This window comes from Enoplosus armatus, chromosome 3 (genome assembly GCF_043641665.1).
Source record: "Enoplosus armatus isolate fEnoArm2 chromosome 3, fEnoArm2.hap1, whole genome shotgun sequence".
NCBI classification, from domain to species: domain Eukaryota; kingdom Metazoa; phylum Chordata; class Actinopteri; order Centrarchiformes; family Enoplosidae; genus Enoplosus; species Enoplosus armatus.
The window spans coordinates 9,693,450-9,747,075 of NC_092182.1; the positions used below are offsets into that span (position 1 = coordinate 9,693,450).

Here is a 53,626-nt window from a genome sequence, read left to right on the forward strand (position 1 = left end):
GACTGCAGGTTTATATCCAGCTACAACATGTTGAAGATGGCTTATAATGGGGCAAGCATCAAATGTGTATTTAGACACTTGACTGTCTGTCTTTCTTGTGTGTTTTTGTTTGAGAAGAATCTTAATATTCTTGATCATCAGGAAGCCACTGAAGACGGAACAGAATTATCCAGTTTATTAATTTGTATGACTATTCAAACTTAAACTGCACGTCCTACTGTATGTGTTAATACTCCCCTGTAGAGCTGTTATTCTGTTCTAAGGGAGCACATTACCTGTTCTCTGAGATATATTGTCTGGTGCTGCTGACACAGAGAAATGGTTACACATAGAACAATAAGCCCAGTGATCCTCTTCAAGGACAAACTGCCTATAGACCACATTATCAGCTTCTCTGTGGTATGTAATGGCCACTGCCTTTCCATTCTTCTGCTCCCCTCTTTCTGCTATCAAGCACAATGTTACAGATGCAACTGCCCAATTACAGATACATGTTACTTACTGCCTCTTATTCTGTCTCAGGGGCGTCTTAATTGTCCAGATTGTCACAAGCATCAACAGTTACTGAGTTATATACTGGTGCACAGAAGTGAACAACAACAGGCCCACATGCCTTGTACAAGTGATGATAGATTTGAAACAACTGGTTTGTCAGAAAGGATTAATGGAGGATTTGTAACAGCAGGAAGAGTAATTTCCTTGAGTCTTTCCTGTAATTGTTTTAATAGTGATGTAACTGGTTTTGTAGGATCATGAATGGTTACAACTTCAGGGACTAAATCCAACAATTAAATAATAATAAATGCATGATCACTGCCAGCACTCTCGCCCTGAGGTGAAGATGAAGAAAGGATTTTTCTTGTTAACCTGCCAATACGGCGCATGAGACGCATTTAGAAATACACCATTGTGTGTGCACAAAAAATGCACATACACTTAGCTTGGCACTGGGTGTGAAGCAGGTAGACCTATGAATTCGGACCTGTGATTCATTCCACCTCACTGTGGGGACTCTTTTATTTGTTTGTTTTTTAAGTTCCGGATTTATGATCTTTGACATCTTTGTCAAAGATCCTGTGCCTTTATCCAATGTCATTTTTTTCAATTCAAAAGGCTTTATTGGCATGAAAGTTTCAGAAACAATGTTGCCAAAGCCTCACCTCTAACCATGTCTTTTTCATTTTCATTCAGAATGTGAAACTATTTAATATTTAGTCAAAAAACCTTCCTAGTCATTCTTTGTATGTGCCATGTGATTACAGATCCTGTATTGGGTTGTATTTTTGAACAGAGAATCCTTCATACAGGCAGATCCAGAACCTTTTCAGATTTACAATAATGTACTATGAACATAAACTTTACCCTCTTCACAGGTCAGAGCATTTGCATTGTTTGGAACACAACAACCATGAGATCCAGCAAAAGTGTCTCCACGGCAGCTAATGTTTGAATTGCAAAAGCTATTGTTTATGGGATGAGTGGTAACATAATGAGGCTTTGTGGATTTAAAACCTTTATGAATCATGATTTTGACATGTACTAGAAATGACAATTTAGAGTTGACATACTGTAGATGCATATCTGGCAGACTGCAAAACTCGGCAGGAAGTGAGTAGCGTAAAAGTGGCACAGCACTGCCCCCAAGTGACATCTCAGTGTGAAAATGTCATCTTGCTGTTAAAGTAAAACCTTCCTAAAATTGAGGTAGACAGGCTGTGTTCTCCCTTTTTTCATTCATCACAACAATAACCGAGAGTGAGAGGCAATCATTTTCTTTCTCAGATTTATTTTATTGAGATTTATTTGATGTAATTTGCTGCAACATCCATTAGTCATATTGCTAAGAAGGATTTTACAAAATAAATCTGGTTTCAATATAGTTTTATCTTGAAGGCGAGGAAGGCAAAACTAAGCACAGAAACATTTGACAGAGCAGTAAAAAGAGCAAGCCAGTAGCCAATAAATTCAAAGTTAAACTGTAAACATGTAAATTCAATTATTTTTTCTCCAGCGATCAGATTCGGTCAGTGACTTGCTCCCCTTACTAATATCAGCACTCAAATGTAAGAATGAAGACATCAACTGAAAACATACTACCCATGTCAGCTACAATACAAAAAGTATCTAAGTTGACAAGATAGAGTACTCATTTTCAAATACTTTACATGCTTAGTTTTAACACTCCATTAAAACCTTTGTTTCTTTTTTTCCATTTTTTTAATTTCTTGGACGTCAGTGCAGAAAGAAAACATGTCGCCTTTCTCACTGACCTGGCCCTTGTGTGTTTAAGGATGTTTTTACCTTCAGAAACTCTCAGATTTTAGGAATCTGTTTTTTTGGGATAACTCTTGTTGAACATGCTTAACAGTATTGCATAGCACCATGAAAGGGTACAGATTTAGATCAAATTCAAGAGTTTCTGAAGGGAAAGAGGGACGGCTCTCCTTTTTAAATGATTCTTCTGGAACTGGTTGTTGAGACTGTGGACTTGGTGACAGTACCACCATAACCACCACCATAACCACCACCGTAGCTGCCGCTGCTGCCGCCACCGTAGCCGAATCCACCGCTGGAGCTGGAGCTGGAGAATCCTGGAGCAGAAGAAAAACAGATAAGTGTTATATTTTATCCATCCATCTGTCAGTGTGTTCTGTTGTTTCAGGTATCACTTATGATGATGTATAAAATTTGAAACTTACCACCTCCTCCAGAGCTCTGCTGCACATGGATGGTTGCGGTGGAGCCTCCGCTGGCCAGTCTAATGGGGGAAAAATGAAGAGTTAGTGCTTAAATCAGTGTTGATGCTGCAGCCATGAAACTACATTAAATATTCAAGTTTATCCCACCTGGTCTCCTCTCCTTCCAGCAGTTTCCTGTAGGTGGCGATTTCGATGTCCAGGGCCAGCTTGACGTTCATCAGCTCCTGGTATTCGCGCACCTGGCGGGCCATGTCCTGCTTGGCTCTCTGCAGAGCATCCTCCAGGTCTCTGATGCGGAGCTTGGCATCCTTCACTGCCAGCTCACCACGCTCCTCTGCCTCTGCGATCTGAGCCTCAAGGTTGGCCCTCTGTGGAAAATGATGTCACACATGATTTAATAACTGCAGATCCTCTTATATAATTAAGTGTGTTAATAATAAGGCATCATCCATGAGAAGTTCTTGAAACATACCTGTCCCTTGACAGACTCAATCTCATTCTGAAGACGGGCGATCATGCGGTTCAGCTCAGCAATCTCAGTCTTGGTTGTGCGCAGGTCATCACCATACTGTCCAGCAGAGCTCTGCATCTCCTCGTACTATTATGAAAAATACAGCAAGATGTATCAACAACATGATCCAGAGGGTTTGGAGAGGTGTTGGAGTGTGTATAAAAGACACAAGGGATTAACCTCGGCTTCCACTCACCTTCTGTTTGTACCAGGTCTCTGCTTCAGCCTTGCTGCGGTTGGCAATATCCTCATACTGAGCACGCACTTCAGCCACAATAGAATCCATGTCCAAGTTACGGCTGTTGTCCATCTCCACGATGACGGAGGTGTCCTTGATCTGGCCCTGCAGCTCACGAAGCTCCTACACAACCAATGGTTGTTGCACAACAGTTAACTCTTGATGATCATCACCTTTAACTCAAATGGTTATAATAGTATTGTAAAGTAGGTTGAATTAGACATTATAGATACATACAGCCTCATAGACGGCCCTGAGGAAGTTGATCTCATCCTGAAGAGCATCAGCCCTGGCTTCCAGTTCCACCTTGTTCATGTAAGCAGCATCAACGTCCTGGAAAGAAAATTATATACAAACAGGAAGTGTTATAACCGGCCACTTTGTATTAAAGCCTAGGATAAAAAAATTGGAGGAGCCATCTTGATGTATTCACACCTTCTTCAAGAGCACAAACTCGTTCTCTGCAGCTGCACGTTTGTTGATTTCATCTTCATATCTGTTGGAACACAAGGCAACGCTTTAGTACATCTGCTCCATTTTGAACATCTGCTCATTATGTCAGGTTTATGTTATAACTAGTGACCATGTCATGCAAACACTCACTTCCTCTTGAAGTCCTCAACCAGGCCCTGCATGTTCCTCAGCTCTCCCTCCAGTTTGCCCTTCTCATTGCCCAGCCCGTCCAGCTGTCTGCGCAGGTTGGCAATGTAGGCCTCGAACATGCCCTCGATGTTTGAGCGGGTGGTGGTCTGGTCCTGCAGGAGGCTCCATTTGGTCTCCAGCATCTTGTTCTGCTGCTCCAGGAAACGGACCTGTAGAGACACAAAATCAGGGAAGATTGTCAGGTTTTGTTTTAAAAAGCACTTTCTATATATGATAGTATATGTCAATGTTGTTTTGCCAGTGCTTTAATTGTCATTGACTCTTTGATGCCTGAATTGTTTTTGGGCTCGATGGGGATTTTAAGAATTGTTCTTTAAAGGGAAGAATAAGTTCAAAAAGGATTTGAAGGGTGTGTCTTCATTGTATCAGGTTTTAGATAGTTACACATCTGAATTGCCACACCCCAGTAACAGCAATTGTAACTCATGATGGCATACTTTTGCATGCTTGTTTTTCAAGCAATTTTAATACTAAAAAATTTAAAAGGGAACTTTTGGGCCTTTTAATAGTCATAGAATACATCTTCAATTCTTCCTTCTTAAAACAAATAATACAGTATGTTCTATTCAGATGTTTCACCAACATGTGTATGTGGCTTTAAATGTTTCACAGAGTGTATCTCTACTTTGGCTATGACTCATCCTGCATGCTCTGTTCAGCTATAAAGGCCACACAGTCAGTCCAGCCATAAAAAAACTAGGTGTGGCAGATAAACCGCAGAAGACAAAGCAAAACAGTAACATGGGATGAGAGCTTTGTTTTGTGAGTTTTTGTCCGGGTGCCAACTTCTAGAGTTCAGGGAGTCTTACTCTACATAAAGGAAATCACCATATAGCTTGCTTGCCATTATCAACACAGGTGTGTGATGGTAGCATAAAAAACAAGTGACAGATTAGTTATTGCTCTGTACTTAGCATTCTTGTTGCCCATAACAACCAGGTGATAGGTGCAATGTGCAAATAACAGACTTTGGACTGTGGACATAGCGCAGATAGATCGCTACTTTCTCTGCCAGTCTCCCATGTAAGGGACAGGCGAGTCACTGCAATGTAATCCCCACCCATGTTTAGATAAAGGGCAGAGAGGCCGCCACAAGATCAGAGAGGGCTACATGCCAACTGTTACCTTGTGTAGATTTTGGTTGGAGTTGCCAGTGTAAAATGGGGTTACGTTCAGAGACAGATTTTGAGATACTTATAAAATTTTCTAATCCCATAGGCTGTAACTCATTGATGGATACAACATCACAGAGATAAAATTCACAGCTCTCTTGCTTTGTCAGCTGTCAGTTTTTACTTTCTAGTCATTTCTTTTCAATTACAGGTTGAAGGAGAAAAATAAGACTATTCACTTTTGACAGCTGCTACAAGTAAATGTAGCCCAGGGAGGCTGCACACTGTCAGTGCTAATGAGGCCTACAGTAAATTGTACATAAGAAAGCCATACAGAGCTCACAGGAACCCACCTTGTCGATGAAGGAAGCAAAGCGGTTGTTCAGGGATTTGATCTGCTCCTTCTCCTGGGTGCGGACAGCCTGGATGGTGGGGTCAATCTCCAGGTTCAGAGGGGCTAGCAGGCTCTGGTTGACTTGGACAGCTGTGATCGGTGGAGGGATGTAACCGCCTGCTGTTTGGCTAGAGGAAAAGCCATAACCAGAGCCACCACCACCCATTGAAGACATACTAAAACCAAAACCAGAACCAGCACCAGCACCAGCACCAGCTCCAGAGCTAAGACCACCATAACTGGTTCTTTTTACAGAGTAGCTGCTTCCTGGTCCTACAAAGGACCTCCTGGTGCTGCCGCCAGATCCTGAGATTGAAAATGCCTTCTTCATCATGTTTGCAGTGGTAAAGGTTATCAACTGTGACCAGAGGAGAACTGAAGATGAGCAGGATTCAAAAGGAGAGCCAAGTCCCTCTGAGTGTCTGACTGCAGACTCTGGCTGCTTTTATGGCTGTGCTAGGTGAGGGGGAGGATCCTCCCCAGCCAATTCAACTTGTACTCTCTCTTTTGCTGTCCAGCCTCCCCTCCACCTCAGCCCACACGCCTCTGGCTCTGAATGGCAGGAGTGGCCAATCCTGTAAAACAGGTAGGGAGGGTTTGTCAGAAGATAAGCCGTGACACACCCTGCAGCAGGACAGGCCGAAGGGGAAGAAAGCGAGAGGCAAAGAAGTGGAGTGAAATTGTGATTATGTGAGGAAAACAGCCTCTTTGAGTGTCTAACCCCTGATGTCTGCTTAGTGGTCAGGGGCGGGTTGTGGATGAGTAAAGGACAAAAATCAGTAGCTGGAGCCAGAGGGTAGTGAACCATGTTCATACACAATATTTCAGTATTTAGTGTTTGTATTTAAGTGTGACAAAGTTCAGTTCTCCTTTAGTATGCTTCCTCAGTTGTTAGTGTAAGTCAGTAAGTTTCAGGTTTGAGTCAATTCAGACCCGTTCATAGTTCTGAGATCAGCACTCGATAATTAGCCTGGACCAGACGAATCTGCGAGCTCATGGTTACTTTGCTCTGGCAGATACGTCTGGCCCCCCTCCCGCTCAGACAGATTTCCAGCCGACCTTGCCTGTGCCGGGCCAATCACAAGCGTTTGTCTAATATGAGGCAGGTTTGATATGATGACTGACAGAGGAGTGCTGTTGAGGCATTTTAAACAACCAAGATGGCTGCCGCTGATGTGGAACGTTCTGTTGAATCCGCTTTTAACAATAATAATAATCATGACAATACACAAGAATCCTGAGATCCTGAGTAGATATTTAGGTACTCCTGCTTGCTTTCAGCCAAACTGTTATTTGTGAAGATGATAAAGTCTAACCAGAATTCTCTCAGTCATCCTTGAAGATATGCTTGCAGGGCTATCGGTGGTCATTAATCAGTAATATTAATTCAACATGTTTTATCTTTTTTTTTTAACCAAAACTAACATTGAGATGAAACATTAAGGTAGGAAATTAATTCAAAATGTAATAATGATTTGAATTGATGATCATTAAAATGTGATGTGATTGATGCCCTATTGTCCTGTAGTGATAGGATGTAACAATCCTCCAAAACACTCACCATCTTAGCATTAACCCTTTGTATGCTGCCCACTACTTGCATTATGACTTGACAGACTGACACATGCCAGCTGTGTCTGTTTTCAATACGCACCTGTCAATACTCAGCATTTACCCCTCATCAAGTTTAGGCAAGTAAAACAACTTCAGAGAAAGATTGTTTTCATGGTTCTGAGAAACCCACATTGACTGACAGGAGACAGGAGGACACTTTGTTAGGCCATTTTTCCACCATGAGCCCCCTCCCCCCATGACTTTTCCTGCATTGGAAGGATATGACACTACTTACTACTTGGGCACTGAATGTAAACGTGTCATTTTAAAGGGAATTCTTCCTCTTAAATATGTAAAGTTCAGTTCATAAGCAGCAAAACGTACTGGTGCTCAGTCCAGTACATTACACACTAAATATTGCAGTGACTAACACTGATTTAGTAAAAACAAAAAACAAAATAAAACAAAGGGCTAAAGTACAAGCATACAGTTTTATTAAAGATTATTCAACTAAATGCCTTAGGCAGGGTTATGTCTCATTATAGACTTGTTGAAACAGAGAGGAAAAGTCTTTAAGGTTGCCAGAAAGTTGCCTCACAATATGACATGCTTCAGGCTCACAGTATAATATGTTTTGTTTTGTTTTGTTGGAGCGTCCTTGTTCTTGGGAAAACAATGTTGCACATGAATCAGTGGTCAGTGCATTTAGTGGTTCTCATTTGATACATTTCACCACACCCAGTTGTTTCATACTCAAACTCCACCACACTTGTTTCTTCTCTCTGCACCTTTGGTGTAGGTGAGGCCTGCATTCTTTTTCATTCTTCAACAACTTTTCACATGCACTTGTCTTTAATTTCTACCATGGTGTGGAACTTTACTCTAAAGCTCAAATTTCTGCTGCAACAGCTATTTGGGGAAAATGTATGTGCTAGATTTGCTTCTTACTAACTAACTTTGAACTTCTAACAGATGCACAGGACTCTATGAGAGAGTGAGAAGTGTGTGACCTTTTACTTATCACCAAAGTACACAATCCTTTGTCATACTGTGCCAGGTTCTAACACCAATACTCCATGTACATATTTGAGTGCCACATGATACCAATAAATCACAACAATAGCGATGGCAAAGCAGGGTGAGGCCCCATCAGCCGGCCTGAGCGGTCTGATTATTGAGAAGTTTGATAAACATGGATTAAGAGTGATGAGGTTTCACTGGAGTGGAAAAGATGGAAATCCAGAGAGAATCTTCTTGCTGATGTAGCCTGAAAAAATAGTCTACACAAGATCACAATCGCTATGAGCTGTGTCTGTGCGTCTGAAATGCCATCGGTCATGGCTATCATAAATCAAGAACTCAAGCCTGGTCAAGTCTGGATTATCTGAAGCAACTCAACATGCAGAACCTTGTTCACCGAGTTCATGTTACCAGATGTGTGAGATGATGGGGTGCATAGGTTTGTGAATCTTGAGTAATACATTTAAAATGTGACTATATGTGTCAGTAGGTGGGGCAGAGTGAGAGTTATTAGTTCATGCGGTGTAACAATGCTGCGTCCATCTGTTAATGTGTTTCTATTATTTCTAATGGGAATGTGAATTGTCTTAAAGCAGTTGTCTAACATGTAAAAATACTCTGAGAGTAATTGCCCTCATCATGATTTTATTTGTTGTAACACATATGTGCACAAATACAAATGGGCATACACATATGCAAAAACACACAGGTCTGTGTAGGTGGCTCACACGCGCACACACCAAAAGATCAAATTAAAAAATGTCAGTAACTTGAAAATCTTTTTTTAAAGTGAAGAAAAGATGCAGATCAAAATGTAACTTTTACTTATGGTACGATGAAAAAGTGGTACAGCATATTACAACGGTGTGTTATTCTCAGAATATTACCCCACTCCCCCAGCTCCATATATATTTATTTTTTTTACCATGTCCTTCTCTTTCTTTTTCTATCTCCTTTTTAATTTAAATCTACATTTGCTTGGCAGATAAATTCTATTGACCTTTTCAGTTGGTTCTTCTTGTTAATTCATTGATACTAGTAAATACAAGTAGATACAAGTAAAGTAATTGCACTATAATAGTCTTCAAGCCCTTAAGGAAGGCTTTCCTCAAGAGGACCAACTCCAAGAATTTCTTTAAAAGTAAAGTCTATGAAAGTATTACCACCTCTGCCCTTCTTTGCTCTCACACTGCTCCTACAGCCACTCTGATAGGCTTTGGCTTCCCTCATACCTGATTTGCATACTTTGTGAAGAAAATCCTATCAGAACATAGTTTCAGTAATATTTTTTTTACTAAGAATTCATTAATGAATTACAGCTGGAAACCTAACAGTTTGACTTGAAACTTTGCACAAAATGCATCAAAGAATTGGTAGTTTGTTTAATTAAAATGCTTCACTGGAATGGACAAACCTTCATACTTAATAGAAAATGCCATCCTGTGAAGTGTTTTCATTTCTTATCTCAGTTTAACAAATAAAACAAAGTCACTTTGTGTAACCTACTCAGTAGACTTTCCTTTTGTACCTCTGCAGTATATGTAAACTGGGTGTGGGCACGTCTCAATGTCTGAGGTGTACTTTGGCAGGCATTGCTTCTTTTTACTAAATATATGAATGAGCAGCCATGCAGAAAACTGAAATGATACAGATTCATTCAGCGATGCAGCAAGGCAAAGTTTGTAGTATGAAAACTTTATCTTCCTCTTAGTGTTTCAGTACACTAACAAATTGCAGGTCAGAGGAGTGTAGGCAGCACCTCCATGTCATACTCATGTGACATAAACTGACTAAAATGTACATTTGTGTTGCAGCATTCTAGTACAATACTGTTCACATCAAAATTCATTTTTATGAGGGTTTTGTAATCCGTGCAACACCTGAATATTTCTATGTATGTACAATACGTGGAGACATTAACAAACACACACACACACACACAAAAAAAATCTTTCACCATCTAGCCCTGGGCATCCTTCCACACCTGCTCATAGTACACACTGTAACTGCTGTCATCCACTTCTGCTGACTGCACATCATGCACATCACTAGAAATCCAGTTCATTACAGGATGTTGGAAATACAGTCAGTTTCAAGATAACATTAAGCAGCGTGTGCTGCAAAATATGGCGCTAAACATACTGGCTAGGTTTTAGGAGTGCAGAACACTTGATGGATTTTGTGTCAGCACTAAAATAATCCACACAAACAGTTGGATTTAGCTGCATGCCCTCATATGCTCCTTGTAATTCTTAGCATTTCCTTGAAAAAACTAAAAGTGGAGAATGAAGAAAATGAAGGTGTTGTTTTATGGCTGTCAGTTTCTTCACACCCAAAGGCCACAGATGGATAGTTCACTTACAAAACAGAAAATTCCACTTGTCAAGTGTTAAAGGGCTTCCTGTCTCTGGCTTTAGGCGCTGTGATCTTAAGTTTTCTTTGCTGTTTTAACAGCTTTGCCTCTGGATGCTGAAACCTGTTGAACAGCTCCACCATTCCATGGCTCGGGGTAATTTACTTTTGTTTCTTGTTTGTTTAAAATTGTTTACATACTTAACATACAACATCCTCTTTGGTTGTTAATGCTGCAGTTTGGTAGCACAGGAGTGGCCAGTGATCATTCTCCACAGCTATTTCCATTGCCAATTAAAACAATAGCTCTACTACTACTATTATTTCTAGTGCTACATGTTTCTAACCACAGGTACGGTACCACATATCTTCATTTGAACTTTCCTGAGAACAGCCTCTGCAAATCCTCTCAGATTGTTGATCTAGTCACCTTCATATGTGCGTCGTCTTTGGGCGGAGCACATTCTTGTCAAAATAAGCCACAGGTTGTGAAAGTCTGAAAGTCGTCAATCTTTGCAAACACCATGAGACAGTGACTCTCACTGAGAGAAACACTTGAAACCTGTAAAAGATTTGACTGATCATAGTGTAGCTTGTGATGCTTGGACAAAGGTCTCACCAGATTCTTTCACATAATGTTGATTGACAACAAAACCACGGCCTTCACCAACAAATCACATTTTAATTGTAATTGTCTTTTGCCAAACTGCCTTCACTTTTTCATAACTATTGAGCTTTACAGCAACATATTTTACAGTTAGGCATGTAGCTCTTCTCCTTTCAAAAATACACATGGAGGAACATTATCTTCAAATTATTTGACCTATATTTAGACAGGTAATCTCATTGAGGTCTCATTCTCAAGAGAGACCTGGTCAAGACAACAGCAGCAATACAACACAACGTTACAGACAGACAGGACATTCAATATAAATACAATAAATAGAACACAAATCGTAAAAGTACCTCTATTACCATTACTTCTGCTTTTAGTACAGCTAGCGTACAAGTATGCAGATGCATTCCATAGTTATGAATAATCAGCTAATAGCTGGTCTAATAAATTTGTTAAGCACTGTATATATATATTTATATATATGTACTATATTATCTGTTCTAGTGACAGTGTTATTTGAGGCTGGGAGGCATCATTTCTCTTTGTCACTCAAACGCACACACTTGCACGGACACTTAAACTCAGCGGTGACAGGGGCAGGGTCAGATCTGAAGGAGGATCGAGTTTCTTCATGTCTTGCATGGTGCTAAATCACAAGAACACTGTTTTTCTGTACAATGGTATTTATGTTTATTCTATCTATCTATCTATTCCTGTGTTTTGATCTTGTGTATGTTAAGCATACCTTTTTTCCATGGCACATTATAGCACACTTCATCCATGGTGTGCAGTATTTTCACTGTAACGTTGCAGACGGGGGTCAGGCTACAGTACTGTGTGTGTGTGCTCAAGCTACAGTAAATTTCAGGAAATTCAGAAGGCCTGTCAGATCTGAATGAGTATAATCAAACTATTCATTGACCATATGAAGAATAATAAACAAACACAAAGGAGAAAATCTGAAGCCTTTGGACACACAAACACACCCCTCCGTGCTTGTTTTGGCGTCCTCGTAAAGTTGTGGGTGTGTTCATCATGAGGGAGTGCTGTTGGATTGGATTTTAATCTGGCCCTCACAGTCTCGCCACCTGCAACAAGGTACACACCCTTACAACACAGCGGCCACAAGTCATGCATGGAAATATCTCGTGGAGAGAATGTGGTTAACCTGCAATAAAAGCATAGATGGAAACTCTCCCGGAGAATGTCTCACTAACAAGCTCAGCTGCATTGCAGAGTAGCCAGTATTTACTGATTTTACACAGAGCTGCAAAGTCAACAGCTTGTTGGCATGCTAACACATTTCTAAACACATCCACACTGTTTGCTTAAAAAGTCACCATGAGATATTACTTTACAATTCTGGACTTGTAACACCTTGCTTATAGCCCGCACACACTCACACCGCCTCACTATGATTGTGGGAAGAAGTCAGGCATGGGAACTCTGTGGCACAAACTGCGATCTGACTGGATGACTCACTCTCCGTCAGACGAGGAAGATCATGTGTCTAGCCAAATAAAAACCTAGCAACAGAATCAAACGTTGGCTGGGAAGCTGACAACACCTGCTTTCTGCATTAAGTCACACACAGTATCTGTCATTGTACAGTTTTTTTCTGGCTTTGTGTTCTTTTGTTTAAACAGTTGCTGCATTGATCATGATTATGTCATCATCATTTTGTCTATGCTGTTGAAGGATTAAAAATGAATCACAGTCAGTTTCAGAGATTAGCTAAATAATGCTAGGAAACAGCTTTCTTTGCATTGATAAAACCAACAGATTTACTTGTTTGCTTTACATTCTGATCCCCTGATTACTCATCTAGCACAATCAATCATTTTGGTTTATGAACCAAATACCTGCAAAATGAATGACATTCCCGCCAGCCTCAGCTGTGCTTTACTGCTAATTAGCAAACATTAGCATGCTAACAGGCTAAACTAAGATGGTGAACTTGCTACATAGTACCTGCTAAACATCAGCATGTTTGCATTGTCACTTGTATCAACTTCTCACATTGGAGGACACATTGGACATGAGCTGTAGGGCTGGATACTCACGACAACACACAGACAACTTGTCTGAGCAAGTTTGTTCTGCCTGTGGTGAACGCATTCCTGGGACGCCACCCACCCAATCAGTCAGAGGCTCTGCACTATCACCGGCCTCGCAGTAACTCAACACAGCAAGCTGTAGAGGTCATGCACTTGCATCAGCCTACACATCTATCACTGATTTCATCGGATATTACTGTAGTAGAATTTACTGCTATGTGCTCTTTACATACGCTGAAACCTTTAGAATCTGTCTACAAATCGAGGCATAGAGGGTGTGGCCGCTCAGTAGCGGCTCAGTCAACACAGTCATGGGTTAAGGCCCCTACATGGTGTGAAACCTGTTTGGTGTTGCAACTGGACCTCCCATAGAGAGTTATAGACATGACAAGATGATTTCATGGATTTCACAATGAATCACAATGACATGTAGGATTGAGGGATTTTATTTTACTACACTTATTATTATTATTATTTGATGCATTCAAGCAGGCATTTTTGGGGTAAAGCAGATCAATCATCGGAATATCGGTGGAGCTCAATGGAGTTTATATAGAAAATAACTTCTTATCTGTTTCCTGTTATCAGACAGCATTCTCACAGATGTGTAGCCACCTCCTGTTATTGTTGCTGCAGTGCTTAGCAACCACTGTCTTGTCATTACATACCTTTATAAGTCCCCTATTTTGTGGTGGTGTGTGTGTGCTTGTGCTGTGTGTACTTGTACAACTCTCTTTGTCAGAACCAATTTGAGTTTTAGACCTTGGGAGTGAGACATTTTTGTGTGTGCGTGTGTGTGTGTGTGTGTGTGTGTGTGTGTGTGTGTGTGTTGTGTGTGACAACATGGTTTGTATCCTCAGATATAATTGCCACTCAAAGTCATTCATGTGAGAATCTGTGAGAAGTTGTATAATAAAGATGTAGTTTGCTTATGTAAATATGTGTAAATGTTAGATAATAATAATGAAAAGGGAAAATACTATAGTCAGCCTCTAACAGTAGACTACTTGACACATACTTGCATACTTGCATGTTTGAACTGGTGAAAGGAAAGTGAGAACGTGTCATCAAAGCACCCCACCCTTTTAGCCTTACACCTTCAGAATGGCACTTTTGATAGTAGGAAATGATTAACTTGTGCTCATAAAACACGCTTGGCAGCCAGAGCTCTGCTGCTGGCAAACTTCAGCACTCAAGTCGCCATACTGTATTCACACAATGTTAAGAGAGTCAAAGACAGTATGATGGAAGTAAGTATAAAAACCTTTCAAACTGAAACAAATAAAACAGTTTTTTGAGGTTGGAGTGAAGAAATAACAGTATACAAGGGGTAGAAGAGACATATTTACACTCTTTTTAAAAAGAGTATATTATAATATGGGTGAACTCAAAATTTGTTAAACGTCTGCTAATAACCCATTGAAACCTGCCCGAAAGTTTCTTCCCAAATAAAGGATTAACTCTAATGATGTCTGACAGAAACACTTCCTATATTGTTTAAGATCTTGAACAATGATTTCTTAAGGTAGGCGTGGACTGGGTTTAAGCCACAATGAAAAAATGTAAAACAAAACTAAAGTCCTGCAAGCTTCCCCACAGAGGGTATTGGTCTTAGATGTATAAATGTAGACTATAATGTAATGTAAATGTGGCACCAGATGAAAGATAGTGGGGTCACTAAATTAATATTATAAATGACAACATCCTCACCCACCGTAACATGATTTTAGGGAGCTGCCATCAACATGCACCTCCAACAGGTATTTTGTGCTTGGTGGTGGGAAAGTTACTCACCTGCAAAAAATATTTCTCTGTACATTTTTAAACTGCCAACTCAAGTGTTTGGCGTTTCAAAAGTTTATGCGGAGAATTTATTTTGACACACCCGTGCATTCTTTAGAGTGAAAGTTATGTGCGAGAGACGCAGATAAACAGAGAGAGTGATTGTGCACACCCACAAGCCTTCCTATCAGAGTTGGACATCAGTGATTAAGTTTGCAGGACAGTCCCACACCTCAAGTATCTCACTAGTGGGTGTCCTGCAGACACATCACAAAATGAAACAAACCCTGCAGTAGTTCTGCACACACCTTTTATGACATGTTCAGCCTACAACACTCAGTGACCGCGAGTTACCCAGTGATGATGCCTAAGCTGCGTGTCAAAGTGACACTGTATCTTATCAACTCACTTTTTGTCATTTTAACTTTTGTTGAGAGAAGAGTGTTATCTGTTATCAAATTGAACAGAAAAATCTCAGAAACATATTTGACATTGCAAACTATAGACACACATCCTGTTACACACAGAAATTCTTGAAAACCAAGTAACCAGTATAACCAAGAGGAAGGCATTTGGAAGGAAATGTTCTTTTGTAGTGAACAAAAGCCGTTCCTTTATAATTAATTATTAGTGCAGAACAAACAGGGTTATGCAAATTTGCCACTGTGCTGTGATCACACATGTGGAGTAAAATGACTGTTGATCTTACCCTTTGTGATTGGCATGCCATTGCGTTGTAATTCTAAGTAACTCTGGAACCATCTCCTGAGGTTAAATGCCATCTACCATCTAGAGCCACACACCCAGACACCACCCTCGAGGCAGGGCAGCTTAGTTATGTCAGATCATAGCTTAGATAGTTGATAGTTAAAACCAAACAGGTCCAGGTGACAGGTTGGTCCAGCTGTCAGGGTCCCCACAGCTATGCAGTAATTCTCTTTTCTTTTGTTGTGCTTTTACAGGTACCTTCACTGTCCAACAGCGACAGCTGCGGAGAGAGACAGGAAAGGTGAGAAAGAGAGAGAGGGGGGTGACATGCCGCCGTGCAGGGACTGAACGACAGTTCAATCAGTTTCAGTGGAAAATGACAGGTGATAGTATCCTTAAGCATCCATTAAGTGAAGTGCACACGGCAGACAGCACACAACAGGTGCTGCTATGATGGAATACATGGCCCCAGGTTTTCTGTTTGTTTGTCAATTAGTTTGGGGTAATTTGATTGTACACAAATTATGTGTAGCTTGCAGACAGACGTGGCATGCTCTCATCCAATGCACCTTTGCAACGTGGCAGTCTGTTCAAGCTTTTAAAAATGCCCAGCTGTCCCTCTGCCAGTGCTGCTGCTGCTTCATTGTTCCGCAGGTGTCTCCACAACTGTCATCTCAGCTTTAATCAGCTCCACCGTCATCCCTGCATCCACCTGTATGCTCTGACACTAGTCTTTAGAGAAAGACTCCTTTTTCACATGTTAGTATACTTTCCAACGTGAGCTGACTGACTGAACTTAATCTAAGAAATGAGCACCACAAATAGACAGTGTTGGACTAAAATAATTAAGGTTTTTCAACCTAAATTTGACACAGAGCCCCTCAGGGACACAGGTAACAATGCAGGACCTGCCTTACTTGATATGGTACTTCAGCAAATACTTGAACACATTGCAGTTCACCACATTGCTGATATTTGTTTTCTGTGATGTTGGATGTGCTATTTTGTTTTGTTTTGACAGTTTTTTTCATGTATTTCCTGTTTTATGGGTCTTGTTATTAGGTGCATCTCTTGTGACTGATCTTTTAGTAGCTGGTTGGTTGTTTTCGTTGTTTCACTTTGTAATTTACGGGCTAGGCGGGCTCCGAAGCCACACTAAAGTCCTTTTGAAATATGTGTCAGCGGTTGGGGTAGCAGAAGCCTGGTACCTGTTTTGGACAATACAATCTTGCACAGAAAATTAGAGAGAAGAAAAGCTGAAAATAATATGAGATGCAGTACATATTTCACATCATGCTGATGAGAATGACATTACAGGCACTTTATCATGACAGAGGGTTTTTTGTGAGCAATGTAACAAAAAAGCCAGACACAAAGTTATGAGTCTAGAATTGAAGAGTGAAGAAGTTCCTGAAAACAGCTTTTAAGAACTGATCTTTAGAGAAATCATATTTTGCAAATAGCCTTTTGAAGAAAATGATTGTAATACTTTGTATATATGGTATATTTGGAATTTATTGGTCACATGACAAAAAGTCATTTCTAATTTTTTTCATCCCTCATGTATGTAATGGCGACAAATTTGTACATTTGTATGACATAAAGTAAATAAATTACATCAATGTATGCTTCTGTACTTTTGTCTTTCTTTCTTGTTTTTTCTTTTAGAAGTTGTACAACATTTTTATGTTAGTTTAGATTAGGTTTAACTCTTAAATGCTAGTATGTTGTCAATCTGATTTGATCTAATCAATGCTATATGCAACTGCGGCCTAAATTGAAATGTCTGATTTCTTCAGAAAGCAATCGCTGCTGCTGTTGTTGTTGTTGTTGTTGCATGCTTTGGTTTTATTGCAAGAAAAAGTGGCACGCCTCAACCAGGCATCCAGAAAGTTAAATACTCTTCCTTTCAACAGATCTTGATCCTCCATCTGTCAGTAGTCTCTGCACCAAGCCTGCGGAGGAATTCAGACCTGTTACTCAAGCTGAAACATCTTTCTTTTTTTCCCTTTTTTTCATGGTTTAAAAGCACTTGTCAGTCTTGCACTTTTTATATCCAGTCCTGTATAGACAAATCCTGGATCAGGTGAATTGACACAGTGGTATTGCCGCTGGTGTAGATTTTGTGTTCTGAGACTATTAAATCTGACAGTTTACACGACTAAATCATGAAACCCTGGAGAGACATCAAACACTAATCGTTTGTTAACCAGTAAGTCATCATGCTTTTTTTTTATTGGCATTTAGTATAAGTGACTCAATCCCTGCTTGAGAAGATTTGTTACACCGCCATGTAGCCAAAGTTTGTGTCTGTCTTTGATGAGCTCATGGACTGAGTCATTGCCGACTCAGGTGCCCAGTAATCACCTGTTTGGTCTTTCTGTAATCAGACACTGTATCTTTGTGTGTTGTTGGCTGGCTCCTGTATTACAGATGTAACACGAGCTGCCGTGCCAGCCTGCACTTACATGTTGCATGAAAAATCGAAAGCACTGTCAAACAAATGTTCCCAAAAGTACTATATGAAACAAATATTCTGTTTAAAGACCTCTATTGGGATTACTATACAGGTTGAATGATAAAGATAGCCTGTATAAGGGACAAAGGACTACATAAGCATTTCTTCTTTGAGTGCAATGTTACAACATTTGCTTGAAGGCAGTTGGACGGAGCGGAAAGAAAGGCATTCGCTTGATTTTCTTTTCTCATTGAGGTGCGAATGTATTTACTCTGGAAACAGCCATGGGGAATTCTAACATACTGTAGTAGACAGAGACATATTGTGTAGATTACATAACTTAAAGGTAAAACTGGTACATGTGACTACACGCCATGCTGTTAACCCCAGGTTAGGCTGAGGAATGGGGCGGGGGGTGTGGGCTGCACATCAATCAGTCAGCGATGCAGCCAAGTTTCTCTCAATTTTCTCATTTCCCTCTTGTTACTGCGGCCTCACCCCATACCTCGCACTTACATATCTGGAAAATCTATTGTATTTTGTTTCGCTGTTTATTTGTTTTGACTTATTTTCCATTCTGTACTTTTGCCACTCTGACAAAGGCTTTATACAACACGGCCGGTGCACGTTAGCTCAGCAGGACTGCAGAGAGGAGGAGCCTGCATGATCCCGGTTCAGTGTGTCATCTGGAGAGTAGTAGTAGAGTACTACCTGTGTCTCCTAGGGGCAGACTGGACAACTGTTCGTGATTGAATAAATGATGCAATGTTTTCAATGAATGAATGCAGGAATTACTGTTAATCGATGACATGAGATTTTGGATCCAGTAAGTGGTTTGCGTCTATTGTAGCCAGTGGGACCTCCAGCAGCTGCAGCAGAACAGATATCCCTGTGTTGCATCACAGCTTGTCTCTGCAGCAGGAGCTGTCAGAGCAGATTCCTCTGCAGGGCAAACAATCAGATCGGCTCCCTAACGACACTCGAGGGTTCAAGCCTCAGTCTCTACAGTAAAGTGGTTTGACAAAGACAAAGAAAAAGTGGTGCATGATTAAATGAGTTATATTTCAACAGGAGAGGGTTCGTTTTACTGCAGAGGATACACGTCGTCCCAAACAACGCATTTTCAAACTCAGAGCTGCATGAAAAATACAAGTTTTTATTTGCACTGAACATCATCATTATCATCATATGATTAAAATAAAAGTATCTCCACTGTTCATCAGCTGACCGTGTGGAGTAGCTCACAATTTGAATGGGATTATGCTGTTTTCAACAATTGTACTGAATTTTAAGGTATTATACTTTCTATTATATTTAGAATATTTCAGGTTTGTACTTGTATTTTTGCTGCACTACATTTATCTGATAGCTGTAGTCACTACACAGTTACGATGTTCACACACAGAAAGCATGATAAGCTAATAAAATGTGATGCACTGTAAATCTACTGGTAAATGTATGCTGTCCATGACAGGGCTTAGATGCATTAAAATACTGCTGACACATACAGTAGCACCGTTTTTCAGACTCATTATTTTTGCTTTTGATATGTTTGCTAGCATTACTGCTTGAAAGCAAAAGTTGGTACATTTTGGTACAAACAAGCTTATTCGTCTAATTCCCCCAGTTAGATGAGGAGATTGACACCACTCTGAAAACAGGTGGAAACAGTTAGTCTGGCTCTGTCCAAAGGTAACAAAATCCATCCACCAGCACCTCTAAAGCTCACTAATTAACATGTCATGTCTTTTTTGTTTTATCCATTTGAAAACCATGTAAAAAAAAAAGTGTGTAAAAACATCAATTTGCCATTTTATGTAATGTTGACTGGCCTGAAGTCTCCGCTGGCTGCTCAGAGAGCTAAGTTAAGCTAGCTAACCTTATATTTAACAGAAAACTTCAAGAATCTTTATTTGTAACAGTACAGTGGCCCTGAAAGCTCAACGCCCTGAAACTTCAGAAAACAAATACAAATAGAAAAACAGGAGCAAATGAAGAAAACATCTTCACAAATTCAACAAGACATGCGCAGCATTTAGAAAAAAAGCATTGTACAATAAGAAAACACAACCAAATACAGAAACCGGGACACAAGGGAGAATAACAGATGTCTTCTGAGGACACTAAACCACTCTGTATGTGGTTGTGTTTTCTTACTACAGTACTACTAAATGCTGCACATGTGTTGTAACATTGATAAAGATGCTTTCTTCATTTGCTTGTGTTTTGTCTGTTTTCATGTGTTTTCTTAAATTGCAGTGCATTGAGCTCTCAGGGCCACCGTATAACAGACAGATATGTCAGGTCAGCTGTTACAACTATCGTTGTGAACATATTTGTGGGTACAGCCTGTATGTGCTCTCTGTGATATAATTTTTCATGCAGTTAATTGAAAATGCTCCAGTCTGCCCCAGACTACCAGCAGTGTCAGCAGTCAGCGTTCTGTTAAGCCCGATGAACGGTGGGTGGGATTGTGGGATTTGTGCAGTTTTTTGTCCTTACCTTCATGAGAGGTTGTATAGCCTTGGGTGCGGCACCACAACCCATAATTCATGTTCAAACCTGTTCGTCTAGGGCTGAAAAGGCCTCTTAAGTAATCATTTACTAAGAGAAAAATAATCTATTCCTCAGATATTCCACATACAGTTTGTCACTTCAGTACACTCACAGACTCTCACACATATTAGCTTTTGCACAAGTTGCTATGTCGTATTGTATATGGTGTATTTGAATTAGACTGTGTGTTGGATTTGTTTGTTTTGTACAGCGGTGGAGGAAGTACTCAGATCTGTTACTTAAAGGTATATATGTTAATATGTAACATTTCCGCATAATAACAACTAGACTTAAGTTGTATTTTTTGTTGAGTTATGTAGTTACATTATCCAAAATGTTTCCAACAATGTTCAAACCCAGAGAAGTCCATCATTTCATTTAAGATAATGGTGATTATCATATCCTCTTTAAACCCTGTAGGTGTCATAACTTCCTAGGAAACACAGTTAACACCAGATGATATATCAGAGACTGAGGAAGGAAGGAATACAATGTCACATAACTATTCTCAGTAACAGTAATACAGCATTTATTCTGCCATACAGCATCATTATTTCATTGGTTGTATGCCATTTTGCAACACATTAATCTTCAATGTTGATCTAGCTTACTACGATGAAGTACTACAACTACTATGACCACCAAGCTAATGCGCACGGTAACGTTATAACATTACAACAACGTCCGACACATTCATAAAGTTATCTTTATGATTGGTTCGACCACGAATAACAGCACTGGGCTTCACCACGTTTGAATTCATCACATAACGTTAGCTACAGTAGCTGTATGGCTAGTCGACTCATATAATGTAAGTTAGCAAGTTAACGTTACGTTAGTTAACATTATCATTAGAATGAAATGACATAACGTAAATAAATGTGGCTAAAAGTAACGTGAATAAAACTTTAAACCTTTCCTCGTCTGTCTGACAAGTCACGTCAGATGGATTTTCATCGGCAGTGGTGGTGAAGACAACAACTCCCATGATCCCTCATTACTTTACGACGTCATCAAACCACATCTTTCGTTATTGTTTTGATGGAGAGACCCCATAGCGGCAGAAATTATATACTGTGTATTTAAGTAAAAGTTTCAATATCACAATGTAGTATATCACAAGGAGAAAAGTACAGAAGTATTATAATCAATATGTACTAAGTATCAAAAGTAAAGGTTCTTGTTCTTTGATTTATATATTATTGTTGTCAGTTTCCCTGTGCTCTTTGTCCCTTTTCCTCCTCTGTTCTCTCTAGCTCTGCCCAGGTGTGCTACAGCTGACCTCTTCAATGAGGTGCACCTGGCCTAGGAATGAAGTGCTGAAAGGTGCTGTGTCAGCATCAGAGGAGAGAGGCTTCAGGCGTGGGGGCTGCTGTTCTTGCTGCCTCTCAGCCTGGGATTTTGTGTCGCTGTTTTAAGTTTTTGCTTTTTGGTAACCTTTATTTTGGTAACCATGGCTTTGGTTGTTTTAAGGGTGTTTCTCTGTGGTGGAGCGTTTCTTCACACCATAGGGGTGATGAATCAATGCACAAGTGGTGGTCAGTGGAGCTGGTTTTAACTAGCTTAAACAGTGAAGTTTAATAGTTTAGTCCAGTGGTTCTCAACGTAGGGGTCAAGTCCCTCCAAGGGGCCACAAGATAAATCTAAGGGGTCATTAATGGGAGAAGAAAGAAGAAAAAAGTTTTCTCTACAAATTTCTATTCATTTTTGTAAAATATTAGATTAGATTTTTATAATTCAAACATTCAAATGAAACCATCCAAAAGGTTTATAACAACTTGTTGATGGGTGATGATGAATGTTTCCCTCTGAACTGTGGTGGAAATACTCAAGTAAAGTAGATGTGCCTCAAAATTGTGTTGTGAGTAAAAGTATTGTTTTGTGTGAACTTTAAATGCATACTTTTTGTGATTAGAAATGATTAAAGGGGTTGGATACATGACATTTGCAGACATTTTGTAGGAATGCATGACCTTCAGTTCATTTGGTTAAAGAGAAACTCCTGAATTAGTGTGTACCCGGATCGAGGCAGGCTGGGACGTGTCAGGTGTTTCAGGGAAATGTCAACATATATATATATATCTGTCACGTAAGTTTTCCTTGTTAAAAGTACAACTTGTTCGTGTATGTGTGTGTGTGTTTGTTTGTTTATTTACATCCCCTTCAGCTTTAACGATACAAGTTGCTACTCTTCCAGCGGTTCACATCATGTATTTACAATACTTCAGTGAAAAAAACAAAGAACACACAACACATAACATCTGACATCCACACAGGACTCAACAATACTCACCAAGACAAAACAACACAACCATTCAAACCGTCTAGTACAATAGATAGCTCTACATCCAAATGTTCTTTGATTGTGTCCTTAAATGTTCCTTTTTAATATTTTTCTTCCAAAGGCAAGGCATTCATTTTCTTTTATAATGTTAAAATAAATAATTGAAAGATTAGTGCAATTAGATAAAACTTATAAGGAGCTGTACAATCCAACAAAACACAACTGAACACCATGTAAAACACTGTCTGAAGAAGATTTATTGTTGCGCAAACATGACTCCAGGTGTTGTCAACAGTCGCACACCAAAACATTTCTTTCTAAGTAGAAGTCATGAAGACTTTCTTGGCTTATTTTCATCTTACTTTACCGTTTAGGTACAGCAGGTTTAGCATAAGGAGTTCAGCATGGCGATGTTTACGTCCCCCAAATTACTTTTATCAGCAGTGTTCTTTTACACTGTGAATTACAGCTTGACGTGACAGCAGAGCTTTGAGTTGGTCAAACAAGACGCTGCAGCAAACAGAGGAAAACAAATACAACAGTGCCACCTACTGGCTAAACAAGTGTGGTGCAGTGATGACTGAAATATGGGCAGTGACTCAAACTACAGTTGACAGTAAAGACCTAATTAACCCACAAGAGTTTTCAGAATCCTGAACAAAGACCTGTCCATTAGCACCTCTTTGTTAAGGATATCTGAAGGAATCCTCTTACTCTCTAAGCCTCTTATGGTAGAAACACAACCATTGTTTGGTGAAGGCATCTTGATGAATGAATCATTAAAGAACTGGATACTAAAGCAAATGAGAAGGTGTGCTTTTTCTTAACCTCCAAGATCAAAATCATAAATCTGACAAAATATCACTCCTCAGCCACAGCTTCAGCCTCCACCTGCTCCTGCGCCTTCGTCTCTGCAGCAGCTTGCTCTTCGGTTGCTACCTGCTGCTGCTGCTCCTCCTCCTTCGCCTCCTCCTTCTTCTCCTCAGTTTTGATCACCACAGTTTCTGTCTTGGTGACCGTGGTGCTCTTCACCGCTGTTCCCTCGAGGGCAGCGGCAGAACCACTGCTAGCCTTGACTCCACCAAAGGACGTGTAGGACGGGGTTCGGGAGCTCTCCAGGCCGTAGGCATTGTAGTTCATGGCTGCAGGTTCAGAAGTAAAAGGCAATCATTAACACGGACATACAGTAGTGGGTAAGAGGGCGGTAAAAGAGTTGACATTTGTTGACAATGTTTTTATAATGATCTGAATCTCTTTTTGTATCTGTAAAGGCTTCAGGGGTCTTCTGCCTTCTTAGAGATCACGTCGGAAACAGGAGCTGATGTGGGCCTGAAAATGATGTCTCCCCCCCTCCATCCCCTCCCTTCTTCTTGCCTCTCTCATTATATAATCCCCAGTTGGCTAAAAATACAACTGGCTCCAGCTCCATCGCTCCAGTTGTCCAACTTTGGTACAGTATTTTAGACCATGTGAGATTTCATGCAGCAGTTCAGGGCAGCTCCCAAGACCATCCGACAATACCAGCTGTCCTTCCGTCTCAATGAAAGTGATTTTTTTTTTTTCAGCGTGGCAATTGGAAGTTTACAAACACAAAAGTCTTGTCCAGGTAATACTCACTGAGATGATGTGACTGCGGTCATGCCAAGGTTTGGTTTGTCACACAAACAATTTCATCGAAAGTCTTTTACAGTAGGTGTGATGAGGATGACCTGATGTGAATGAAAGCCAGCTTCCTTTTACATCTTTTTTTCCATTTAGACACCAGTATGAAACTTTGACTGATACTGATGATTGTATGAAAACTTTTGGGATCACAACACCATTAGGAGCATGCATTGTTTTGGGTTTGTTTTGGGGTTTTTTGCAAAATGGAAATACAGTTTTGGTATTTGTGTCACCTATTCGCAAAACCAGGCTTTTGTTTCTTAAAATGCATCAAAAATGACATTTCTTATTTTGTTGCCATGAGACTCTGAACATGAATTACCCTGTTAGATTTACTGTATGTAAAATATGTGATAATTTTTTGCTTGTGGGTTTCTATACGGTTTTTCATGGGTTCATAACTGTAATATTGCAAAAATCAACGGTGAAAGACATGAAATGTTTGCACCAAGGTAGAACATGAACTTACAAGTCTGCTTGGATACAGTGGTCTTGATTCCAGTTGCTAACCTGTAAAGAAAAATACCGTGAGATGTATGTAATAATCCTGCAAAGAAGACTTCTCTCATCACATCCACAGGTTGGTACACGAGTGTGCTCACAGTGACATCTTACCTGTCCTCCTCTCCTTCCAGCAGTTTCCTGTAGGTGGCGATCTCAATATCCAGAGCCAGCTTCACGTTCATCAGTTCCTGGTACTGGCGGACTTGCAGGGCCATGTCCTGCTTGGCTCTCTGGAGAGCTTCCTCCAGGTCTCTGACGCGGAGTTTAGCATCCTTCACTGCCAGCTCACCACGCTCCTCAGCCTCTGTTATTTGAGCTTCCAAACTGTTTCGCTTAGAGGCAAGGAGGAAAAGCAGCATGAAGTTTGGTACAAAAATTCTATAGTCTTTATAAGGCCAGGAGCTACTAACACAGTTTCCTGAATTACTGCTGGATATAAATCTGTAATCCTCACCTGTGATTTAACCATGTCAATTTCAGACTGGAGCCTCATTATCCTGCGGTTCATGTCAGCGATCTCAGCCTTGGTTGACTTCAGGTCGTCACCATATTTACCTGCTGACTGCTGCATCTCTGCATACTGGTACAGACAGGGACAAGTCAAAATGCAACATAATAATCCAGGTATGTTTTTGTCGTCAATATCTGGTGTCATACCAGGTATTTTTTGACACGTTTTAATTTGACATGAATATCACAGAGTTATTCCGATTGCAACATACAGTGATGTGCAATCCCCAGATGCAATGTTTTTAGTGTCTGGGGCAACATCTGTGCACATGATAAGGTAAGCTGAGTTGAGTTGTGACAAGAGGGCAAGATAAGACAAGAGAGGTTAAGAGTATACATCCTTCACCCTTTGCCACATTCACCTCCAAGTGAACTTGTTCATATTTTCAGTTTTAAATGTACAATAACAGGAAGTGAGCTGGAGAGACTGCCCTCACAGACGATAGAGTGCTGGTTGAAGGCTTCAATTTCAAATAACACCTTACCTTAGACTGGTACCATGACTCAGCCTCGGCTCTGCTGCGGTTGGCGATGTCTTCATACTGGGCACGCACTTCAGCAACGATGGCGTCCATGTCAAGGTTACGGCTGTTGTCCATTTCCACCACAACGGATGTGTCCTTGATCTGGCCATGCAGCTCATTGAGTTCCTACACAGGATTATACATGAACATAAGCAGAGACGAAATGGAAAAATGTAATTTTGTAGATGCCCTTTGTTTTAAGATAACATATAGCTAACTCATTTATTCTTTTGTGTGCCACTGAAAAGTAAAATAAGGTTATTACAGCATCATAGATCTGCCTCAGGAACTCAATCTCATCGGAGAGCCCATCCACTTTGGCTTCCAGCTCCACTTTGGTCATGTAGGCTGCATCAGTGTCCTGCACAGAAAAAGACAACATTGAGAATATTCATTGTTGCATGGAGCCCCGGCCCTGAGATACAAACAACCATCGTGTGGGCTCGTTCTGCTGGAAGGCCAATTATAGTTTCAAGATCAAGAATATGTTAGAAAACCTAAACAGACCTTTTTTGTGAGGACAAAGTTGTTCTCACACTCATTGCGCTTGTTGATCTCATCCTCATACCTGGAAAATAAGATAACTGTAAGTTGTATATATGCCCTTTAAACCAGAATTAATTACAATTCTTTATAAAATTCCTTTCAATTTCATCTTGTCCACAAGCAGGACATATATATTCACACAATGAAAATAAAAGTTTAATCAAAATGTATATCTGCTAAAACCTGCAATAACATTTTTTATCACTTGGGGGCAGCAGAAACAAGCTGTACACACACTGACATATATCACCTTCTATGTTGATTTGCTGAATTTAACAGATTAATGTCAGTGGGAAAAAACGACTGAAAACCATGCTGATGAGAGCAGTGAGAGTGAACCGAAAGCTGAAAGACACCAAAATGGTCTGTAGAGCTGAGGGGAACTGCAGAGTCTGAGGATATTTCTCTGTAGGTTTGTCACTAAGCACAACTCCTTTAATGTAACACTGAAGGTTGAAATCCTCCACTCACTTGCTTTTGAAGTCCTCAACCAGGCCCGTCATGTGATACAGGTCGGACTCTAGTTTGACTTTTTCATGACCCAAGTTGTCCAGCTGCTTGCGCAGGTTGGCAATGTAGGCTTCGAACATGGCATCAACGTTAGAGCGAGAGGTGGTCTGTTCCTGAAGAAGTTTCCACTTGGTCTCAAGCATTTTGTTCTGCTGTTCCAGGAAGCGTACCTGCACACAGAAAAGTAAAAGAACGATCAATCAAAAACAGAGGCAAATAAACAGTTCGGCACCTGTGGATCATACAGAAATGGCTGTGAGTGGAGTGATAGTGATGGTTTCAGACTTGATGTATGAATGTATCGATGGAGATCACAAAGCTGATGAATACAAGAATGGGAAGCTGATACTGCACAAATATCCTACTCCTTATTATAGTGCATAACTACATAATGTATGGAGAGGGTGGTCAGTGAGGAAGAATGCATGTAAAGAGAAGGTGGGAGTGACTGGATGTATGGATCCACTTTGTTTGCAGAAGGACAAAGAACCGCATGAAGATCGACTGAAAGAAAAATGACTAATTGAACTTTTCCCACCTCCAACGCACCCTAAATGTCACATCAATTACTCCTCTCACAATTCTAACCCATAGCATGTTTCAACACAGAGAGGCACTGTTTCCCAATTGTGACACACTTTGCTCCTTCACAACTTTTCTATTCAGCATCCTGACCCTGGGAGGGGTCCTGCTACCACTCAGCAAACATAATGGAGCGCCATTTCACGATGGTATGTAGAAGAAGGGGGAGAGAGCTTTGTTTTACGATCTAGTCTCAGCGTGATTGATTTACAGTTTAACTTCTATCCTACATTGCCATTACCGATGTGTCTCCTTAAACAAGAAAGTGCGATAACTAAAGAATCTGATCAATCTCAGAGTCCTGTCTGAGAAGATAGCTGTTAATTAGTGGGTGCACAACAATGATTCATGCTACTGTCAAGAAAATGGCTTTCTTGATTATTATACAGCCTCATAAAGTGGGCATTGTTCTTTTTTTACTTTAGTGATCTGCTCCACTCATGCAAACCTTTCCCTGACCACTCCCACTCTTTTTTCCTCTTTTGGTGTTTGTACAGGCTGTGAATATTCAGGAAATGAAATTAGAAAAATAACATAACAAGATTTTGCAAAACAAGAAAACAATAATGCACCTGGTATTTTGTCTACTTTCATAACCGCTAAATCTCTTTTTGCAGGATATTGCTCACATTGGCACACAAGCGACATTGTTCTGCTCTTCATCCCAGCCCTGCATGTGCTCCTGCATCCAGGTTGATCCTCATATATGGGCTCTGTGATCTCACCTGAGAGTGAAAACATGTGTGGAAGCTAAGCCATTACTCCAAACAGCCTGTATCCTCCACAGAATCACTGTGCTTGGCTTTTAGCAGACTGCATATTGTTATATACACAGTTTTTACAGGGATTGTCTCAAGGATGAGCTCCATTGTGAAATTGGACCTCTTTCACCTTGAGCTATTTTGGCTTGCAATACACTCATTTCCTGAGTTATTTCTCTAGTTATTGTGGAATTTAATAGCTTTATCCCAACAGTCATAATAACCAACAGTACACAGGAAACAAAAACCTATAAAGCAACATACTGTATGTGCTAGTGTTGCAATTTTTCCATTTAGTTTTTATGTCATAAAAGACTAAATGTCCTGCTTGGACAGTGGTGTTTATCTTTAATATCTCATCTCATCTTAAGTTGACTGACCTTGTCAATGAAGGAAGCAAAGCGGTTGTTCAGGGTCTTGATCTGCTCCTTCTCCTGGGTGCGGATCACCTGGATGGTGGGGTCAATCTCCAGGTTCAGGGGGGCCAGCAGGCTCTTGTTCACAGTCACCGCTGTGATAGGGGCCACCACTTCATTGGCCATGCCACCTCCCACACCTCCACCGAAGCCCATATACCCAAACTCCACTCCACCTCCTCTTTGACCAGACCCCCCAGCAACATACCCACCGACAACTTTAAACCCCCCAGCGCCCACGGCAGCACCACTGCTGCCCACTCCTCCATAGGAGCTGCGGACAGCATAGCTCTGCCTGCCACCACCCACACCACGACCACCGTAGCCGGAGAAGGAGCGGCTGCTGAAGCCCTGGGATGGGCCCCTGGAGGATGCCACAGTGGAGAAGGTGGTGGTCTTTACGGCTCTGACAGACATGTTCACAGAGGGAGTCTGTAGCACTGAGGTGGTGTGAGAGGAAAGACTCTGCAGACGGAAGGAGAGTCAGGCAGATAGACCCTCCCTGGTCCCCAGTGCTATTTATCAGAGCAGGGGAGGGACCCTGCTGAGGTGCGATTGGCTGGTGTCCTCAGCAGGGGAGTGAAGGATGGGGGGGGGTGTCAGGGAAGAAAATCGCATCATGTTACACATTTACAGCACACAAAGTGTGTTGGAGAGAGCACAAGAATTACATAATAGTCAGTGTGCCAGTTTCTATAAAACTACTTCTGAAACACTGGAGGACTCTTTTAGACGTTTATGAAATGGCAGTTTCCATACCTGAAACATTACTTTATCACAGTGACAAACAATTCCCCGCTTATTTAGCATCCACAGAAAGATACTGTACTAAGCAGAGTCGACATCTTTGTTGTATCCTGTGTACACACACACACACACACACGCAACACCAGAATATGAAGTCAAACCTTGGGTATAATGAACAGGCACACAATTTTATGACCTCCTCTTCTACTTTACAACAGTTCTCATAGACGTGATATATTGCAAAGTAAATTGTGGTTGCCCAGTGTGATGTGCTTTATGTGTTTGTGGGCAGTGACTCTATGCCTCATAATTGTGGGAGAATCAGATTTACCCACTGACTATTTTCCACTGTCTATATGACTTACAGTGTTTTTAGCAGGTATGTTGTAACAAATCCTTGCATGAAACACACACATGAAAAAAAAGGCAAGTAAATCTCATCTAAAACTTAAAAGTAAAAGCCTGTGTTGTTTAAAGTCTGCACATTGCATAATTATAAGGTGCAGTATGCCGGATGTTTCCTTTATCAGCTATGATCAATGGACCAAACCAGCAATGCGCACACACACACACACACACTCTGTGACAAGGACTATTGATGAACATTCCTTCTATATCAGCCAGGTGAGGAGCAAACAGAGTGTGTCTTTTTATTTTACTCTGAACCCCACCTTAGTCTTAAATAGCTTTAACCACCCATAAAAATACTGAGACAGCACATCACAGACAGACAGACAGACAGATAGACAGATAGATAGATAGATAGATAGATAGATAGATAGATAGATAGATAGATAGATAGATAGATAGATAGATAGATAGATAGATGACTGTTGCCCATTTTGTACCAGAATAAACCCCTTGCTCCCTCACCACACCCTAGTTCTTTTGTTTTCAAGGTTTTATTTGCTTATGAAAAAAAAAAACTATTCGCCAGCTAATGAAAACAGCCGAATCCCAAGGTACCGTGCTGTGTGGAAACTAAAGGGGGCACATGTTGTGGAAAGTACATCTTAACAACCTGAAAGGGACTTCCAGGCTTTGGACCAATCAAAAAATGCATGTTCTGCTTGGCTCGTCTCAAACAGTGACGTGACTCTTCACAATGGGTCCGCTGTGCTAAACTTGGAGGCAACCATATATGTGCAAGTCAACCAGTTTTTGTTGCTTAAGTCGGCCTCTCTGAACAAATACACCAACCGCTGAACAGAGCTGTATTTATTTCATGTTTGATGACTTAAACATCCAGATAAGATAATCCCTCATTCTTTCTGCGTGAGGAAAGTAAGACGCTGATTTAAGACGCTAACCCTCCGACCTTAAGTCTCTTAAGAGGCCAGTGATGTTTTGGTTTGTATGAAGCTGCTATATGACACATCAAGTCAGGAATGTGCTGAGGGAGACACGTACATGCTACAAGACAAGAGGAGGGGTGGGGAGAAGATGAGCAAGTGGAGGGATATGAGAAGACAATTAGCAAAGATAAGAAACAAACCTATTTCACAACGACTGACAGATTGACTTAGACGTTCAGTAAGAATGGGGTGGGATCCATGATGGTCTACAGTAATCTCAAGCAGGCTGAAGGCTACAGCAAAAGTGATGACTTCACACCTGCATCTCTACATTATCATATGGTTATGATGAACATGATGCATGCAGAGCTTTATGAATAATATACAAAAGGCTAAAATTAAGGGAAAACTAGTAAACAATAGAACAGGGAAATGCAGAAGAAATGCCATAAAAGCCTTTCTGTAAGAATGTATTTTAAGAAGTGATGCCATTGGTTTCAGCTTTGGACTTTGTAGTGTTCAGGAAGACCCTGCCAAGCCCTCAAAAGTATCAGCAAAATCAGTTATAAAACGGACTTCCTGCTTCGCCATGTGATGCCTGTTCAAACAGAGATCCTCCCACACAGACATTAAGGAAACACAGAGGTATGGTGCATGAAGTTAAACAATGGTAATACACATGTAAACATTGTAACAAGTCTGGGAGGAAGGTACAAAACATGCAATTACGTGTGGACAGACTCTTCTCTTCACGTTTGTTTGCTTTGAGACTCATGCCCCCTAGTGACTGACAGATGGAAGTGTATGTTTTCAGCCCAGGAAATTCCACAGGAGTGGCATGATCTGGTCATCACTATTTCTCATTGATCATGTGCTAATCTACTTCATGAAACACGATCCATACTAGAGGATGATGCTGAAGTTTTAGCTCTGGCTCTGGAGATGGCAGTATTAGTCTGTCCATTCACCACTTTAGTCCAGACGGAAATATCTCAGCAACTATTGTATGGATTGCCAGGATATTTGCTACAGACATTCATAGTCCCCATGGATGACTTTGGTGATCACCTGATGTTTCCTTTACTGCCACCATGAGGTTGACTTCCAATTCTGAGTGAAAAATCTTGTCAGCTATTGGATGTATTGCCATTAAATTTGCAACAGCTATCCGAGGTCCCTAGAGAATAAATTCAAATGAAAATGTCAGTTTTGCCAAAATGACCAAATACCTTTTTTATGTAACAAAGATGTCAGAAGATACTGTATGAAAGTTGTTTAGCTTTTCCTCACACATATATTTGTGTAACTTTATTATTCTAAAAAGATAAACCTGACATTTACTTCATACAGACAGTCTATGGTGTGGTGTAAGTTACTCTTTTAAGATACAGTTTTACTTCCTTAAATGAAACTAATCATTTGTGTCCACATGATGAAATGGGAGTATAGGTGACTCTCCACCAGCAGCTCTATCTCATTTTTATGTCTTCCTGTGAAATGTTTTTGCGCTAGAAATGGACATGACATCTCACGGAGAAAATGTCTCTTAGTCGACACATTTCTCTAACCTCTGATGTGTGACCCTTACGCTTTGCCGACGGTCCCGGCAATAAAACTGGAATACAGATATGTATTAAAAAGATAAACAAATTGCCTCTATTGGTTCCATTTTGAGCATCGTGGGTGAGTCAGTGAGGGAGTGATCAAGAGAGGAAGGGAGGATGTAAGGAAGCGAGCGTGTAAGAGTGCATCACACTCACATGCGTTTCCACATTCCTTCTTGCATCTGTTACACACTGCTCACAATCAAATGCTAAACATGCATATGCATCTATGCAAATACACATTTTAGACTTTGTATATAAGCCTGTGAGAGCACTCATTCTGCACTGTAGCTGAGTGAAAGGAAACAAGAAAGAGGGAGGGAAGTGAAGTTCATTCAAGGCCACGCTAGGCTGAACGCAGTAATAATCTGACAGTTGTCCAAGATTTGTGAAGCACATAAACTCTTGTGGTAGTTTCCAGATTCCTGCTGTGTGTTACTATGACTCACAGACTCCAGCTTCTCCTCTTTTCGTCATCTTTTTTACTGTCTTATCTGTGGAAGAGGAGTGCAGTTCAGATTCAGATTATTGCATGTGGGGAGATAAAATCTGGAGAGTTATCATTCAAAAAAAAAACCTATTGGTCAAGGTACTTCCCTGTTTCTATGTGTTTGTTTCTGGTTTGCTTTTGGGCCCTGGCGGGCGAGGCAAAATGTTGCCAACACACATTCAAACAAATAAGACAGCGTGAGTCATGCTGATTTAATTTATTGTTCCTCTTTCTATCTGCCAGTCCTCGCCACATCATCAGTGGGGGGGGGGTTTCTCTTTTTCTTTGCTTTTTGCTACTCTATGCTATTCTGTTTTTTTGTCCTCCTTATTGAGTATTATCAAAAGAGATTAAGGGCTGGTATGAAGTGTGAGAAACACTGAAACTCGATCAACCATGAAGGTGAGGTAAGACCAGGAAAGAAAAGAACTAGGTTGTATGAAGCTCAGGAGGGTGTTAGAGCCTTTGCCAGCTTCCCTGGGGGTGGTTCACTTGGTTTTGTTATCCAGTTCTTTGTGAAAATCCTCTTGGACCACAATTTTAGCCTCAGTTAAACCTATATGAACCTTTCCAAAGCCATGCTAGAACACTGCGTATTGCAGCTTGGTTTTTGGGAAAATTATGCAGTTTCTTTCCTGTTTTTTGTGTTTTTATAGTTTCCTGCCAACTGTGTCCTAGTTCCTACAGGAGCAGTAAGCACGATGTCATTTAGATACAAAAAAAACACATCACACTTCCTTAAAATAACATTAATCTTGATTATATGTTGACCACTGTTTTGTAATTCTGTGTGTTTTTTTCCCTGTGGTTCACAAAGGATGAAAAGGAAAAAAGAGCAATCAAAGGCAGCTCTCATGACAGGGACCACAGATAAGGTTTCAAAGATAATTGTTCAAAATGCTCAACAGAACTGATTTGTGCAGATAATCGCCTGTGGTATGATTGGTGAATGAGGGCAGCTTTTCTTTCCCTTTGAATGTATTCTGAACAATGTGCTATTGGCTTACTTTCGTTCTTTATGCATCTCGTCTCTTCTCGGGTCTTCTGGTTATATTTTAAGCTCGAGTGTCCCTTTACATTATGGCAGGATTTAATACTGTTCACCCTATTATCTGTGTTGAAATGTGATTGTGATTGCAACTGTGTTTATCAGTAAATCAGTTCAGTTTTCTCTCGTGATATAGCTGTCTGGTTGTGGCTACTCTGATAAACAATTCAATGTCATGCTTAAGATATTTTCTCGTAATTAATTTAGCACTTTAAGAGTGTAAACCAGGAAACAAGTTGAAGCTATTTTAGCTACAACTAAAAGTATCAGTGCTGCAGCTTCTTTATCTCACTTTCAGTTCAGTCTAGATGGGAAAGTAGGCAGACATCAGTTTATTTTGGGGACTAACTGACCACAGACTTAGAAACTATGGTAAATGGTAGACATTATGCCTTTTATGGGCAAACCAAAGGAATTTGGTTGCATGCTTACAAAGTAAAGCTCATTCTGAAAAGAATATTCTACCCTTTAACTTTTTGTTTTAATTCTAATCCAGTTTTTTCATTTGAAGCGTGTACTTTACCCTGGACAACATGTTCATTACTGCTTTCTTTCCTTTGTTATGAACTGTGGTTTATGTGATCTCTGTAGTTCAGTCAAATAAACTGGCAAATAAATTGGCTCTGGATGATCAAATGTGAATGTTTGCAGAAAAAATGCCTCACGCATTTCCTTGGAGACAGAAAAAACATTGTCGGTTGAAAAAAGGGAACATGTGGGTGAATGAGAACATGAGAGAGCAGGGAGGGGGAGCAGGAAAGGAAGACTAGGGCGATGTTAAAGTGGGCAGGGTCTGAGAGACCAGCTGTGATTGAGGGAGAGAAGTAGGAGTATAAGTTCCCCGCTTCCAGCTGCCAGCGTCACTTTCTAAGCCGGCCAGCAGCGAACCTCCACATCTCATTTTTCACTTCATTCTCCTCCGTGCCTAAACTTCTCCAAAATGAGCTTCAGACAATCAATGCAGCAGATGCCTTCTTCCCACATCTCCATGACCCGCTCCACACCCCAGTACCGTTCTGCCAGTATTTATGGTGGTGCTGGTGGAAGGGGCAGCCGCATTTCCTCTGTCTCCACGTCTGCCCTGCGGTCTGGTGCCCCAATCACCTCTTCTTCCTCTGCCTTCAAGCTGAGCAGTGGAATGGGAGGTGGTATGGGCTCAGGTTTTGGTGGTGCCGGTGCATCTATGGCGGCTGGTGGTGGTGCCGGTGCTGGGATCATGGGCAATGAGAGGGGAGCCATGCAGAACCTGAATGACCGCCTGGCCAACTACCTGGAGACAGTGAGGAACCTGGAACAGGCCAACAAGGAGCTGGAGATGAAGATCATGGAGGCTCTGGAGAAGGGGGGGCCCGACATGAGAGACTACAGCAAGTATGAACCCATCATAGAAGACCTACGCAAACAGGTAAGCCTGACAAACGATAATGATCATTCAAATAAATGAAATGTTGTCTTAAACTGGGATGCTGTGGTTGTTGGTTGATGTCTTGATACAGCTAGGCGAGACAGACAGTGAGAAATGTGTGGGATATAAGTGTTTAAATGCTTTAGAAATCCATGACGGGGCCTCTAGCATGAGAATCAATGAGTACCATCACATGCACTCATTGTGTTTCAGATGTTACTGAACTTGCAGCAGTAAGTTTTATCAGCGTATTTATTCATCAAAAGCCTGATGATAAGAAGTCCAAAAAAGATTTATGCTGAGTCGGGCAGCGTATCCTTTGTAGGTTATCCAATTTCTTTCAGGAGAATGAAGGGTGTGGTTGCTAAGCTCCAACCCTCCCCCATAAAACCCGTTCATGCCACAAACTGGCCCAAACTTCCTGTGATGAATCACCAACACGCGGGTATCATCATGAGAGACAGACTGAGTAAGGCTCTCAAACATCCCTCACCAGACAAAAGCATTTCCAAATGGGTCCTGCTTGTAAATGGTGATTCTACGAGTATTCTCCAGCGTAGGAGGGCCTCAATGTGAAACAGATGTGTGGTAATGACACACACACAAAGGATCTCGGACTGCCAGCGTGAGTGCATGTGTGTGTGCGCACATAGCTGCGTGTGAGTGCACTGGTTGTATAACAATCAGCTCCAGTCAGCAGAGTCAAATGTCACATTCTTCTACAGACTCCAGATCTTCAATGTCACTGATGGATGGTGGCACTGTGTTTTTTTCCCCCAACACATAAAGGGACAAGTATTTCCTCTGAGACACATAAGAAACTCACAAACACACTCACACACAAAGGAATTTACAATCTCTGCACACATAAACACATACAGTGATATATACAAAGAAAATGACACAGACAGTGCAGCTGGGCGAAAATTGGAGAGAAGAAAAATCTCTCTTCAGACAGGAAACCCATTTTTTCCAACAATGCTAAAACAAACCAGATTCTGTTTTGGCACAGGAACATTCCCTCTTCCTGTTCTTCAGTTTGTGGTTCCTCTTTTCGCTGAATGTTACTATGGATTCAACCATGTTGTGGCTCTAGCGTGTAATCTGACTCTGGGGCTTATTGTTACATAACGGGAAATAGTGATTCAAATCATATGTTTGATTCTGCAGCTGTGTGAAACATTGCTCCCTCATAGCACACAATGATTGGAGCAGACCACCAAGTTCTGCATTGAATAAAGAGGCTTCTGTGTCTAACCAGCAAAACTAGGAAAACAATTAAACAAACTAACATTTTTTTACACCCACGGGTCCAAAAATCTCAGCTGATAAAAGTCACTATGTCATAAATTCTTTCTTCTGTCCAGATCTTCGATAAGGTTGCGGAGAACGCCCGTTTTGTGCTCCAGATCGACAATGCCCGTCTTGCTGCTGACGACTTCAAAGTAAAGTATGTTGTTTTAGATTTCACCTCAGAGTTATTTATGTTGTTTTATATATTAAGCTTATTTGAAAGAGGCACATCTACGCTTACACATCCTGTTCAAAGGCAGAGACAAAAGTTATAGACTTTGCAAATGGAAGTCCGTGCAGAGTTTGTTTGCATGTGGTCTAATATCTTGAATAAAACTTTATACTGTACAGCACAGTGTAAATAGGAGCTGTTTGTGTCCGTGCACTCCTACAGGTTCGACAATGAGATGGCAATCCGCCAGTCTGTGGAGGCTGACATTGCCGGGCTGAAGAGAGTCATAGATGACACCAACATGACCAGGATGAACATCGAGAGTGAGATTGAAGCCGTGAGGGAGGAGCTCATCTTCCTAAAGAAGAACCATGAGAATGTGAGTTAATCGTCGCACTTCACTATCTTGGAGCAGTGGCTCACAAGTTATAGGGCTTGAATGTTTTTGTTAATTTCTCTCTTTTGTGTCCTATAGGAGGTGATGGAGCTGAGGAATCAGATCTCCCAGTCGGGCGTGCAAGTGGACGTCGACGCTCCCAAAGGTCACGACCTGGCCCAGATCATGGAGGACATGAGGGGAAATTATGAGAAGATTGCCGTGAAGAATGCAGAGGACCTCAAACGATGGCATGAAAATCAGGTGATGCAGTGTAAACAAGGGTTATCATTTATAAATACACTTACAGCAACTATCCTGTTTGTTGGCTAACACCCTTTCCCCTGTCTCCTTGGCAGATTGTGGATGTGCAGGCACAGGTTTCACAGAACACAGAAGCTCTCCAGGGAGCCCACATCGAGAAGAGTGACTTATCCAGACAGATCCAGACCCTGGAAATTGAACTTGCATCCCAACAGAGCTTAGTAAGCATGCATTTTATAGCCATATTTCCCAAATAATCTTTTCTACAAAGACTGTAACTTTCCCATGTTCTCCCAAATTAGACTTGCTTCCCTAAAATATCCTCAGCATGCTTTTGATTCCGCCTTTTCAATCCTTTATCAGAAAGCCTCCTTGGAGGACACATTACACAACACAGAGCTACGAAACAACATGGAAATGGAGAAGTACAACACCCTTATTATGCGTCTGGAGGAGGAGCTGACCAACTTGCGTGCAAACATCCAGCATCAGACCCAAGAGTATGAGACGCTGCTCAACATGAAGATGAAACTGGAGGCCGAGATTGCCACTTACAAGAGTCTGCTGGATGGTGGAGACTTCAAGTAAGAAAAAACAGATCGAGGCAAGGTGGTGGTGGTGGTGGAGGTGAATACTAAAATCCCTTGTTATCATGATTTGCATGGTCAAGTATAACTACACGGTGAAATGAGGCAGTAGTTCCAGTCAGCTCACATGACCCGTTCAACGTGAATGTTTTGAAAGTCAAATTGTTTCATTTGTGTTTTGTACAGGCTCCAGGACGCACTGGATGAGCTGGCGGCATCAAGCTAATTTGGAACAAAGAATCTGGGACCGTCCCAACAATGAAAGCAGAACAACCCACAACTATCCATTATGGGAAAAAAATTCCATGCTGGCTCCGTCAACTAAAGCCAATTTTGAACCAAGACCACATAGACCATAAAGGATTTAAGCAATTCTGAATAAAGGCATTCGATCAAACCACAGTGAAACAGACTATTTCCAAAGCAACCATTGTCTGAATAAAATGAATAAAACCATTTGTCACGGCTCTTGTGCATTTGTTATTGTTACATAATGTAAGAATGTGTTATGTTATGTTTTGTGATATGTTGTTGTCATATCAATTGCACTATCATAGCCCTCGCTCATTAACAAACATAGTTTAAAGGAATTACATGATTTTGATAGATAGATGATTGGATCATTTCTGTAGACAAAAGAAAGAAAGCTGCCTTGATTGAGGTTTGGCCACTAGGGGGCAGAAGAACTTCAAAATAAGCCAGTGGACACGCGGCCCTGAAATACTTAAACCTTTTACATCTGTTGTGGTGGTAACGTGCAAGCAAACAGGGCAATATTATTCTTCCATTAGTCATGTTTCTGGTCGAATGACAAATGTACAATATCAACTGGCCTTTTAGCTCTGGTTTGGTCTCAATCAGCTCCTCTTGTTTGTAGCTTTAAAACACTGGTTTATGATATGAAGAATGTAATTTTGTAATTTGAAATACAGAACAAATATTATATAACAAATAATATATCTTTGTCAGCTCCCCTTTAATACTCTCCTAAACTCAACACAATAATAATTGATTCCTTTTTATGTTGTTCTCATCCAGTTATTTAAAAAAGCATTCAGCACATAAACACAAATACTCGTCAGTGGAGGAAAGTAACTAAATACTCAAGTACTACTACAGTTTTCAGTATTTCCAAGTAATGCTACTTTATATTTACATTTCAGAGGAAAGTTTTATCTTTTTACTCTCACTGCATTCATTTGACAGCTGTAGTTACTAGTTTCCCAATAAAGATTTTACATAAAAACATATTAACTTATGAAATATGATGCATTGTCATAGATAAACTATGCAAGAGTACATACAGTCGTAGAATTAGCGTCACCTTTAGCAGCCACAACACTAAAATGCTGCTCACACGTTAACGCATTAGTCCAATAATATAATATATGGCGATATAACAGTGTGAAAGGGTGTCTTTAAAATAATTCATGTGCAAATATGCCTCAATACACACACACACCAAGGTCTGGGCTTGGCCTCGGAGGAATTTAAATCCTAAAATCAACAAAATACTTATTTGGCAACTGAGAGCTCTCAGTTGTTCAAGCAGTTCCCTAGTCTGACTCACCAGATGTGGGCTGTTAGGATAAGTTTGCCATTGGGCGACTATTTCAGTCGGCATTCTCCTCTCCTCCTGTTATATGAGTGTTACCATTTTGCAAGGGCACCGTCACGGCAAGGCGATTGTGATTGGTTTAAAAAAAGAGTGTTTTTTCTCCTATCCCAGATTGGTAATGGGTGGAGCCAGACCTTTCTCCAAGGCCTGGAGATCTGACTGGAGAGGTCTGGCTATGCATGACGAGCAGTTCCCCTAAGTTCGCGTTAATACATAAGATACTTCTGAACATGATAAAATTACATTTGAAAGTTTAGATTTTAGAAAATGTTGCCATAAACTCCTAAAGTTCTCAGAAAAAGATATATTTTCAAGCCGTGACAGCGTGGCTGATTTTCACCTCGTAAGTCTGTGTGTGGTGTTTATAGAGTCACAACCATGCAAGATGCAGTCACGAACCTTTACAGGTTTGTAGCTGAGATCAAAATGAAGGCAGAGTTCAAAGACGGGTGTAGTCCAAGCAAGGGCGCCTGAAGTAGGGGGGTAGGAAGTAAGGAAGGGCCCTGCCACTTTACACCCCTAGTCCACATTCATTTTTAGTCGCGGATCACTGTATCCCAGTATGTTAGTATGTGGGTGTGGTCCAACCCATGAGTAATGAGTAGACTACTCATGTAATAATGTAGTAATGACTACTGAGTAGGCCTACACATGAGTCTGTATGTCAACATGTTGATGGGCGTCACGGCTGGTGTGATCCCATTGCAAGATGGTCTCTAGTTGTATCTCCTTACAGTTTTGCTGTCAAACACCAAATAATATAACACTGGGACTTAAGTCTTGGGACTTACTTTAATCATTAATAATTCAATCGTTGACAATTTCACCACTCACTTTTAAAGCTGCATAGAGGTTTTTGGAAAAGTCCAAGGATTTGGAGACTGCTACAACAGAGAAACACATGAACCGTGAGAGTCACAGCTAACGCTAGTTCAGTGACAGATATGATAAAAAAAACTTAGTGAAAAGGAAATGTCAGCCACTGCAGCTGAGCAGATGTGGGAGAGCTAACAAGGGAGGAGACGGCCTCGTGAACGGCGATGCGCGCTCCCGATAATAAACCTCTGACGCCTTCATCCGGGAACTACTACGAACTCGCTCTCCAACATGGCGGCGTCAGGTGAGGTTTATGAGGGTGAACGATCTGGGTCGGTTGGGGGGATTTTCAGCGGGTTATACTTCGATTCAATCAAACAAATTAAGTTTAGGGATTGTCAATGCCTCGTGTTATTGATTCGCGTCGTTGTCCCGCGTGTATAAATAGGTTTGTCGGTTGTTTTGGCCCGGTAAAGAGGAAGGCGAATGAACGAAGCAACGACTTGCACAACCTGATTTTTTTAACCTACAGATTACATGCGGTATTTTCCTATAAAAATTGTTATTGCGATGTTTGGGTTGCCCGCGGTTGAGTACACACGGTATAACATGTACTGGACATTGTGTAACATGCAATGAAATGTTGCTAACTGCGTGCAGAGCTGGCACATTGTATGCTCGTAGCGGAGCTCGCCGTGGCGCTCAGAGCTGATAAGCATCGGGCGCAAGCGCGTTTCGTGGAGGAGGGGTTGGGCCGAGAAGTCCGGGCAGCCCGAGGAGTCTCCCCACGTGTGAAGCCTAGCTCCCTAGTATCGGTGTTTGATAAAACCGGACAGCTGGGCCGGTTGGGTCGCATCCTAAACACTTCCCTGGCAGCTTCACAACTTTGAGCCGTCCCATCCGGCCAGCCAAGTCTTGCTCCGATGATGGCGCACTTGGATCCTGGCGCTGCGACGTGCACTAGGCCCTAAAATCTAGCCTGCTAAGCAGGGATACTTCCACCATCAGCAGTCCTTTGCTGACTAAGCCGGCATAGGCATAAAGACAAAATCGACCTACGTAGATGGCAAGCAAACAACGTGCTTGTTTCGCTCAATAGTTAACTGTCGGCTGTTAATATGGTAGCCTGAGCAGATCTCAGCAACGTTACTGCCAAAAGTTAACGTTACGCAGCTCCTAGCTGGCTAATGCCACATTTCGTGCGGGGCGCTAGAAAGCTGCTAGACAGTCAGTATCGTATTTTGTGGTTTTAGAGGATATAAGCAGTCAAGGCCAGTTAGTTAGGCCTGTTAATTGTAAACAATGACTTGGCCTTATGTACTGGGAAAGAGTTGTAAACAGTCTGTTTCCCTCTGTATGTGTGTAGGTTTTGTAATGTGTGTAAAGAATGTCCTGACAGCTGGGATTTTCACAATAAAGCTCACAGCCTGCTTTGTCGCTGCCCTTTTTCTGCCTCAGACCAAAACAAACTAGACCTGCTCTATGAGATGAGCCATGTGAAGCAACTGGCTACTGTTTGCCGTTCAAACAGACATTAAGAGGAATGTTCTGCAATGGATACATGACACGCTGGTTCAGACTCCAGAAGATACATTCCTCGTAAATGCAGCAAACATGCAGCCCAGTGGTTTGAACATGTAACAATTATTGCACCTGTGTCTTGGTACTGGGCAAATGGTAGAGGCGAGCCTTTTCTGGCTTGCTGCACAGTGACAGTTGGACAAGCAGACCACTCCCTGTGTGTCTGTATTCCAATAGGAAAATAAGTCAATGTTTTTGTTATCACTCTCGCATTGCAGTCCCCTTATCTAGCTTGGCTGGACAACACAGTGTTTGTCTATGCAGAGATGCAGCTGTCCACATGAGGGGAGACACACACACACACAAGTCTTTTGAAAACCCAGATCGTTGTTGTGTTGGTGCTTTAAAGAATTAATCTTTCAGTGCTGAAACATTTCACTGCTTTAATGAATATATTTTGTAATACTTCAGTGAGTTGTTTGAAATAATAGCTGAAATCTAATATAACCTAGTGAAACCATACTGACATCACTGTTTTGACACTGTAGCCATATGTAGTTTTCCAAAGAAATGGGTTAATACATCAAATGAAGGTAAATTTGACCTTTTTATTTCTTTTTTGTAGATGTAAATCCTGTTTTTTTTTAATAAACCAAAGCATGGGTGTGGATAAAGACTTGATTGATGGACATCCACATGGGAAACGAACCCATGGCCTAGCATGTTTCTTCCATGGCTGACTATGTACTCCCTCCGTGTACTCTGCGTTCATCTCCCCTTTAGCTAAGAAGAAGAATAAGAAGGGGAAGACCCTCACTCTGACCGACTTCCTGGCAGAGGACAGTGGAGGCAGCAACGCAGCCCCCAGCTACCCGCCCAAAACCACTAGCTGGGCCGATGAGACTGACGACCTGGAGGGAGATGGTGAGCACACACTGAAATGCACACAGTCTTTATCTTGCATGTCTTGCATCTGTCTCACATTTTCCATCTTACATTAGTAAAATCAACATCATCTCTCTATTGCTCAGGTTGTCTCTTAGTTGAGAAATGAAAATGCGTTGAAGAATGCAGTCAAACTGGTATTGCCATCAACATTCACACCGGTGACAAATTAAAGGAAAAACCTTAATAGATGAGTGGAGAAACAACAAATGCAGATGCTTCCACACAGGTACACTGCATGGTGCAATTAACATCCAATTACGCTCTGTGGCATGTATAAAAATGCTGAGCAGGCCCAGTTGATTCTGATTTTGCATCAAGAGGAAAAGATCTAAGTGACTTTGAAAGAGAGTTCATTGGATGGCAGGAGCTTCAGTGACTAAAGTGACATCTGCATTTAGATCTATGGGAAAGACACAAGTAAATAGGATACCACATTGTGGTCGACGGCGTACAGTGATGCTTGTGCATTAGTATGATATGTAAGGAAAAAGAGAAGAGCAACTCTACCTCAGGTGACTGAGAATGTCAATGCAGGATGTGATCAGCAATAACAGTCCGTGTACAGTCACATAAAGAGGGATATAGTAGGGCTGCAGTGCATAAACACCTGGTCTACAGAGATAAAAAAAAAGTGGTATGAGTCATCCTTCACCATATTCTCGACAAGTGGGCAAGTGCATGTGTGGCGTACACCAAAAGAACGGTACAGGCCTGAATGCTTGACCCCTACAGTGCTGTGGGGGGAATTTTGATGGCATGGTTTGGGTCCATTTGTCCCCTTTAGAGGGAAGGATCACTGCAAATCAATACAAAGTTGTTCTGAGTGATCACCCTTATCCAGTGATGAAACATTTCGACTGATGGGAGTGGTCTCTTCCAAGATGACATCCATCTCCTACATCTATAGGGGGTCACTGAATGATTTGACAAGTATGAAAATGATGTGAATCACATGCTATGGCCCTCGCAGTCACCAGATTTCAACCTAATTGAACACCAATATGAGATTTTGGACCGATGTGCTAGACCGTGCTCTCTACCACCATCGTGAAAACACCAAATGAGGGAATATCTTTGGAAGAATGATGTTGATCCCTCCAGTAGAGTTCAGAGACAATGCCAAGGTGCATTGAAGCACTTCTGGCGGCATGTGGTGGCCCGACACCTTACTAAGACACAATGTTTGTTTTTCCTTTTGATTTGTCACCTGTCTGTCTGTGGTCTGACACTTGACAGAATGTAAAATGAGCAACTGCGTTTTTGTTTTACATGTAAATGTGTTGTGGCAAAGCAGCATTGGTCTTTTTTCAGATCTTATTAAGTTATACAGCAGTAAGAAAAGGTCAGGATTAGTTAACCATGTAGAGACGGCTTTACACCAGTTTTCCAGTGTGAATATCACAACACTGTCTGGGTTATACTTATATTTTCTTAGTGTCCACTATGCCCTTTTTAAATGCATGTTGCCTGAGATGGCCACCTTCAACCATGACACATAAGTTGTTCAATTAATAAAGTAATGAAATACTTCAAAATGACAACAAAACTGCTGCAGCTTACCATTAAACTGTTCCGCCTGCCTCGTTACAGTTTTCTTTCAGATGGTGTAATGCCATTGGACACGTTTGACCATAGAGGTTAAATGAATCCTCAAAACGCACACATTATCAACCACACAGGTTGATCTTGTTGGTCAAATACATTCAATGATTTTTCTATTATCAGCTATGAAGTATTGCTCTCTGGACAGAGTTTCTCATGCGCCCTGCCCGTTTTTCTTTGTGGCTTGTACAACTTCGTCATATCCCATAGCATGATGCCTCTACATGTGTTTTTGTCGACCTGAATCTCACAATCCTGATTCATGCTCTTATTGCACATTTCGTATTCTGCTGTTTCCTCTTTGCTAGAGCAATAGATCAAGTCACACATCACATGGTCACATGTAGTTGTCACATGAAGTGTAGCTACTTGCTTTACAGAAAGTCTTACAAAATGGTGCCATACAAGTGCTTACATCACATTTCTGGGTAGTTTCACTTAATATCTATATATATTTTATTCCTCTATCTGATGCAGGGTTTTTGGCCAGTATCAGACCTAATACTGATTATTGGCTTGTCAATATCTACCTCGCATAACAATAACACAATACGCATCCTAATAAATACACTTGTCTCAGAAAACTTAAATGTCTGCTGAACTAAAAGGGATTTTCAGTCAGCTGTAACTATTTGTCACACTGAGTCATTTTTGAATGGGAGTTTGGCATTTACTGTAGTGCCTCTTGTGTGTATTTGGATCGTGATATGTGTACTAATCCATATGTTTCCCCTAAGATTCATTGTTGTGAGTTTTTTTTTTTTTGCAATTTGCTTTTTTGCATGTGTCAGAATAGAAGAACTCCAGGATTTGAAGCATTCAGTATCAAAGAGAAAGTAATCGGGTTGTTGTCCAGTAACTGAAGGTTAGCTTTTGTTTGAAATTTTCCCTCTTCTCATCTCTCCAGTCTCGACTTCGTGGCACACGGAGGAGGATACATACCGGGCACCACCCATTGACCGCTCCATCCTGCCCACAGCGCCTCGCTCAGCTCGTGAACCCAATATTGACCGGTCCCGGCTGCCCCGCAGCCCACCTTACACGGCCTTCCTGGGCAACCTGCCCTATGATGTCACTGAGGACTCGATCAAAGACTTCTTCCGTGGCTTGGCAGTAGGTGTAGCCGGCAAACACGCATGCAGTGTGGGGCGTATAGCACATAGCACATGGTGGTTACAGCCACTGCAACTCTTTTTTTTGCAAGGCAACACAAACAGTGAAACTCAAGTGACAGTTTCAGTTGCAGTCTTTATCTGAAAATCTGGTCAAGCTAGTCAGTCTCGTCAATATTCAATTACATCTGTAATTGAAATCTTTATTTCTGAAGTATTTTGGTCCTCATTGACACACTGCCCTTTGGACGTCTGTAGTTTACATGCCGAAGGATGTGTATTTGTTTAGTAATAAAGAAGAGGACCCACAGGTCAACCTTGCTTCTTTGTTTTCCCTTTGTATCTATAGACAGACGTTTAAGAGGGTTCTAATGTTGCTCAACTGGTTTGTTCAATTTATAGTTTTTATGACAGTTTCCTGCAGCCAGGAAGAACAAGTTTTTACAGATAAGACCTTCCAAAAGCCAATCTGGTGAGAGTCCTGTTTCACTAACAGCAAAACAGAGTCATAAAACTCTTTCAAACAATTTAAATGTCTCATTCAGCACCATACCTTTAGGTAGACCTTGCAAGTCAACTAATATTAGCTTGGCTGATTTGTCAAAAAGTTAAACAGTGCAGGTAACTTTAGTGCAGTCCTGACCTGGGCATTTTTTATTTCAGGTTTGGGCAGAAATTGACATTCTCATCTGGCATTTCCTCCATCCCAAAGTCAACCCATTACTTCCATGTATTTTATTTGCATACTACTGTGTTTCTCCTGATCTTGTTTGGGTGAACTGTACACCCAGTTGCTGAGCCCAGATCCGTGCATTTTCTTGTTTCATATGTTACTCTGTCACTATCTTCGTTTCCAGATCAGTGCAGTGCGTCTGCCACGAGAGCCCAGTAACCCAGAGAGGCTGAAGGGCTTTGGTTATGCTGAATTTGATGATGTGGATTCCCTCCTGAGGGCCCTTAGTCTCAATGAAGAGGTGAGAGGATGCAACAGGAACTTTAACACCTGGAACTAAACTATCATATATGAGAATATGACTTTCCCCGTAGTTGTATTGCACAATACAATCTTGGGTTAGGATTTATTTGCACTGTATAAAATGACAAAGATCTATAGTTGTGCTAGAAATGACATGGTTTCTTTCTCTCATAAAAATGTATACGGGAAAATCACTAACTATTTGCCAACTGTTTGTTCATGCCAACAGAACCTGGGAAACCGAAGGATCCGTGTGGATATTGCAGACCAGTCTAATGATAAAGGTACGTGGCTAACTTTTTTTTTGATGTGACTTCTGGCCACTAGCATGCCATTGCTAGGCTCCTCTCTGCATTCATAGTCATTTAGCAGATGGGAGTATGTCCCTCAACCTTCATATTCTATAATTAAACTTAATATCTCCTCTTCTTTTTCGTCACACCTCAGAGAGAGACAGTGGACTTATGGGAGGCCGAGACAGGGGAAGGATGTCAGACATGGGTCCTGACAAGACAGACACTGACTGGAGGGCTCGGCCCAGTGCAGATGCCGACGATGGACCTCCTAGGAGAGATGATGCCTTTGGAGAGAGTGAGTCAGAATTGGCTTTGTTTGTGCTTCAATGTTCATACATTTCACACTTGATCCCAGGATAATTCTGTAATCAGTTTTTGAAAGAAGGGATCTATTTCTTAGATTGGGAATGACACCAGTGATACAAACTAGGATGAAACTGATACCACTTTCACGTCCTAGGAGAACAGTAGTTGGACCAATTTGGACCAAAACTAGCTATTCAAAAGTGTCCAAACTCAACGCCCATCTTTTCATTTGTAAAACAAGCTAAAGTGCTATTTATGTATTTTCTTTATTGAAAATGTTGACTAAAGATTACTGAATGTCTTCCATCCAAGATCTATTTGAGTCCGTCAGAACAACAGTTCATATGTGAATCATGCATCATTATTCTATTACAATTCTTGCAGGATCACGGGACCGCTATGAGTCGGATCGTTACAGAGATGGGCCACGGCGGGACAATGACCGCTATGACGGAGGAAGAGACCGCTACCGGGATCGGTATGACGACAGGGACCGCAGAGACTTCGATAGAGGAGGTTTGTCGTTGTGCTTGTGTGGACCTTGCTTTCCCATCCATGTGGCTGTATCTGCAGTTATTTGGCTTCCTGATCATAAAATATTCTTCAACATGGCCATCCTAATCAAATCATTGGCTTACATGACTCCTTACTTGCCCTGCTGGAACCTTGATTGGGCTTGAATATGCTTATCATACACGTGTATGCATTACTATACACACCTTTTACCAGTTTTCTCTCCTGCTATCCTTCTAGGTTTTGACTCTCGTGGTGGTGGTGGAGGAGGTCGTCGTGCCTTTGGCAGTGGCTTCCGCCGTGATTATGATGACAGTCGGGGTAGCAGTGATCGTTATGGAGACCGTGATCGTTATGGAGACCGGGATCGTTACGGAGACCGTGACGAGAGACGGGATGAGAGGCGTGAGGAGAGAGGTGAGTGTTCAATACATAAATACTACATTTGGTCAGCATTACGCAAATTGCAAATTATGTTGACACCTTTTTAATTAAGCTTGTTTGTTTTTTGTCAAAATATAGTGGAAGTTGACTGTGCTGACACCGTCTTAAGCCACACCACTCCATATTAATATTATCCTTTCCTGTTCTCACAGCAGCTCCTCAACAGAGACCCAAGTTAAACCTTAAGCCCCGTAGTGTACCCAAGGAGGAGGAGGCTAGCAGTGGCGGCGGCGGTGGCGGTAGTAGTGGTGGTGGTACTTCCCCAGCTGCGGCTCCCACCTCTGGCAGCAGGGCCTCATCCATCTTTGGCGCGGCCAAGCCAGTTGATACAGCAGCGAAGGAGAGGGAGGTGGAGGAGAGGCTGAAGAAGGAGGAAGAGCGCCTGCAGAGGCAACTGGAAGAGGACAAAGGCCGGGGACCTGAGAGAAAAATGCGAGACAGGTCAGGGGTTGACATGGATGGTTGTCACATAATTTTGATGAGTTGGTGGCAAGTCAATTTGTTATTTATTAGGCCCACTGTTTTAAAACATTATTATAAATAATATTATCCTGTTTTGGGAGGAGTTCATGTTATTTATGCTTGGAATTTTTTTGTAACTGTATATAGCTGCAGTAGTTCCTCATTATCTGCTTTAGCTTTGTTTGGCACACAGCAGTGTGTATCGCAAAAGCAAAGTTCGGCCCTATTCTCTGAACTGTCACTTTTTTCATCCCACTGGAATTTTCAAGCATGCGTAAGCTTTTTCTATTGTTTTCAGGGACCCAAGCTGGCGCACTGAGGAATCTCATACTGAGCGATCTCGCACAGGAAGTGAGTCTTCACAGCAAGGAAGCACTTCTGGAAGAGGTGAGATACCTCTTCAGTTCATTCGCGCTTCTGGGTGACCATATCTAATGTATCCAATTTTTTTGTCTCTTTTCTACATTACGCTTTCAATCAATACACCATTTTCATTGTAGGATCTTTTCTATCAGTCACATCGCAGTCATGCAACCCTGTAAACCATTAAAACTTCAGTCTGTAGTCTGTGAGATCAAACAGAAATCAAAGTTTTGATTTTTAGTACATTTTTATAGACCTTTTTATTGTCTCTCAAAAAGTACACCTTCTTAGTTTATAGTGTTAGAAAAATATACTTTAAACAAAAATGGCGAATATCTCAAGTGGTAAAAGCATTATAAATAATCCACAGTGATGTAAAGCAGTAAGAAACAACATGCTCCTCTTTTCATCTACCAGGGTCCCGGTGTCGAGATAGCGAGCGCTCTGGGGACAATGAGGTTTTCAGTGGGAGAGAAGGTGAGCCCACCTCCCCTGGGTCCTCCCCGCTGCCCCCCTCTACCGGCTCCTCCAAGGAGCCGCTGAAGGTGATGCCTGCACCTCCTCCCAAGGAGAACGTCTGGGCCAAGAGAAGTGCAGCCAGCACAGGCTCTAGCGATGGTGATGGACGACAGCCAGTCTCTCCTGTCTCCCCAAGTGGTTCAGCTCCTCCCAAGCTCAGGTGAGAACACAAGTGAGACTGTACGCTAGGGAGCCTTTCAGGAACATACTGTTCTGAAACAGCCATTTCAAAACAAGGGCTTTTCGAGCACAAATGATTGATCAAGTCATCTTTTCCCTGACTGTTCTTTCTTTCTCTTCAGCTCCCCAGGTTCTGCAGATGAAATGGGATCTGGAAAAGGTAAGGCTTACTGATGAGACCAAACTCAGTGTAGACTATGAATACAATTGAACAAACAAGTGAAGTGTGGCTCTCGCACACAACTTTAACAGGACAGGAGAAAATTGAAGAAGGAAGACATTCATGTAAACGACAAACATTTGCATACATCTGCAAAAGTGTGTGATAATGGAGACTTTGAATTTGAACTACACTCAAAGTCGACAGCCTGTGAGACTGAAGGGTATTACACACAAAACAGAAATGGTGGATGGATTAAAATGGGACAACTTTGCTGTTTTGCTGCTGAAATGTTGATATGGAAGTGGTTTCAAACTCTTGTGTGGTCCAGAAAAGGCTACTGAGGTTTGCATGAGACCAGGGATCTGGGGTTTTCAATTCATTTAGGCCATAAAAGGTAAAACAGAAAGTTAATTCCTTATGGTACATATGCAGTGTTATCACATGAGTTATCTTAGACAATCCCAGTGTTTTTTATCAAGGCTAGCTCACTTACATGAGGTGTAAGAGCTGCTGTTATCCTTACTTTTCACTTCGTAACTATCATAATGAACATATTTGGCAAAGCGAGAACGTGTCTGAGAGGAGCAGGTCATGAGCTCATCTTCCAGCTGAGAGTGTATTCATTGCAAAGGGAGCACAAAAATATGTCTTGCATTATTAGTCTGCGTTGTTCTACAAATAATTAAAGTGACGTACATGGTGCAGAATAATGTGCTAATGCGCCACAAAAAAAAAGAGAAATCTCAGGTTCAGACCCGTGCAATCAGGACAAATGTGATGACGTTGAATACCTACATTATCTGCAGTGCTGTATCAGAATAGGGCTTTTAACAATAGTCTTGTAAACCTTTGGCACAGTTTTCAAGCAAATATCAAATTTATAGCTAAGCTTGCATTGAAGCAGTTGTGCACCTCTCATTTGGCCCTACATCAGTGACTAACACTTCTTGAATCCAACCCAGTGGCTTTTAATGCTGCAGTGTGTTGTGAGTGTAGTCAACTGTACAGAGTCCACCAACCTCCCTTCACTCAACTGTCTGGCTTCTCCTTTAAGATGAGAACAAGGCTGAAGGTGTGCGTCGGGACCGGGGGCCCCCACGGGCAAGAGGGGGGCCTGCAGGGCCTGGAGCTGGGCGGGGCCGAGGAGAGGGGCCCAACAGAGACCGAAGAAAGGAGGCAGACAGGTCAGCCATCCAAAGCTAGCAACTCCAAAGTTCTTAATGAGAGAGGGAGGACATTTTCTGGGCATCTGTAAAGAGTGGCCTATGCTCAGTTACACAACTGATGACGCATTCATTGTTCCTAGTGTTGTGGACACCAGGAACACAAGGACACCAGGATTTCCGGTGTGCACATTTGATGCGTTACCTTTTCTACACCAAATGGTTCCAATCCCCTAAATGCAGCGCAGGACATAATCAATTTCAGCGCTAAAACATCAACAGTACAACTGAAATTTGGGACATTGCTGAATTTTATCTGATGTTTTTCTGAAAATGAGGACTGAGCACGGTGTGAACTAGGTGCCAGGCAGCTTGTAGATGCTAATTTTCAGATGGAAATTTAATGAAAATGAACATAATTTGTGCTCCTTTTTAGCTTTGTGTTAAACTGTGTGTTTGAGGATTCACAGCAAAGGGTCAACTTTCCAGCACTGAGCTCTGCTGATAAAATTTAAAACCTCAGTGTTCATTCTGATTGTAGAAAGGATAACAGAAGAGACCGAGACTCCAGACCACCCCCAGAGCCAAAGAAATTTGAAGAAACCCCAACCCCCGTAAGTCCTTCACTGCCAAGGTTTAGCCAGACTTTGTCACCCAAATTATTCTTTAAAGGGTTTCCCTAAAGCCTCCACCATACATTAGCTTTTAAAAGTGGATTTACAGTGGATAAATAGCCCATCATCAGTCATAAAATAGTTGTCCCTAATGTTTCATGCTCCTTGAGAAAGTTGACATCTTTTCTCTTGTATACGCTACATTCGTTTAGCATCCAAAGCTTCCTGTACTGATCCAGGTTCTGTTTTTTTGTTTTGCCTTTTTTCAGAAGTTCAGCTCAGCCAGTAAGTACGCCGCTTTGCTAATGGACGGAGACCAAGGAGACGACGCAGAGGACGTAGAATAGAGAGAGAATAACAAGACGAGGCCTGAAAGCGCAAGAAGAGGAGAAAACGCCGAATGCAGAAAAAAAATAATCTCACATATCTTACGAAAAAAAAACTCCTCACATGGAAGAGGCTCCTGGGAGGACATTACTCCCTCCCTTATTTCCTCCTACAAACCTGTCCTTTACTTTCAAATACACCCACCCACCCACCCACCCATCCTCCCTCCCCTGACCCACCTTCAGGACTATTCAGCTTCTAAAGAATAGTCACATACTGGACTTGTTTTAAATGGAAAAAAGGAGTAGCTGACACATGGAAAAGTGATGGATAACATTGAATTAATTGTAATAAATAAATGGAAAAAGTGGGGAAAAAAATGAATTTGTACATTTGTGGATCACAGGTTTGGTGAGGTTGGATTATATGACTGAAGATGTTGTTTAATGCAACCTTTTTTCTTTTCAACTTTTGACTCATTGACTTGTTTAATTGCTAAATCAAATGTATAACTATTCATGAGAAGCCCTTTTTATTCATTAGAAAATCATTTGATATAGAATTATTTTAAACTAATCTCTTGAATCAAATTTTATTTATGAAAATTAGTCAAGAAAATCCTGTCTTCCAACACTTAACAGTCACAAATGTTGACCGGTTACTAATTTCAGAAATGTTTTTCAATCATGTGTGCAGCGTTCAACAAATCATCGATTGAATTGGTTCTCAGCTGATTCCCCCCAGTATTAGAGAAGACTGCGTAGTACGTAGACTACAGTGCTGCAGGAGCGACCTTATAAGTGCCATTACTATCAACCCCAATCCTTGTACAGATGTCTCTCTCTTTCTATACCTTCTGATGAAATAATCAAATCAATTAAAGGCTCATGGTGGTCGTTTCCAGCCATCTTAAAGATTCTCTGCAGCTGTCTAAATCATTCACTCTTCCTGAAGTGAGGAATACAAATATTTGGGGAAAGTCTGGAGTTGCCTCTGGTAGGGTGTGAGCATTTGCATGAGATTACATGATGCTGTCTTCCAATTTGCAATAAATTGGAGTCATTATGTACATTCAAATAGTATGTGGTCATTGTATATGTATGCATGACTGGAGAGATTCAGACCAAGGGTTAAAAAATTCCTTGTTGAAGTGTGTAAACTACACGTTAAAAGCTGAGTGTGTGCTTGTCTCTAATAGTTAAAAGTTTAGACAAGCCAAATTGTCGAGCAGCTCCTCTTTGTTGCCTCTATTAACCTGACTAGGCCCTACACACTTGTGACAGCATGGCATTTTAAATTAACCATGAAACCAGTGTCTGTTGCGGGATGACGAGTTGCATCATCAAACGCATCACTTTAATGTGCAACAACAGCAGAGTG

At 41.3% G+C, this 53,626-nt stretch overlaps 4 protein-coding genes across 10 annotated transcripts; 2 read left to right on the plus strand and 2 right to left on the minus strand.

Annotated features, from left to right (window-relative positions):
* Positions 1 to 1,769: 1,769 nt before the first annotated feature.
* On the minus strand, positions 1,770 to 6,049 carry LOC139282988 (keratin, type II cytoskeletal 8-like). Of its 2 annotated transcripts, none has more exons than XM_070902918.1 (9): positions 5,577 to 6,049; positions 4,052 to 4,260; positions 3,884 to 3,944; positions 3,686 to 3,781; positions 3,407 to 3,571; positions 3,172 to 3,297; positions 2,847 to 3,067; positions 2,696 to 2,758; positions 1,770 to 2,605 (listed from the first exon to the last, which is right to left on the minus strand). In XM_070902918.1, the coding sequence occupies exons 1-9, from the start codon at positions 5,949 to 5,951 to the stop codon at positions 2,449 to 2,451; spliced, it is 1,473 nt and encodes a 490-aa protein (XP_070759019.1). In that variant the 5' UTR covers positions 5,952 to 6,049; the 3' UTR covers positions 1,770 to 2,448. The 2 variants fall into 2 exon arrangements, with proteins under 2 accessions (XP_070759019.1, XP_070759018.1); XM_070902917.1 differs by having other exon boundaries at positions 1,770 to 2,591; positions 2,700 to 2,758; positions 5,577 to 6,048.
* Positions 6,050 to 23,865: 17,816 nt separating this feature from the next.
* Positions 23,866 to 29,439, minus strand: LOC139283482 (keratin, type II cytoskeletal 8-like). Its single transcript, XM_070903507.1, has 10 exons — positions 29,235 to 29,439; positions 28,987 to 29,198; positions 27,225 to 27,433; positions 26,715 to 26,775; positions 26,473 to 26,568; positions 26,169 to 26,333; positions 25,628 to 25,753; positions 25,285 to 25,505; positions 25,139 to 25,179; positions 23,866 to 24,146 (listed from the first exon to the last, which is right to left on the minus strand). Exons 1-10 carry the CDS (start codon positions 29,437 to 29,439, stop codon positions 23,866 to 23,868), a joined length of 1,617 nt encoding a protein of 538 aa, XP_070759608.1.
* Positions 29,440 to 35,086: 5,647 nt separating this feature from the next.
* On the plus strand, positions 35,087 to 38,759 carry LOC139282376 (keratin, type I cytoskeletal 18-like). Of its 2 annotated transcripts, none has more exons than XM_070902059.1 (7): positions 35,087 to 35,611; positions 36,979 to 37,061; positions 37,299 to 37,455; positions 37,552 to 37,716; positions 37,812 to 37,937; positions 38,080 to 38,343; positions 38,490 to 38,759. In XM_070902059.1, exons 1-6 carry the CDS (start codon positions 35,147 to 35,149, stop codon positions 38,302 to 38,304), a joined length of 1,221 nt encoding a protein of 406 aa, XP_070758160.1. In that variant the 5' UTR covers positions 35,087 to 35,146; the 3' UTR covers positions 38,305 to 38,343; positions 38,490 to 38,759. The 2 variants fall into 2 exon arrangements, with proteins under 2 accessions (XP_070758160.1, XP_070758159.1); XM_070902058.1 differs by having other exon boundaries at positions 38,080 to 38,300.
* Positions 38,760 to 41,010: 2,251 nt separating this feature from the next.
* Positions 41,011 to 53,323, plus strand: eif4ba (eukaryotic translation initiation factor 4Ba). 5 transcript variants are annotated; one of them, XM_070902600.1, is made up of 15 exons: positions 41,011 to 41,041; positions 43,042 to 43,182; positions 45,716 to 45,921; positions 46,778 to 46,894; positions 47,126 to 47,180; positions 47,344 to 47,487; positions 47,883 to 48,014; positions 48,252 to 48,428; positions 48,608 to 48,896; positions 49,216 to 49,304; positions 49,698 to 49,959; positions 50,102 to 50,139; positions 51,197 to 51,326; positions 51,847 to 51,919; positions 52,189 to 53,323. In XM_070902600.1, the coding sequence occupies exons 1-15, from the start codon at positions 41,029 to 41,031 to the stop codon at positions 52,264 to 52,266; spliced, it is 1,944 nt and encodes a 647-aa protein (XP_070758701.1). In that variant the 5' UTR covers positions 41,011 to 41,028; the 3' UTR covers positions 52,267 to 53,323. The 5 variants fall into 5 exon arrangements, with proteins under 5 accessions (XP_070758701.1, XP_070758702.1, XP_070758703.1 ...); XM_070902601.1 differs by having other exon boundaries at positions 48,611 to 48,896; XM_070902602.1 differs by lacking the exon at positions 51,847 to 51,919.
* The last annotated feature ends 303 nt before the right edge of the window (positions 53,324 to 53,626 follow it).

Excerpts from the sequence above, each read along its gene's own strand:
- eif4ba (XM_070902600.1), top strand. Across the intron at positions 45,922-46,777 it reads ACTTCTTCCGTGGCTTGGCA|ATCAGTGCAGTGCGTCTGCC; the intron begins GTAGGTGTAGCC and ends CTTCGTTTCCAG. Across the intron at positions 49,305-49,697 it reads AGGAAGCACTTCTGGAAGAG|GGTCCCGGTGTCGAGATAGC; the intron begins GTGAGATACCTC and ends TTCATCTACCAG.
- LOC139282988 (XM_070902918.1), bottom strand. The coding sequence starts at position 5,951 with ATGATGAAGAAGGCATTTTCAATCTCAGGATCTGGCGGCAGCACCAGG. Across the intron at positions 4,261-5,576 it reads TTGCTTCCTTCATCGACAAG|GTCCGTTTCCTGGAGCAGCA; the intron begins GTGGGTTCCTGT and ends GTGTCTCTACAG. Across the intron at positions 3,782-3,883 it reads AGTTTGTGCTCTTGAAGAAG|GACGTTGATGCTGCTTACAT; the intron begins GTGTGAATACAT and ends TTTTCTTTCCAG.
- LOC139282376 (XM_070902058.1), top strand. The coding sequence starts at position 35,147 with ATGAGCTTCAGACAATCAATGCAGCAGATGCCTTCTTCCCACATCTCC. Across the intron at positions 37,717-37,811 it reads AACGATGGCATGAAAATCAG|ATTGTGGATGTGCAGGCACA; the intron begins GTGATGCAGTGT and ends TCTCCTTGGCAG. Across the intron at positions 38,301-38,489 it reads CTGGATGGTGGAGACTTCAA|GCTCCAGGACGCACTGGATG; the intron begins GTAAGAAAAAAC and ends TGTTTTGTACAG.
- LOC139283482 (XM_070903507.1), bottom strand. The coding sequence starts at position 29,439 with ATGTCTGTCAGAGCCGTAAAGACCACCACCTTCTCCACTGTGGCATCC. Across the intron at positions 25,506-25,627 it reads TTGACATGGTTAAATCACAG|CGAAACAGTTTGGAAGCTCA; the intron begins GTGAGGATTACA and ends CTTGCCTCTAAG. Across the intron at positions 25,180-25,284 it reads CTGGAAGGAGAGGAGGACAG|GTTAGCAACTGGAATCAAGA; the intron begins GTAAGATGTCAC and ends TTTTCTTTACAG.